The sequence below is a fragment of the Hibiscus syriacus genome, unplaced genomic scaffold, assembly GCF_006381635.1.
Source record: "Hibiscus syriacus cultivar Baekdansim isolate YM2019G1 unplaced genomic scaffold, ASM638163v2 tig00003715_pilon, whole genome shotgun sequence".
Lineage (NCBI taxonomy): Eukaryota > Viridiplantae > Streptophyta > Magnoliopsida > Malvales > Malvaceae > Hibiscus > Hibiscus syriacus.
In genome coordinates, this window is record NW_024061980.1 from 917,870 (window position 1) to 989,958 (window position 72,089).

The 72,089-nt window shown below is 34.8% G+C and overlaps 4 protein-coding genes, 1 long non-coding RNA gene, 2 other non-coding genes and 4 pseudogenes across 9 annotated transcripts in view; 5 read left to right on the top strand and 6 right to left on the bottom strand.

Moving 5' to 3' along the window:
• Positions 1-7,311: 7,311 nt before the first annotated feature.
• Positions 7,312-8,307, top strand: LOC120180168 (annotated as a pseudogene).
• A 733-nt stretch (positions 8,308-9,040) lies between these two features.
• LOC120180178 lies at positions 9,041-10,882 on the bottom strand (annotated as a pseudogene).
• A 1,345-nt stretch (positions 10,883-12,227) lies between these two features.
• On the bottom strand, positions 12,228-12,329 carry LOC120181307. The gene has a single exon (XR_005521745.1). It is a non-coding gene; the product is annotated as a small nucleolar RNA R71 (small nucleolar RNA).
• A 4,400-nt stretch (positions 12,330-16,729) lies between these two features.
• On the top strand, positions 16,730-32,962 carry LOC120180152 (E3 ubiquitin-protein ligase AIRP2-like). 2 transcript variants are annotated; one of them, XM_039185540.1, is made up of 7 exons: positions 16,730-16,927; positions 17,716-17,866; positions 18,049-18,115; positions 18,258-18,492; positions 18,725-18,951; positions 30,326-30,330; positions 32,951-32,962. In XM_039185540.1, exons 1-5 carry the CDS (start codon positions 16,860-16,862, stop codon positions 18,933-18,935), a joined length of 732 nt encoding a protein of 243 aa, XP_039041471.1. In that variant the 5' UTR covers positions 16,730-16,859; the 3' UTR covers positions 18,936-18,951; positions 30,326-30,330; positions 32,951-32,962. The 2 variants fall into 2 exon arrangements, with proteins under 2 accessions (XP_039041471.1, XP_039041476.1); XM_039185545.1 differs by lacking the exon at positions 16,730-16,927 and adding an exon at positions 17,618-17,635.
• Positions 20,177-20,250, bottom strand: TRNAN-GUU. Its single transcript has one exon. It is a non-coding gene; the product is annotated as a tRNA-Asn (tRNA).
• On the top strand, positions 25,376-27,828 carry LOC120180135 (zinc finger CCCH domain-containing protein 25-like). 2 transcript variants are annotated; one of them, XM_039185531.1, is made up of 5 exons: positions 25,376-25,643; positions 25,733-25,842; positions 25,936-26,123; positions 26,933-27,318; positions 27,388-27,828. In XM_039185531.1, exons 1-5 carry the CDS (start codon positions 25,471-25,473, stop codon positions 27,686-27,688), a joined length of 1,158 nt encoding a protein of 385 aa, XP_039041462.1. In that variant the 5' UTR covers positions 25,376-25,470; the 3' UTR covers positions 27,689-27,828. The 2 variants fall into 2 exon arrangements, with proteins under 2 accessions (XP_039041462.1, XP_039041456.1); XM_039185525.1 differs by having other exon boundaries at positions 26,933-27,828.
• LOC120181048 (pentatricopeptide repeat-containing protein At2g29760, chloroplastic-like) lies at positions 28,886-32,882 on the bottom strand. The gene is given in 5 exon segments (XM_039186283.1): positions 28,886-29,837; positions 29,839-30,089; positions 30,092-30,665; positions 30,668-31,261; positions 32,871-32,882. Coding segments are annotated over 5 exon segments (2,184 nt in total). The 3' UTR covers positions 28,886-29,084.
• Positions 32,890-34,698, top strand: LOC120181059 (annotated as a pseudogene).
• Positions 34,699-37,031: 2,333 nt separating this feature from the next.
• LOC120180187 lies at positions 37,032-37,901 on the bottom strand. The gene has a single exon (XM_039185567.1). It carries the CDS (start codon positions 37,854-37,856, stop codon positions 37,284-37,286), a length of 573 nt encoding a protein of 190 aa, XP_039041498.1. The 5' UTR covers positions 37,857-37,901; the 3' UTR covers positions 37,032-37,283.
• A 28,201-nt stretch (positions 37,902-66,102) lies between these two features.
• LOC120181070 lies at positions 66,103-68,980 on the top strand (annotated as a pseudogene).
• Positions 68,981-70,036: 1,056 nt separating this feature from the next.
• LOC120180204 overlaps positions 70,037-72,089 on the bottom strand; it is a 16,119-nt gene continuing 14,066 nt past the window's right edge. The window contains exons 2-3 of the long non-coding RNA XR_005521671.1: positions 70,228-70,319; positions 70,037-70,100 (exon numbers count right to left, since the gene is read on the bottom strand). This is a non-coding gene — a long non-coding RNA (uncharacterized LOC120180204). The remainder of the gene's footprint in view (positions 70,101-70,227; positions 70,320-72,089) is intronic.

The window sequence follows — 72,089 nt, forward strand, 5'->3', positions numbered from 1 at the left end:
GATGATCTTGGTTGACACCTCCAGCACAACATGTGTGAGGACCGTTGTATACTGTTAGTTCACATATGTTGTTTTTCCTCTTCATTTTCGATATGCGAACCATCCAATTGCATCCGCTTTCACGTCGGGCACAGTAGCATACATATTTTTCGGTCGTCGATCGGCTGACTCTGGACTGAACAAAATTACGGATATTGTAATTTTTGATAGCCATCATCGCTTTTCTTTGCTTGAAAACTCCATGCCTAAAGATAACTCACCATTATTTATTGATGAGTAATATCTATAGTCACCGAGATGAGGCATATCCGCAAATTCTGGCCCGTACATTGCACCATAATCAGCTTCATACATATGTGCAGGAGGGTCAGTTTGTGCCACATTTCTTGGAACTTCATCATCATCGGAGTTGAATTACGGTGATTCTGGGTGAATGAATAGTCCAGTCTCAGCACCATCCGCACCAGGCTCACGAAGCGGTTCTTCTGGTGGAGATGATGGTTCCTCCATGCTCTCCACATTTAGGTCGAAGAACCTACTACTTGCACGCCTTCCCCTTGAACTGGAAGACATATCGACATTGAGATCGAAAAAGCTCGCAGTCGAATGCCTTCCCCTGGAGCTTGAAGCCATCGTTTCAAATGGAAACTGTACAGATGGTTGCGTCGATGGCATCTCCATATGGTCAAAGAAATTTGCAGATGAATGGCTTCCCCTTGAACTGGACGCGGTGTTGCCATACAGATTGTTCGTGGACCCACCTCGGTACATATCGTAAGGAGTTACGGATGAATGTCTCTCCATTATGGCATTAAAATTATTACACATTACTGTAGTTAGGGATGGCAACTCAACCCGAATCCGACGGATTCCGACCCGACCCGACCCGATCGGGTCGAATTTTTTTAAAAAAATTTAGGGTTCGGGTCGGGTCGGGTTTAGGGTAAAAAAAATCCGACCCGACCCGACCCGAAAAATATATATAATTTTATCTTATATATTTAGGGATAATTACAATAATATCCCTCCATATATAATTTTTTTCAATTAAGTCACTGTTTTCATTGAATTAAATTTTTTTTTATTATTTCGGGTCGAGTGAAACATTAATTTTGTCGGGTCGGGTCACGGGTGGAGAACCCTTTCTTCTCGGGTCGGGTCGGGTGGCCCAAAAACCCGACCCGACCCGACTCATTGCCATCCCTAACTGTAGTCGGGCTGTCAACTTGATCAACTTGTTCAGCCAACCCATAGTGTGAGCTTAAAGATTGACCCAAAACAGCACGCACTTGAACAAAATATGCATACATCTCAATAGCGGCGTCTGAATAATTACTTTGAGCTTCAACCATCATTTGAACATCATCATTGTTCGAAAGTTCGAACGTTGTATAAGTTAATGACAACAATGATGTTGGAAATCTGTACTGCAACGACGATATTCTTCTGTTACTTCCAACATGAATCTTCCTCGAAATCTTCGTTATCAGCTCCTCAAGAGTTATGTTTCTCTTGAAAGATATTTTAACACGCTCATTTGATACGAAAACAACGCCGGTTTCATCTTCTCGAATTTCACCATCATAATAAACAATAGATGAAAGTCGCGCCATTCTTTGAGTTTAAAAGTGCGGCAATATTATATCTGCAAAAAAAAAAACTTAAACAAACCTGATTAAATAAATTATATATGAACGAAAATATAACACAAAATTTTTTTTACACATCAACGTAAATAATTTAAATAATATTATTTTATATTCTTACATGCACCGTAAAACTATTTCGATGTATGCTCTCACTTTTCAATTTTACAAACATAAAAATTAATTAAAAATAATTAGTATAATATTTTTTCAAATAATGATAATAAACAATAAGTATAATTAAAAAATTATTTTAAAATTACCTTATAACGAAAAATCGCACGAACTTCTAAATCAAATATAAGAAGATTGTCAGAATTATTACTCGTTGACGGAATTGTTGTATTAATTTATAAGAGAGGAGAGATGCGAGGAGATGTGAGGAGAGATGCGAGAACCGGAGGTATTTATAAACATATAAGGCGCGGTACCTGCACCGCGTTATATGTAATTATTATATAGCGCGGATCAGGGACCGCGTTAAATATAATTTTGGTACGGCGTATAGCACGACCCCTGATCTGCGCTATACCCCTACGTGGCGTATAGCACGGAGCAGAGGGCGCGCTATACCCCACGTGTAACCCAGTCAGCGTATAGCGCAGTATAGGGGGCGCGCTATACTCCATGTGGCCCCAAATAAGCATATAGCGCTGTTCAGGGGCACTTTACTGTTACGGGTGTTAGATCAGAAAATATAATATGACCGGTGTTAGATCGGTATATATACCGATCACCAGTGATTTTTTAGGAAAATCGCCGCAAACATGACCATTTAAGGCGTTTTTAAATGCTTAAAAAAGGTCAAACAAACGTCGATAAGTGGTTCAAGCGTTAATTACACAATTTATTTAAAATATATATAAAATTCATTGAAAAACTTTAATAATAAAAAATATTATTTTCTCTAAATATTTTTTTATTAAATTAAAGTGATTATAAAGTAGTATTTATCTTAAATACTTTCAACCATTTGACAATAAACACAAATCACCCTACTACAACTACTGATGCTCGAACACACGATCTCTAAAAACAAAAATGATTCCTTTAATAACTAGTGTAAGTGGTTCGTGCATTTTCTCTAAATATCTAAATTCAAACAGTTGTACTAATAAAACACCACTAAATATAAGGGAATTTAGCGACATGTTTATTAATAAAAACATTGTCGTATTAGGCGTCAATTACGAATGTTTCTCCAAAAACGTTGGTCAACCGAGATGATTAAAAATTATTTCATTTATCTTTGTTCTTTCTTACTTATTTAAGTTATATTTTTAAGCTGATTAGGAATACTTTTTCTTTTTCTTCTAAAAATTATTTCCTTTATCATATTCAATTTGATCTTTGGAAAAGAAAATACATTTAATCGGTAATGAAATTGTTTATCTTTATTTTTTCGTATTTATTTAAATTATATTTTTAAGCTAATTAGGAATATTTTTTCTGTTTATCCTAAAATCTTCATTCTCCTTACATATTAAAATTAAATTTAAAATTTATAAAAAAATAGTTCTTATAGATTTTTTTTCAAAACATTTTAGTTTTAATTTTTTATTATTTAAAATTTATTATAAATTTATTGACTTACTTTAGTGATAAGTGAGACCGTTGTTTTGTTTTGAAGTCGTGAGTTTGAATAATTGTATTTTTAGTGCTTATGTAATGTTTATAATTTTATTAATCAATTGACAATGTATAAATATGCTTTAAAGACAACGACTCAAATCCAATTTATAGAGAATACAATAATCTTTTTATTACTAGGTTACTTAATGAGTTTTATATATTTTTTAAAATTAATTGTTTAATTAACGTGCAATAATTTTTTTAAACAAATTATGTTAAATAGAAATATAAAAAAGGTAAACTACATGAATGGTTACTAAAACTTGAGTAAGTTTTTTTTCCACTAAACTTTCAAAAGTTATAAATTAATCACTAACATTTCTGATTTATAATAAAATAATCCCTCGACATTAACATTGGTTAACTTCAATGATGAAAAGCTGAGTTAGACAGTTAAACGCTTATCTAGACTTTCGAGCGCCACACTGGAAAACCCGTTTGACTCATGTTGACCACGCTTCAACTGTCGTTGCAACCGCATCAAAGCTCCATCCATCTTTTTTCCTAGCTTCCAATGATTCCTCACATATCTCCATCAATGAATTAATCGCGCTTTCACTCTTTCTGATCCGACATCATGAACACCATCTTCATCACTTTTTTCACTTTGTTTAGTTTCTTTATCAACGCCTGCCTCGCTCTCTCGTTTCACACCATCTTCACTTTTTGCTTTCACACCATCTTCATGTTTTGCTCCTTCCAATTTTTTTTCACTTTACCTATAACAAAAACTAGTTTTTTAGGTATATCAATATCTAAAGTACAAGGACATGGCTTTAACCAAATTAATGCAAATTATAAAATGGAACCTTTCTATTACGTATGAGCGTTTTTAAGTAACGATTCCACTGCAAATGAGATTGTAACACACCGAAAAATCCCCAATTCAAAAACCCTAGAATTTCAGAAATTTTGACATAAATTTCTAAATTAAGATTAGTGATCAAAATTTAGGTTTATAAAGTTTAGATCCATTTTCGTAAACCCTAGAAAGTCTAATGGCCAATACTGAAGTTAAACAATTTTTGTTTAAATCAAACTCCTTTCCCCCCTGATATATTTGTGCGGCGTCCTTTTTCTTTACTCTTACAGAACCCTAGCAGCAGAAGCGTCGCTCCTCGCTTCAGCCGTTGTAGCACTGTCCGGTCACGCAGGTAAGGTCACCGGTCACCGTTCAAGTGCTCTACGATCACCCCATCGTTCTTCGTTGCTGTTAAACGACTCTGGTTAGACTCGACAGCGGCCTTAGCTTCGTAAGATCACCACCGTGCCACATTCAAACGGCCATATACGACTGCTTTGAGATCGGCGTTCACCGTGGGCGAGTCTAATCTACCGATGATGCTCACCATTGACCTTCGCCGGTCGTGGGGAGGCTTTTAATGCCACTGTCGCATTCCGTTTTGGGTTTTGCCGTCGCTGCAGCGTGCGGTCGATCTTTTAAAGTCACAGCAAGGGCTGTCGTGGTGGTTTCCGATCAATGGGACTACTGCCGGTGAAGTTCCGACAGAGCCCTTTTTTCATATTGGCAGATTATTATATTCGAACCAAATACCCGCTGTTGGTTCCCTTTTCGAATTGGAAAAATCATTATTGTCGTCAATAAATTTAATCTGAAATATTTGAGTAATTTGGATATTGATTCGAGCGATAAAATTTTGCAGGACATTCTGAACCGGAAACCGAGTTATTGCTTCCCGTCGTTACCCACGAACAACCGTATAGCTTGTGTCGACTGTGAGTGTTAACTGACAAATTTTATTACATTAAATTCGTGGTTAATTTTAGAATAATTTATTTAATTAATCTTAACATTGAGATCGTGGGATCGAGTCCCACGGAAGACATTTCATAATTCGAAGGTCTCTTATTGCTCTCAACTTGGTGTTTAGGTAGCTTACTATCTTACCTCCTTTTACCCCATACATATGGGTAAAAGGTATAGCCATTCTGAACCGGAAACCGAGTTATTGCTTCCCGTCGTTACCCACGAACAACCGTATAGTTTGTGTCGACTGTGAGTGTTAACTGACAAATTTTATTACATTAAATTCGTGGTTAATTTTAGAATAATTTATTTAATTAAATTACTTGTAGTAGGCATTCAGATCGATCTACTACTCGAACTGATCATGATACAGATTATTAGGGTCGCTAGTTATTTTTCCGAAGTGTGTCTTTATCGGTGCTACGAATGTTTGATTTATGTACCTTTTACTTGATTGCTTGGTATATGACATGAAAACATGCTTGAGTGTGAAATTGGTTGTATTTATTAATTATTATGATTCGGAAATATTATGTGATGCATGATGAATTGTCGGAATTGGAATTATGTCATGTTTGTACAAAATATTTGATTGCATGAAAATATTGTGAATCGGATTATATACTTCGAAATTAATATATGCCTCGGAAATATTGTTACTCAGATCAGACAACAATTATTACGTCATTTTGCATATGATGTTGGGACGAATCTGATAGGGGAACCAACTCTTTTGGGTGTGATAGGAGTACTGGTGGGTGCACGAGCATTTGCATATCATTTGAATTATGATTACCGTTAATGTTTTGACATATGAATATTATTTCTTACTTCGGACTATACTATTACTTGTGTTTGAATGTACTTTAGAGACACACTAATCCTTGTAGCTTACTCCCCCTTAGTTTTTTTCTTTCATATTCTCGAGCTAGTCGAATCGATACTTGAAGTTGTATCTTTATTCAGATTTTATTATTTTCACAGTATGGCATTTACTCTGATTTTCTTTTTCTTATTTTCTTATTATTTTATTTGGATATTATTTAATATGCTTAAATACTTGGGACTTTGGACATAAATTTTGTTTTGTACTGTGGACTTAAACTTTGGATTCGATATATGTTTTATTTACATTATATTTATAATTTGATTTATTTTGGTTATTTTAAATTATTTGAAATAAAAAAAATGTGAGGGTTAATTCTTAAGTATTTTTAATATAACGTTTGGGTTAGTTTGAAAATTTTAGTTAATGGACCTTTTGGATTCGACTTGTTTCGTCGGTCGGGTAAAGGGGTTACAGAGACCTCACCACTACACCATCTAATGCTGTATTGCTACATAACGCTGACCCACTTTTGCAGACAAGGAGAGGTACGAGGTCCTGGAATCCAACTACTCAAATTATCTTGTGTAAATAATTCCTTGAACTTAATCAGGATGTCTGCATCAGATTAAGAAGAACAAAGGGTGGGAAAATAAAGGGTGATAATTAGAAAGGAAACCAAGGAAGGGAAGGAGGCGAACAATGACCATTACTAATCGAAAATAATAAAGATCCGAATAGAAACGAGCTGTCGCTCGGAGAAGACATGTAGTTTTGAGTCTTTGTTTGGGGAGTTTTGTTTTCTGTTAACAAAATGCAGTATATGTGGCTTTGAGAGGAAGGGGTAGCAAGCAAGTTATATTCAGGTCTACTAATAGAATGGACAATTGAGATTTGAGATGGAGAGTGTTTATGGGATTGAAAGGGAGAAGAGTTAGGCCTGCAACTTGGTTTTGACTTTGTCATTGCATGCCTTTGCCTTCTCCATTGATATTTTGGGATTAAAGATAAACTTCGCTTCTCCTTGACGTGAAAGAGACCTCAGATTTTATATAAAATAATTCACCATTTTTCATTTTGACAGGGGAGTTGAAAGAAGTTGTGAAGAAGACGATATTAATGGGGTTTGACCAATTATTTGGACCTTGGATCGACAAATTAGCCGACTGAACTCTCTACGTCAGCATTTCGTTATATTAGTAATGGTTGTTAACGTTAAGTAACTATTTTGTTACAAATCGATAATGTTAGTAATCAATTTGTAACTTTTAAAAGTTCATGGGGAAAACAAAAAATTATTCAAACTTTAGTGACCATTGATGTAGTTTACCCATATAAAAAATGTGTTAGCCCAAGTACCCAATGGTTCAACAGAAATGGATACCACATTTCATCAATAAAAATTCAAAACCAGTTGTAAAAAGGCTTAGGCTTATGGGAGGAATGGACGACGTCGTTCGGTGCAGCAAAGATAAATAACAATAAGTGCCAACTTTAGGGTTCTCTCTATCAGATGGCTAAGAGATTGGGGACTCAGCCCTTTGTTAGCAGTTACTCACCATATCCCTGTGCCTTCCTCACTTACTCTCTGTAGATTTATATGGCTTTTTTATATTGTTTTGTTTTTCTTAATTAATTAATTTATAAACTTGGTCGCAGAATTGTCATTTTTCACAAACCAGTGAGCGCTGGAGACTTTGTTTTCACCGTTTGGTGTTGTTAAAGAAGGTATTGAATCTTCTTCACCCAATTTTACAATTATTATCACCGAATATCAGTGTTTGATAAATTCCTGCATTGGGTCTTCTTGTGGGAGTGTAGCTATACTCATCAGGGACCCCAAAAGTCAAAGGCCTAAAGGGTTTGGTTTTGTTACATTTGAAGCCGAGACAGAAGCTCACAAGGCATTGAAAGCCATGAATGGCAGGGTAATCCTCTGGTTTTCACCCTATTTCTTTATCTTTTTTCATCCATTACTATCTGGGAATTCTTCATTTTGGAGTTTGAACTGATTGTGAGTGCTTTTTTTTTCTAATGCCAATTCTGATTTGCCATCTGATTCATAGGTAAATTTGTGGCATTGTAAAACTGAATCAATCTGATCAATGCTTTGCTCTCTATGTTAGTGCCCTTTAAATTGAGAGCATTTTTCTTGTCATAGAAACATTTTGCGGGAATGCACGCGCCTTTTCTTACGGGTTTGTGTTCTTTTGCACAAGATTGTCCGTGGAAGGCTGATTTTTGTTGAATTCGCACATGATAAGGAATCCAAGACTGATACAAACAGCTGAAAATTTGGCACAAAAATGCTTGTCTCGAAATCTTTTCATTTCACCAACAGTTTGTAAGATGGTTTCCATCAGTTTTATGTGCTTACAGAACTCCAAAATTCAAAAAAAAAAAATTGTAGAATGCAACTCCATTGATGGCCGTATGTATCATCATTCTATGAAAACATTGTGATTATTATTATCACTCGAGGAAAATGAAACATACTGTCTACTTTGCTGACAAAATTACATCCTTCAAGAGCTATCGACTTGAGTTCCATTTTGAAAAGAAAGTATTTCTTATAACATTAGAGGCGATTGTTGCCTAGATTAGGGTGTGCCTTGCATTGTCAATTTTTTTTTCTGCAGCAACACAGTTTGGGTTTGGATAAACAACACCTTTTAGTTGAGAATGAGGAGATGAGTATTGTTGTTATGGATCATAACAATAAGATTAAAAGCAAAATTTGGTGGAATTATAGCATATAGATAATCATGGTGAAGACACAATAGGTGAAGTACTTAATTCAATGAGACTTTGCACTGCACCTGAGAAAGCACAGAAGAATAATTAACTTAGGCTGTAAGTTTCTATAATAGCAGCAGTGTTCTGAATCCCTGGAGCAAAATTGAGATGATGCATGGCAGAACTAATTGGTGCAGAAATTTATGTTACCGGAACTTGAATAAGAGATCCGGATGGGGTTATTTTTGCTCAAGATTAATATGTTTATTTGAAGAATCCTTGGAGGTTCGTATGAAAATGTGTCATATGTCAACTACAGGTGAAATGAAACAAAATAGCTTAACATAGCTGGAGTTTTATTTTATTATTATTTTTATTTGACAGACAGGAGTACATGGAGCGTAAAATAGCTTCAAACCTTTGGAGTAAAACGGGTAGTCCGTCAACCAAACTAAATAAATAATAAATTAACTTGTGTTCATCATCTCAGATAAAATCAAATCGCATTAGAAGTCTTGTAACGGTTTAATTTCTCTCCTTTGCGATCAAAGAGGGGAACTGTTCGAATCCCCTGCTTCAATTCAGGGACTGGCAAACAAGTTTGACAGGCGAAATCATCCTTCTCGGACCTGTCATATTCATGGACCTCAACTCGGAGCAAAGCCAGTTCGGGAACTGTCAATGGGAATATAAATTCTTCATCCCGAACGGGTTTCCAGTTGTCTTCTTTTGCCTTTGTTTTCTTAGTTCTCTCATCAGCTGGCATTCCTGCTATGCCAACCTGCATTACAAAATCATCTTTAATTTCATGGAACAGGGTACTGGTGCAAATGTATAAACCATTAGCATCTCCGGCTACTGGTGCAAATCGCCTTACCCTTGTATAAAAATTCAGGTGGCGAATAGGTGGCGAAGTGTGTTTTCTTAAAATCCAAGTTCCATCCATCTCCCATGTAGACTCTCACCTGTCATGTAGACGATAGAGGATTCGATAGGGGGGTGATGAGAAGGATGTGAATCTGTTAATATTGAAGAATGTTTTCCCTAAATCTTTTCTTGACAGGTAACTTAGCTCGTGGATCAAAAACCCGGCCGTCTTCATCAACATTCATAAAAAAATCCGGTTTTTTCACATAAACACAGCCTCCATTTGCTCTAAACATCCCATGCATCTGCCAAAGGGACCTACCATATCTCTGCAATTAGATCACAACCTCGTTAGTTGGATTTATAAAAAAAATTGGATCATAACAACAAGATTCTATAAATTCTGCTTTGAAGTGTATTAACTAAAACAAAAATCTATGAATTATGTTTTGAAGTTCATCCAGTAACTTGAGGCGAGAGAGCACTGATGTCGGAGTACAGCATTTTAACATACAAAGAACAGGGCAACTGGGATAAGTCGAGAAACAAGACCTGCATGTTAAAGGCAATCATTTGAGCACCATGCGTCCAACCAATCTGTGGCTTATAGTTTAAGGAGTTAAACCGAGTACCCTTGGGATATATTCTCAGGAAATTCCTCTGGGTAAATCTAGATACATTGATATTGATGAATTAACAAAAAAAAGTCAATAATAAAGCAGAAAAATCAATTACATTTTCACCACATCAAAAAAGGGATGTCTCTGGTTTGAAACTAATGCAAATAATTACCTCACAACATCTGTTCCGTAAGACATTGTAGCTTTTTCTAGTCCCTGTTCACTCAGACTAAGGCGCCTAACTTTATCAGGTTCAATTTTTAGTGCCTTTTTCAACCCACCCTTGGCTTTCCCAGCATGAATGACAATAAGACTCCTGTAACCAGGGACTCTTGAAGAGTTCATGTTGGGTTCAGATGCATCTGTATCTTCATCCTCCTGATTGCTCTCACTCGCATCACTATCAGTTTGCAACCATACAGGAAACTACGGTGTGAGAACAAAAAAAAGCTGCATAAGTATTCAAAGATGATGGAGCTATCAAGGTGCACCTGTAGAATATTCCTCGTAACAAAATAGAAGATAATTACTGGTTTTAAATGAAACCAATGTATAATTCAATTCATTTCAGAACATACCTTGTCATCCTCTTGGTCGGCAGTAAGCTCTGATGGTTCTTTTTCCCGAACATCATCATCTGAATCCTTTTCCTTCTCCTTTTGTTTGTCCTTGTTAGTCTGAGCTTCAAGGTACTCTTTGGGAGGTTTGGTTGAAATAATGATCTTATACTTCAGATCCTCTGGTGAAGGGAATTCTTTTAAACATTCAGATTCAGGCAAAACAGCATTTTTCCAAATGTTTAACCATCTACAATGAAATTAATTTTTCCCATCAACCAAAGGTGATTCTATTTCCAAACATAACTGGAAGGTGAAAGATTAAGAATTTTATTAGCTATTAAGTACCTGAGCAACTTTAGCCTGAAGCTTTGGAGTCAGGTGGTCTTCAAGAGTAATTATGACAGGATATTCGGATGCACTAAAAGCATGATCTTTAATGGATTGTAAGCATTTAATGAGTTCCACCGGTGCTGTCAAAGTCCTATAATCATAATCATAAACATACAATTCAATGACTTTTCAATAAGTAAAGCAAAACAAACCGAACTGAAAAATGAACATACTCCTGATGGAAGTGTAAAATTAAATGTGAAGAGTTGCAGATAAAGAAGGATTACATATTTAATCCTGGGTCATTGTTTCCAAAGAGACATTGATTCTCTTTTGCTCTCTATTCAATATTTCAGTTTTATTTTAGTCTGGTATAAGGCTCGGGAGCAAGTATCTAAACATAGTTTCAGCTAACTTACTTCCATAAATTTCTTTATAACATCCAAAATCTCCAAATAACACTCAAAACTAAGAATCACACTCAAATTTCCAACATGTTTTCAAACACTTTTGAGGCTCCAAATCTTTTATTTATCTATTTGTCAAGTCAAATATGCCTTTAAACTCCAATAACTGACTCTATTCCATCAAATCACTTAGAAACTCATTTTATTAAATCTCTAATAAATCACTAATCTCTTAGTTTTATTCACTCTTAAGCTTTACTTAAGCTTCTATATCACTTAAGGTTTCAAAACCATTCCATAACCGAAAGGAAAAATCAACTTGAAGGAAATCTTACCTTTGTTACGGAGGGCACGGAGACGACGAGAAGAAGAAGAGAACAAAGTTTCAGCTTTTACCATTTTCCCCTTATCCCCTTAATAAATATCCCAAATAAAAATGAATATTAAATTTATTTACTTCTAAAAGACCATAATACCGCTCCATTTCTTTCATTCTTATTAATAGGTCTTAAACACAAATTTCTTAAATAAGTCATTGTACTTTTCAATTTATTTAAATTAGCCCACTAAATTTTAAATCCTTTCACTATAGTCATTGACCATATGTTTGGGGTATTACAATACTCGTGCACACCTTGGAACATTTATGAAAGTGTGTGATTCATTTATTCAGCAAGGAGTTACTAAAGAAGCACTTAAGCTAAAGTTATTCCCTTATTCACTATGAGATAAAGCTAGAGCATGGTTGAATTCGTTGTCACCTGGTGCTATAGCATCCTGAAACGAGCTAGCACAAATTTTTTTGATGCGATTCAATCCGTTGAATATGAATGTAAAGCTACGAAATGACTTGACATCTTTAAAGCAATTAGAAGATGAGAACTTCTATGAGGCATGAGAGAGATTCAAAGACTTGTTGCGTAAATGTCCAATGCATGGATTCCCACATTGGACACAAATGGAAATATTCTATAATGGGTTGAATATGCAAACTTGTATAATGGTGGATGCTTATACCAATGAAGTATTATTGGATAAGACGTACAATAAAGCATATGATATTCTAGAGAGAATATCGAACAATGATTACCAATACCCCAATACGAGGAATATGTTTAGTAGACGTAATGTTGCAGCAATGGATACATATGCGTTTAATTTTATGGCTTCTCAAATCACCGCATTGATGGATATGGTAAAAAACTAAAAAAACAGGGGGTATTTATAAGGTAAAAAAAATATCTATTCTTTCTTGTGTTTATTGTGGTGATAATAACAACTATGAAGAATGCCCTTAAAACCCCAAATCTGTCTACTATGTGAGGAACTATAATAGGAATGACAATTCCTATTGCAACACTTATAATGCCAATTACAACAACCATCCCAACTTATCTTAGAAAAGTCAAAATGTTGTCAATCCTCAACAACAACATTACAATCAGTAGTAGTTGATGCCACATCCTCAATTACATCAACAGGCTACACAGCCACAACAATGTCAGAATTATCAAAGACAATCTTCAACTCAAACCACCAATCTCACATCTCTTGAAGCCTTAATGAAGGAATACATGTCAGAATCAAGTTGGACAATTGGCAAATGTTTTTAACAGTAAACCACGACGAACTCTGCCCAACGATACTGAGAATTCAAAGCAACAAGTGAAAGCCCAATGCTATGGACATTGCAATGTCGTTGCAACTCAAAGTGATCTAAATAATTTATTTTCTCGTTTTCTAAAACAATTAAAGACAATATTATTTTGTGTCGTAAGTTAATGCAATTACGTTCAACATGACTATATTTTAATTTCTATTAATTTACATAGTAAATTAGACATTCTTTTTTAAATAAAATCGGGTGAATTAAATACTTTTTATTGAGTTGACTATTTAAAAAAAAAAGAAATTCACTCATTTTTAAAATTACATGAAATAAAAAGATCGTAATTTGAATTATGAATTTGTATATATAAAGTTCCACTACTTAGACAACGTATAAACGAAAGATATCAATTTTGGGAGTTGTGAGGGTGCATACCCTTCCTCGCGTAATTGACTTTCGAATCCTTAAAAACAAATTTATGGTAATACGCAGATCAATTTTCATCTTTTAAATGATTTTTTCTAAAATTCGTTAAAAATATATTTTTTTAAATATTCGATATACCTAACCCAAATATCGATGTCGAATATCAAATTAAAAAAAAAACTAAAATTTTCTAAAATAAATTCATAATTATTTTTCAAATATAATTTTTCAATAAAAAATAGTTACAACTGCACACATACATATAAATTGTTTAATATAATATGATTTCCATCAATAAATTATACACATCACTACATCAAATAATAACTTATAAATAAATTTTGATTATGTTTGGTTAAGCAAACCTTTTGCTGAAATTAAGGATGGGTATCTACGTTGGGTTAAGTTTTTATCTTTTTTTTTCTGAACTTGACTCAAATTTTGTACATTTAAATTGTTATTTAAAAGAATTTCATCCATCACAAACACACACACATATTATTTTTATTTAATAAATTAGAGACCTAATTTAAAAAATAAAAAAATAAATATTATTAGAATTATTTCTAAATATATAAGAGATGATTATATTATTATCTTTGATCAAATCAAATTTGTTCACTTTAAATTCAAATTTAATCGACTCAATCATTTCTTTCAAAATACATAATCTACCTAAACTCAAATTTATAAAATAAAAACCCAACAACATAAAATTAAGTTGATTCAAATTAAAATCTATGGTATTCATACAGTGGCAGATTCAGAAATTTAAAAATTGGGTCCAAAAATTTTAATAGTCTTATTTTCAATATAATGGTTATTTATTTTTTCTTCTTCTTCTTTTAATATATTGAATTATATTAAATATATAATCTAAAATAATGGGTGTTCATTTGGCGGGGCTATATGCGTACACCCCTGTATCCATACCCATACCCATACCCATACCCATACTCATACCCCATACCCATACCCATACCCATACCCATACCCATACCCATCTATTTGAAATCCTAAGTTGTAGTTGAAAGAGATGAGCTTTGACTTTTCTCAATCTCTCATCTTAAATGGTTGAGGCCCTGTAGACCAAAATAGACTCCAAATATCATAGGACGTTTAATTATTATTTTATGAAGCGTCGTTCTCTTCAAATTACCACCGACTATCAAAATGCACAGTTAATTAAAGTTTCTTATCACAATGACATCACTATCATCACCGGCGTCATCTCCCGACTACACCTTGACCCTCGATTCATACTCACTGTCCATCATTTGTCTCAAATTGTGTCTTTTACAATTTTAACCAACGATGAACGGATGAGTGATGGTAGTGAGGAAGCACAATTGATTGAGTTTTGGTTGAAACGGTGTGAGGACTCCAATGGTGGTGGTAATGTGGCAAACGAAAGGTCCAATCGGGCATAAATCGATGAAAATAGAAGGAGGTGTTGGGGTTTTTCGACGAGATTCGAGGTGGCACTCCTATTGGTATCGGTAGTGACGGTCACCGGTGACTGAGGATAAAGATCGAGGATGGGTGTTCGAATGGTCTTCTCGTGATTTGAGATGAGCGGTGGATGATTAGTAAGAATTAAGGGTCGGGATGTGGTCAGGAGGCGATATCAGTGACGATGGTGATGGCGGTGTGAGCCATTGCTGACCGGAGGTGGGGTGAACGAGAACGAGAAGAAGAAGATGAAGAAGAAGAAGATGGGGAGGGTTAACAACAGTTAAGTGTCACGTCAGCAAAAACTAACGAAAAGTAACAGCGGAAATCTTAATGAAATCGAACTAAAATTTTGATGATTGCATTACAAATTTTAAAAGTTGAGTGACCAAAATATAAACGCCCTGAAAATTCGGAGAATATTTATATACTTTACCCATATCTTTTAAAATAAAAAGAAACATTAAACTGAAATACTAACTCAAGTGATTCGAATGTATATTTTTATTTAACTCGCAAATATTATGGTTTTATTTTTTTTTATTTTAGTAGAATTAATTGAACAAATCAAATTAATTATATTAAAACGATCCATTACTGAATTAATTTGGTTTAGAGAGTATTTAATTTTCTAATATTAGATTAATGGTTAATTCAATTCAAATTTTTTAGTTAATTGAATTAACAAAAAATATTATATATTATACATTTTTTTTGTTGTCCTCTCGATTTTAAGGCTTCGTTTTGACTAATCTGAATCGACCCGTATCGCACACTTGACTTTGATGGATGAGTATCCCAGTAGAGATTTTCTGCATACACAATGACTCAAACTTAAGAATTTGCTTAAGCGATATTAAGTTGTTTACCACTTGAACCAACCCATGTCGGTATATTATACATTAAATATATATTTTAAGTCAAAATCCATTCCGAAACAAATACATAATTTTTTTAATCCCACCAAACCTATTAAATTATCACGACCTAATTAAATTCGATTACTGATGAAAGTAATCAAACAAAATTTGATTCAATTACTTTTTTAAAAAAAAAAGTTAGTTCAATAAATAATTAAAAGAATTCAATTAATGATAGTGAATGTAATTAATCATGTAACGCCCCTGTGCTTAGGGATGTCGTTTTCAGGTGAATTAATCGAAGCAGCATTTTCATTGGGTAAATCACGTGTAAATATCCAAGTGCTCTAATAGATATTTTGGATATTAAAAACTAGGGTGACATTTTTTATTTATTTTTGTCGGGATATTGGAAAATAGTTTTTAAATAAAAACAATAATTAAAAGATACAAGACATATCAATCATGCCAGGTTGCAAAATTTGAGGATTTTAGCTTAAGAAGGTGACTCATTGACCTTATCCTTATGGGGCCTGGGTATTTATGGTAAGCGATTATTTTAATATTCATATTCAAACTTAATATAGGCGCTTCCACCAGCTTTTATAGATTACCAAACACCACATTATTAAATACGACCTTGGTTTTATAAAACCTTAGGCGCTCCTACCAGGTTTTATAGATTACCTACTGACAATTACACTATATTCAGTAGATGTAGCCAATAACATTTCCCCACGTCTCCCACCACGTGTCGTAGAACCATTCCATCTTGTTTCATTCTTCCACGACATTGGCCTTTACAATCTGTTAGAGGATCACGAAAAGCCTGATAATATATATATATATATATATATATATATAATCCAGTACCGGATTATGCTACAACTATGGACAATATCGTAATTTCGTAACCCTCCTCTATGTTCTCGATTTGCTTAAAGTCGTAACTGACAGTGTTTCGCTAGTTAGGAGGCTCATTCGGAAATTACAATTATACCATCTCTTTTGGGAGTTTGAAGATTTTTCTCTTTTGGGGAGGCTTTCACTTTAGCTGCCTGATTTATGTGCGCGCGCTTGTTTGTTTGATGGGAATAATTTTCCGGGAAAACACCCGTTCATGGCAAAGTCATCTTTTAAGGATTCACTGAAAGCGCTCGAAGCTGATATTCAACACGCCAATACTCTGTATCTCTCTCTCTCTCTCTCTCTCTCTCTCTCTCTCTCTCTCGCTTTGATATTTCTTTCCTTTTCTTGTTTATATATATATAATTTTCTGGATCTTTTTTCTGTTTTTTTTTTTCGTGTGAATTCTGATAACTGGCAGTTTGACTTTCAACAATTTTTTCCCTTTTTCCCCTTCTAAAATGAAACAGAGCAATATCTACTAAAACAAAGGCCAAACTTTGAATAAAAACTTATGGGTTATGTATTTTTCATATGATTGTTTCTTATGCTTACAAGTGTTTGACAATAAAAAGTTTCACAGCCGAATGATTGAAGTTCTGAACATCATATTCCTGTATAGGTTATCAAAGTTCTTAAACATCTTTTAATCAGTTGTAATCTGGAGTGTCCATCAACAATGGGTTTAAAATGTTTAGTCAATACTTTGTACGGGATTTTGAATTATAGGGAAGGAAGCGTTTTCTCAATTGTGGTTTCCGAAGGCATAAACACAAACAAATGAAACTTTCCAAACCAAAAATGAGGTCTGAATGAAGGGTATCCCTTGATTGTAAATGATCTAAGCTTACATTTTTAAAAAAAAGTTGGTTTCTGGACGATCGATGGAGTTAATGAATATTGTTCTTTAGTTGTACGTGTAGCTACTGGGGAACCAACTCAACGAGTACAAATCTCAGCAGTTAATTGTAATTTATGAGTGCACAATAGGAGTAAAGACCTTTTTTCTTTTCATTTTTTTTGCTTTATTATTGGCACTGCTTGATCGTTAACCACGTATCGGATTTCAGGGCATTAGATTATCCAAGGGAGAAAGATGGAGCATGTCTTCAAATGAGACTCTCCTACAGTCCTGCGGCTCAGTTTTTCCTTTTTCTTGTTCAGTGGACTGATTGTCAACTAGCTGGTGCTCTTGGTTTGCTCCGAATACTTATTTATATGGTATGGTTCCTTTAACCGTACAAATTTTGGAGATATTGTCTTTTGCTCTTCCAGTTGCTCGATTTTGTTTCGCATACACCTCCAACTCTCCTTTCCCAATTATTTCGCCTTTCTTTGCTTCATGGTATCGAAATTTTAATGTTACCTTGTACAGACTTATCATTGCGAGTGAATTGGTGCAGACTTACGCAGATGGCAAGACCACCATGTCAGTTTATGAGAGGAAAGCAAGCATTAGAGAATTTTATGGTCAGTGATTTTCTGAGAAATCAAATTTTTTACTGGATATGCTTATTATTAGTCTTGGTCTCGCTTTCTAATTGTTTGTGCTGACAATGTACAAAGTTCATTAAAGTGAAATCAGTCTCATTAGTTTGGTTTTCTTAAACAGCGGTTATATTTCCTTCTTTGTTGCAACTTCAACAAGGCATTACCAGTTTGGAAGATAGGAAACAGAAAGAAGTGTGTACCATGAGGTACCGAAAGAAGGAGGAATCTGAAAGGGGGAAACTCTCCGAAATCGACTTGGAAAGGGAAGAAGAGTGTGGAATTTGCATGGAGATGAACAGCATGGTTGTTTTGCCTACTTGTAGCCACTCTCTGTGTCTGAAGTGTTATCGGGATTGGTAAGTTATTCGGTTCTCTGGGTACTATTTCATTGAACTGTTTTGTGAATCGATGATCATGTGTATTCTATCCTTTACTAGTATTACCATAATGGCAGTTGTCATTGCTGGTTTTATTGCATATTATAAGTTAAATGTCTTCAATCTCTTATAGGTTCATGATTCGTGTAATCGTGTTCCACTCTTCCTTTGTAAGTGATCTGGTGCTGTTTTATTTTCCCGTTAATTTCAGGCACGGCCGGTCTCAGTCATGTCCGTTTTGTCGTGACAGTCTCAAAAGGGTCAACTCGGGTGACCTTTGGATTTACACGGAGAAGAGTGAGGTAGTTGATTTATCATCTATATTGAGGGACAATTGTAAGAGGCTGTTCATGTACATTGATAAATTGCCTCTTATTGTCCCAGATCCTGTATTTGTTCCTTATGATGTTCATGTTCGATGATTGCTTTAATATTGGGGTATCCATGATAATTGTCTGTATATACATGCATACATATATATATAACTAGCATGACTGTAGAACAATCTACTTGCTTTCAGAGTATAATAGCTTTAATATAATTATCATTAAATGCTTCCGGAGTCGTAGGCTTGGATCGCTAACTCTTCTGCAAACACTCCGGTGAAGATCAGATCCCAAGAACCACATCCCACATTCAATTGGGTAGCTTCCAAACTGGATTTCATTGCTTTGATAATGTTGCTAAATGAAGACCCAGAGTAGCACTCTCTCAGCAATGGAACCACTGGAGTATTAATAATTAAGGTAATTGGTCGCATCAAATAAATCATACCTGAATAGGTTAAAAAACTATTCTGATGAATCCTTTTTCGTATGATTAAAGTAATGCTTAAATCAAATCTGCGTTAAAGATAAGATAAAGGTAACTCAGAGTGCATGTATACCTATTGTTTACTCTTTGTCTAATCCTTTTCATATGATCAGTACTATGCAATACAGAGTAATAGATCTAAAATCCTCTGGTATGTGTCAAATATTATAATTAAAGAGTACATAAACATAAAATCTTATATATCTGACATGCACTGCTTGAATGAGATCTTAAGAGATAATAACAAATTTTTTAACTATTGAGATTGTTTGAACCCGAAATTTTAAAAGATAATAAATTTTTTAACTATTGAGATCTTAAGACAGAATAATAAATTTTGTAACTACTTAGATTGTTTGGTTCATGCAAGTTTTCTTCTATTAAGAAATAATAAAAGCGGTTATTATGATTTTAATGCCTCCACAGCAATCAGTAAATATCAGATAATGACTTTTATGCAATTATCACTCGTAGTTCTAAATTATAAAAAATCGATTAAAAATAAAATAGGATGGTCCTGGGGACTCATAATTCCACAAAACTAATATATACTTCTTTTTTTTAAAGTTGAATTACGGTTTGTTTGGTGAGTAAAAGGATTAGCAAAGTGGGGGAAAACGAAACCGAAGAAAAGGGTGGGATTTGAAGGAAACGACGGTGGTTTGAAAAAATGAGTTGGAAAAAAAACAAAACGGCCGATGCTGGTCCAAACCGGCGACCTTCGAATTTACCAAATTAGCTAGAGGTGTCGGTCAAAAGTGGACTGGTCAGTCTTGTATCAGGTTATTGGTCAGGAAATGTAAGATCTGATATTGGGTTATAGGTCGGGTATAATGGAAAAAGAACAGTTCGCTAGAAGGAGGGCTTAAACCTCCGACCTTGTTGTTAACAGCCACACGCTCTAACCAACTGAGCTATTCCAGCAGCTTTAAGCTTGATGAATATTGTTTTATTTCCGTATAGGTAGCTTGTAGAAGGCTCCCTTAGGCATGCCAAATTTTTCTGCAAACTCTTCCTCAGACAAGTATGCCTACAGGAAAATGCAACCACGAGTTTCATATGCATTGCAGAGGATAGGCAGATGAAATCGATGGGAGTGAGCTAGTGATAAATAGATTATCATGGTATGGGAAACGGATTTAAATCAATAATTTTGGTTCTTAGCATCACCAATTGTGAGGCAAAAACTTTTGATTCCCCCATAAAATTTAAAGCATTGCATATTGAGTTTCAAAACTAGCAGCATCAAAGCAAAATACCAAGTTTTGTTTATTTGAAAGTGAAGGACTGTTAAAAGGGTCATTTTGAACACTAGATGGAGCAAGACTATGAAGCTCTAAACTTTAGCTCGTACCTCTCTTTTGGTCACATCTATGCCTGAAACTGGTTCAGTTGACGGCACTGTCAATCTTCGATAAGGATTATTAATGAATTTTCATCAATCTGGTTTGAGTTTTCATTCGTTGAAGGGGAGCTTGAATCTACTGCTGGAGAATCTGCAGAAGGGTGATTTAATTTTCTTTTTCTTTTTTAAATTAAACGATAGCACATGTAGTTTACCAGAAGTAAAATGTATTTAGATAAAAAAAGATAGATAAAACTAGGCATCCTGATATAATTTTCATTGTTTATTAGTTTGCAAATTAAGTCATCAGATTCAAATCTAACCGTCCAAGTGTGTCTCGTAATCACCTCGACTAGTGTGGGTACCTAATGATTCAAACTAATTTTCTCTGAATTAACTTTCCAAGTTGTTGATTCAAGAGGGTGGAGGTCATAATCAAGCTTTGATTGGTAATTTCAGTAAGAATGCAACTGATTGAGTGCTTAAAAATAGGAAAACAGACGATGACTTCAACGTATATGTCGGATGCATTAATCACTCCTGTACTAAAATAATTGAATTTGCTGGATCCTGTAGAGATTTGGAAATCATGTAATAGCATTATCAAATATAGGCACATCCTTAAAGAAACAGTAATCTTCTGATCACCTTGATAAGGAGAGGATTCAGTAAAGAGCTTTCTGGAAACTGGGGTTGGACTGGAAACATTGTGATTATCAGAAAACTTCAAATGTGAAACTGATATTGTTGATGCTGGGGAAAAACTTATTTCCCATCCATCTGCACTGCTAGATCTGCTTCTTAATCCATCAGGGGTAGCTTCCCTGGAGGGCGGCTTCAGTGTATTTCTTGATGGTGCCTGAATGGAATCGCATGAAGCTTGTATAAGATAAATTTTATCAAAGAGTTGAGTATTGGACCAACTACTAGTTGGAGGCTCTAGATTGGGAGGGTTACACTTATTGAGTGTACCTCAAACAGTATGATATTTGGTTAAACATTTGCATCTATCCCAGAAATCATGAAGTGGTATCTGTTACAACCACATCAGTAAAGAGCTAGTCAATAATGGTCTTAGCCACTGTTGGAAAATCAGGAGACTTTAGTTAATTCCCATGTCCCGCTTTCAACTGTTGTACCCTTTAGTTGAAGGTTATACTTTTTTAGATCTGTTTATGCAGACATGGAGAACATGAGTCCTAGTACTGGCAGATCACTGTTCCACAATCTTTTTATTCTTTCTAATCTAACTAAAACTGGACTGTGTCATCTACTTCATACAACATAAGGAAAAAGACTCAGAAATCTTGATGGGTTATTGGTGTGAGCAAAACCAACAGAAACTCAGAGAAAGACAATTGGGAGAAACTACACTAACTCAAAAAGTACACCAACATAATGAACCTAATACACAAGTCTCATACGATTACATCTAATTAGAGCTTAGTAACAGGCACTTACAGATCCACTTGATGTTCCCCCCTTTAAGGTAGCAAGCTTCCGCTCAAATGAATTGCCAAGCATCTGAAAGGCAGTAAATTGAAACTTCAAGATGAACATGTTCTTGCAGCCAATTTCCATAACTGAATTATGAGGGTTCCAATTGAGCAATAAGTTCCCAGACAGAAAAACTAGGATATGATCTGATAGGAAGAAAAAGAAAAAATAAAAGGAAGTAACTGGGTCGAATAAAAAATTGATTAGAGAACAATCATAAGAAATTAAATAAACGTATAGTTTGGCCATGACAGTGAAAAATCATCAATATCATCTGAAAGGAGTTTATAGTAGATGCTTTTACTATAGCAGACCACCCACTTACATTTACCTTTGAGGGATCCCATTCAAAAAAACAAGTAAAAAATGGTGGTTCATGGCCTTCTGTAATAACATAAATAGGAGTCTCCAAAGAATGTTGTTCTTCCAGAATGTCTGTTTGAAGGAATTTCTGCCAGTCAAGAATACAAATATGAGAGCATAGAAAGAAATGAAGAGTACAAAATATACCCATACTTACAGCATTTCTAAATATTTAACATCATGACATCGGTACTTTATGCTAAAAACAATCCATGACACAAAATTTAAAAAAAAAAACCTTTAAGAAATTAAGGTCCGAGTATAGACTTATAATTTACCAGACCCAAGTTAAGGGCTTCTTGCTTTGATTGAGTTGAATGGCGCCCAATCCAAACATATATTTCTTTATGACAGTCTAGCACTAAAACATTTTCAGTAGTTAAATCATCTTGAGTGAAACTGTATATCTCTCTAACCAGAAACCAGACCAAGGCAAAGTAAATCCTCAAGACAATCAAATATGGCTTAAGAGTTTCTTTCTTTTTTTAAATTTACCTTATGATAAAGAAAAAAATGATTATAATAACAACTTTTTTCCCTTTTGATTTTCAATTTTTAATGGAGAAAACAATGCAATTCCACAAGAAAGTAACACTTAGACTCTGACTAATCAGATAAAAATTGAGATGATACAAAATTAGAAAAATGTCAAGGCAAAATTTTTGCATAGTGAACCCAGCTAAAATAAACTTTCAAACCATTATATGTTCTATTACTAGATTGATGAGTTTAATCCAAGGCAAAACAACCCTTTTATACTTCATTTCCGACAGTCAGTCTACTTGAGCATAGAGATCTTCCTTTTAAAAAAGTCCATGGAACCATATTTCACAGAAATACAATCCTCTAGACATTCTAATGGGTTAAAAATATGCATTTCCTTTTGCTAGCCAAAATATCAACACATCTCTGTTAAAATCTACATTTGCATTGCATCCAAAGGTGCTTAACTATGAAATATATGCAAGTCAATGGATCCAACCAAGATGTACCTTGAAATCACCTGAAAAGGGAAACCAAACCAAGTGGCAAAAAAACCATAATCAACTGTCAGAAATGTTTTGCAGCAATTTACAGCCGGAAAACTTCTGAACCAAGAAAGAAGCAAATTATCCTTCCAGAGAACGACAAAAAGGAGAGGATAATCTGCTTACCTTCGGTAAAGGTAAACTTAAACAAATGTGGATCTTCTACAATTTTTTTCATCTCCTTTTCTCTTCGATACTCTGTCTTTCCACCAAGTGAACTCCAAAAGCTATCTGGTTCGCTTACTTCTCTCACTGATACAGGTTGCCATGCTGGCTGTGAATGGCATCAATGAAATAGAAATCAATCATGATTAAATGAGTTAGGCCCACAAACAAGGAGGAATTCCCAATATAAATCTGTAGCAATGGCTTCATTAACCACCAACAGACGGTTTAGTGCAAAAATAGAAAAATAATTACAATATCTAAATTATATCCATTCTGAATAACAAAACTGCATGCATTAATCAGTTCAATCATTCTATCAAGAAGATCATGGTCTTTGCTCGAGGTGAGATTCCCAATCCAACTGAAGACAGATGTTCCACTTTGCAAGATGTAACAGTAGGATGAATTCAGGGAGCTCGAAACCTGGAAAGATTTTAGTTTAACAAATCATAGTGCAGAGGATAATTTTGATGCTGAAGAAGGCAAAAGAAAAAGCACAGAGAACGGCGACTCCCGATAATGTGGAATCCAACAATTTGCATAATATTTATAATAAATCATAAAATAGCAAATCTATTTCTAACATGCTAAACAAATTAAAAATATCTGAACAAAAACTAATCATTCTGCTTAAAAGTTCAAAGCTTTCTCAACAGGAAAACTAATCAATCTTTTAGCTTGACTTAACCATTGAATAAGAAGTTTTACTCCGATGTAAGCATATAAACTGTTTCAGCAAACAAGGCGAAAGCTAACTGGAAGCAACTAACTCAATGTTAAAAGTGAAGATTTAACATTACCCATATATAAAGAAAGGGGAGGTGGCCGGTTGGAGAAGGCTGAAGTCGTTAGAAGTTTTTTATTATTTATTTATTATCATATAAGTTTTTGAGTTGCAGAAAATAATAACAGATAATGACAAAACTTTCGAGATAATGTTCTGAAAGAAATTAATTCACGAGCTAATGCACTCCCAATATTAATTGCTCAAATAGGGTGAAATTCACAGTGTTGGGCGTAGGTCGCCATGCACTCCGGGCGACCTACCTTGCTCAAACAGAGAGAATGAACGTGTTGCATGGCACATGCACGTCCCAACACATAGGTCGCCATGCCCTCCTGGCGACCTTGTAGGTCGCCATGCACTCTGGGCGACCTACCCTCGCTCGGCTTCCCTCGGATTCCCTCGCATAGCTCGCTCGGTTGTCCTCGGATGCCCTCGCATAGCTAGTTCGGATGGCCTCGGATGCTCTCGGATGGCCTCGGTCGGATGGCCTCGGACTGGGAAGACATGGCGACCTAGTAGGTCGCCCGGAAGGCATGGCGACCTACGGCCACACTGTTGATTTCGCCCTATTTTAACAAATAATATAAGGAGTGCATTAGATCGTGAATTATTTATTTTGAGTGCATTATATCGTGAGTTTAGCCTACAGATAATATTGTTTTATTTTAAAATAAAATGCATTTCAATCTATTAATATGATTTTTTAAATAAAAAGTATTAAATTTTATCATATTCGAATAAAATAAAATAAATTAGTAGTAGTTAATGGGCTAAGATGTTGGACCGCTCCGACTCAAAATGATTTATTAGGCCCAATACTCTTTTTTCCCCTCGTGTCGTCTTTTTCCACTGTCGGAATCAACTCCATTTAGGAAACGAGGTGACAGCCGAAACCCCGAATTTTCCGCTAAAATTTCGGAATCGAGATTAGGGATTTCGGTAGAAAAGGGGATACCATGAACCCGTTAACTTTAGTGAAGCGATTACAGAACATTACGGCAAAGGAAGCAGATTTAGGAATATCGGAGGAAGCATCATGGCACGCCAAGTACAAAGATTCCGCATACATCTTTGTCGGTGGTCTTCCCTATGACCTCACCGAAGGTGATCTCCTCGCTGTTTTTGCCCAGTACGTTTTCTTTCTCATGTTTCCTTTCGTTTTTTCTCACTTTGGAATTCTGCACATCTTTGGCTTGAATATATATTTATTTTTCTCAGATATGGAGAAGTTGTAGACGTCAATCTTGTTAGAGATAAGGGGACTGGGAAATCGAAAGGATTTGCGTTTCTTGCTTATGAAGATCAGAGAAGTACAATTCTTGCTGTAGGTTAGGATTTATCTCTCTTTAACTGTTCGAATCTGATGCATATTATAAATAATGAGGAAATGATGTAATTAAGGGTTTTTTTTGGCATTGAAGATAACCTTAATGGGGCACAGACTTTGGGTCGAATTATAAGGGTTGATCATGCCGAGAAGTATAAGAAGAAAGAAGAAGAAGATGAAGAGGAAGAACAAAAAAAGAGGGAAGCCCGAGGGGTTTGTTATGCATTCCAGAGAGGAGAATGTACGCGCGGTGCAGGATGTAAATTTTCCCATGACGAACAAGTAAGATTCATTTCCACTTAGCATTGCTTTTTGATACATGTAACTAATTTGGATGGCTATATCGCAATAATCATGAACAATCATTTTTAAGTTATTGTTCTAGGCCCAGATGAATTTATAGCACACGTGGCTTATGTTAGATAGTAAATTCCACTTACCTTTTTGCCTTGGTTTGCTTGTTCAATATTTTGTAAATGTTATAATAAACGGATGGACCAAGCTATGCCATAGTTTGAAATGTATGAACTATTTGCTATTTTTATTTTGAGTTGAAGGAAGTATAAGTTTTGTTCTTTTTGTTCTATGGATCTCAGCATATAGATCATAAATCGTAACATTTGCATGATGATATGCTACTAGAATTTGCTACCATATGCCCAAACGCAATAATGCTTTTGTCTAATTAATTGCTATGATACTTGGGGCTCGGGTGTGACTTGTGAGTATATTGTGTTTGTATCTGACATGGGTATGATTTGATTTTTCAAAGTTTCCTCCTGTGTTTGGAGAACCCTTGAAGGTCATATCTCCATATCCATGTGTTGGACAGAGATACTTAAAGAACAATGAAGAGTCCTAGCAACATAAATTCATTGTGCAATGCTCTGTTAATTTTGTAGTTCTATTTTTGAAAAACAGAAAATGTTTTTCCTCTCTTATTTTTCATATTTCACTACCTCTTTCCATCTTGCAAGGGCTGGTATTCAATACATATCATGTATCAAATGTATTGCTATATCATGAGCTTTTTGCTTATGACCATTCTTTTATGTTTCTGCTATTTATATATTTTTCTGTTTTGTGCCTAGAGAGCTGCAAACACTGGTTGGGGTCATCAGGATAAAAGTTCGAGATGGGGAAATGACAAATTTGAGGGTTCAAAAAAGAGTGAAAAAAGTTATGGCGTGCAAGAGCGTGCAATTCAAGAAGGTTTTCGGTCAGCGAGGGGTGATGAGAAGGCCTCAGAGAAAATTGATGGGAGAGAAGGGAAGAGATCTAGAAGGTATGATGGGAAATATGTGGGGCCAACGTCAAGAGAAGATTATAACGGTAGTGAAGATAGGAGATCAAGGCGGCATAATGATGATGATCGGTACAAAAGGGAAGATAAAAGATCTAGAAGGCACAATGATGGCGACCATCAGCCAAGGTCTGTAGAAGACCGTCATAGGAAGGATGAAAAGAGTTCAAGAAGGCATGGAGATGATGGTGAATACGAGGCTGGGGTAAAAGAAGATAGGAGGGATGGAAGTATATCAGAAAGGCATGGTGATGATGGTGAATATGAGGCTAGGATAAAAGAAGATAGGAGGGATGGAAGTAGATCAAAAAGGCATGGTGATGATGAGTTTGAGCCACGACCCAATGGAGATCATGACAAGAGAGGAGAAAAAAGATTCTCGAGGAACGAATCAGAATCTTATCCAAGAGAAGATCATGATAAGAGAGGCGATGAGGAATGGTCAAGCTATAACAGGAATTCATCCTCCCATCGGCAAGGTGAGAGATCTTATCATGAAGATCATGCCAGAGAGAAAAAAAATTATATGCTGAGATGTCTGTAACCTTTTACCTGGCCTATGCATCTCGTTTTAGAGAGTTGTGGTCAATTTTTTGGCCTGGATTTGTCTCTAAGCTTTGGTTCTAATATCTGTTTTCAACATAAATGTTTAAATTGGCTGATACTCAATAGTTATTATTTTGAGATGAGTTCTTGTTTAACTAATGATTCAGTTTGATGATATTCAAGAGCGGTTTTAACTTGTATTCTTTATGGCTGCTTGTTCACGTTTTTACCTTTCATACTTGTGCAACATGGTTTGTGGCTTTGTGGATGCTTGCTGATATACGTCATTGCGCATCAAGAATGAGCATCATTTTGCGACTAAACTATTACATGAGCGGCTTTTGATGGCTTTAAGTTGCAGAGAAATCAAAAATCAATACTAGCTAACCAGTGGGTATAAACATAATTAAAAAGGAAATTTCTTAGTTTTAAATGAGAACTTGCCTAAGCGGAAAACAAGTGATAAACTGAATCAAGCATTGTTTGCTTTCAATTATAAGAAACAAGGAAGCGTGACCTTTAAAGGCAGAAGTAAACGAATTGTGCAATTTATGTACATTCCCTATCGATAGGATGGCAACGGCCCGGGTATTGGTCCTCCGTCCCCGTCCCCGCTAAAAAAACTGCGGGGATTAATGGGGATCTCCATCGGGTAATCGGGGAAAACCGCCGGGAAACGAATATCCCCGTTTAGCATAAACGGTTATTTAAACGGGTATCGGGCCGGATATATATATATTTAAATTAAATATATAAATATTATATATATTTTTTAATTTAATTTAAATTTATTAATATTATATATATATAAAATAATTATTTTTAATATTTATCGGGGCGGGTATCGGAGCGGATAATCGGGGTGGGGATTACCAAACCTGTCCCCGTTTAGCATAAATGGTTTTCCCCCGTCCTCGTTTAATTCGGTTTTCGGTTTTCCCCGTCGGGTTCGGATTTTTTGCCATCCCTAACTATCGATAATTAAACTAAATATTGAAAAGAAAAGCTACTTTGGAAAAAAATGAGATGAAGCAACCAGCCTGACTGATATGTATCTCCAAGACGTCCAAAAGTGGAACGTGAATATCGTTGATACGAAACTGACCCAGAATAGCGGTTATTGAGTATATCAAAGTAGAATCTTCCTCGGAGAGAATAAAGCAAAAGCAAAAGATAAGATGGTTGATACAAAATAGTTACCATTTAAAGATGAACAGAACGGATGGATGATCAAGTCTTAGTACAAAATATGCCCACTTAGCAGTAAGTACATTGCCACCACGTAAATTCTAAGGTTGAAATTCTTGGGGATCTATGGCAGCCATTACTCGGCACTTACAAGAGTTTCATGAGTTATATATTTTGAGTAATCTCTCTTGGATGTTATAAAGCATTCACCAATAATCCTTACAAGAACAATGTCCTTCGCTAAAATGGTGGAATCGATACCGATCTCTCAGTATTATCTCTCTATCATAAAGTCTTGATATAAGCTTAGCAACCGAGTGGCAGTCCCCACAAATACGAAGATTTTTTATAATCCGGATAGGCTGAGATGCTTCCACGTAAAGTAATCCAAAGACAATTGCTAACTTCTCACTGCGAAGAATAAGAGCGCGCTCTTGCATGTCATCCTCTTCTATAAGTTGCAGTTGGTGAGACTTGTTGGGAACATAGCCAGTTGATTTTAATCTCACCACAATCTCATCCAATTTTGAGTATATCTCCTTGGAAAGAGGATGACAGTTATCTCCTGCCAGAAATTCATGACTGACTTTTTTGACCTCAATTCTGCTACAACCTTGTTCTTTCTTTAATCCAGTCACTCTCATGTGCTTCCTTAATCTCGAAACACCATCCCATTCCCCAGTTTTGGCATATACATTAGATAAGAGAACATACGCTCCATTATTTTGAGGATCCAAGTCAAGCAAATGGCTACAAGCCCGTTCAGCAAGCTCAACATTTCCATGAATTTGACAAGCCCCAAGCAGAGCTCCCCATACAGAATCACTAGGAGGTATTGGCATTTTCTCAATGAATTCAACAGCTTCTTCCAAAAGGCCTGCACGACCTAGTATATCAACCATGCAAGAATAGTGCTGGAGCTCAGGTACAATACCATAAACTGGCTCCATCATATCAAAACAGGTTTTTGCCCTCCTTTACCAGCCCTGCATGGCTACAAGCACATAATACGTTAGTAAAGGTCACAGAATTTGGCCTGATCATATTTGCTTGCATCCTAGAGAACAAATCTATCGCAGCTTTCCCTTGTCCATGCATCGCCAAACCTGCAATCATGGCACTCCAAACAAATACATCCGTCTTCTCCACAGAATAAAATATCTCAAGGGCCTTCTTTATATCTCCACATTTGGAATACATATCAATGAGGTTGTAAGATGACAATTTAGCTTAATTCCCAGCTCTTTGATATATGCATAGATACAGTCACCAACTTCCAATGCTCCTAATTGAGCACAAGCTGATAGAGTGCTAACAAGAGTGATCTCATCAGGTTTAGCAATTTTGCTCTGTTGCAATTCATGATATATGGACAAAGCCTCCTTTGACTTTCCATTCTGTTCATAACCAGATATAAGGGCATTCCATGCAGCAATATCTTGCCTAGGCATAGTATCAAGGATCTGTCTTGCTTCCTCATATGCTCCCAATTTAGCATAACCAGCAAGCATAGTAGTCCACGTGACAATATCCTTCTCCACCATCGTATCAAACAACGTTTTTGCATCTTCAAGACTTCCGCATTTAGTATACATATCTAGCATTGCATTATTCAAAGTCAACTTCAAACTTATCCCGTTCCTTTGAATATACGAATGCACCCATCTCCCAAACTCCAAGTCCAGCTTCTTTGTGCAAACTGATAAAACACCCACCATTGTCACATCATTTGGCTTCACATTTTTTTCTTCCATTTCTTGAAACATCTGCAACGCCTTTTCAGCACAACACCCCTTTGTGCCAAACCAGTGATCATCGAATTCCAAGACACAACATCTTTTTCACCAACCATCATGAACACCCTATAAGGTGAATCCAAATCTCCACACGACATATACAAATGTATCAACGAATTGGAAATATAAACATCCGCCCCTAGAGAGGCCTTAATCACCATCCCATGAAGAGCCTGCCCAACACATAAACTAAAAATCTCAGCAGCAGCCTTGATCACAAAGGGAAAAGTGAATTTATTGGGGTAATAAGGACTCTCATGAACCATCCTTAGAAAGATCAAAATTCCTAGTAGAGGTTCAGGGCTTGAAGCATAAATCCGAATGAGGGTATTCCATGTGTAAAGATTCGGTTTGGGAATTTGATCGAACACTTTACGAGCATAATCCAAGCTCGAAGAAGGCGACAAAGCGGAAACTGCAAAGAGGCTGCTAGCGGAGTATGGGTCAAAGAGAAGTCCAGTTCGGAGCATGTGGCCATGGATTTGCTTAAGCTGGCTTGAATTGGTGCATCGCTTGAGATGTAGAAACACAGGGTGGTCGTGGTCGTTATTGACAGTATGGGTCGTTTTGAGCTTGACGTTAACATGCTAACGTCAACATTTTGATCATCATGTTAGCGTCCAGTTCAAATGATCGGCAATCTTTTAATGGAAAATGACGAGTTTGGAACATAATGAATGGTCAAGTGACCATTTTTTAACTTTTAATAGTCGAGGGACTCAACAAAGTAATATTTTATAATCGGGAGATCATTTTGTAATTTCTAATAGTTAAGGGATGTAATAAGATAGTATCATATAATCGAGGGACCATTTGTGTACTTTTAGCCAGAAAAATTAATTCATCAAACGAGTCAAAGACAAGGAGGCAAAAGCTCGCATAACTAGTTCTTGTTTGGGTTGAAAAAAAGAAATAATAAGGGTGAGCAAAATTTGACTCGACTCGAAAAATTGATTATTTTAAATTTTGAATTAATCGAATCAAATCGAATTATAAATTCGAATTTCAAGTTTGAGTCGAGTTGAAATTTGGAAATTTTGAGTTACTTGAAAAACAAAAAATTTGACGATGTATTTTGATAGTTCTACGATTTAGTCCATAGTTTCATTATTCCTTCAATTCCTCCTTCATTTTAAGTCTATTTTTAATCAAAATTGAACCATATGCTCCTAAACCATCTTAGAATACATATGTATTTCCAATTCCTCTTTTAGATAACAAGTTTTCTATTTTTCCATTTAGTCCTTTAATTTTCATAATTTCCTTATTTCTTCAATTCAATATTTATTTTAAGTATGATTTTACCGAATTTGAACCACATGCTCATATACCACTATATAATGTCTATATAACTTTGATTCTTATTTTTTTACTAAAAATATACTCTTTTTATTTAGACCCTTAACAATGCATTTTACTCAATTTAGTCTTTTGACCGTAATTGTTTGCAAATTCTTTCTTTCCTATCAATTTATTGACTCTTTTATACTCTCATTAATATTTTACCCTCAAAATAAAGAAAAATATAATATTGTGAATATATTTTATAATTTTTTATTGTATTTGATATATTAAATAACATTATAATGTGAAAAGAATATGAAATATATATATCTTATATGGTTAGAGAAAGTTGAAAAATTAGAATAAATATAAAATTATAATAAAATTAACATAGAAACTCGAATAATTTAACTACAATTTTTTTAAGTTAAGTTCAAGTGGTAAAATACGACTCGTCAACTCGAATAACTTAATTTTTTTTACTCGATCGAATGCTCACACCTAATAAATAAATGACATTTATAAATAAAAAATAGTCAAAAACATATCAATTCGATATAAATCTGATTCAATATTTGATTCAACTTGACTTACCATATAATTAATAATAATTTAATTCGACGTTTGATTCAACTTGACTTATCATATACTTAAATTAAATCTGAAGTACATCTAATATAATCCATATCGTACCCAAATCAAATACAATTTAAATTTAAATAGACCAAATCTAAGTTAATTCTACTTAAATCTAATTCAAATATCTAAAATATCATCTCTATACATAATTGAACATTCAATTTAATTTTCATTCAAACCTAAAAACACACTAAAATCAGACATACAAATTATATCATCCATTAATCATTATCATTCAAAATTTTAAAATTTCATTAATGAAATTAGCAAAACGAGACCTTCCATTTTTACAATGGCATTGATTGTTAACCCAGAATTACTATTTGTTTGCACGGGTCGCAAAACAACATTAGCATCAGCAAAGGAACACCACTCGGACTCGGTTCTGCTACAGATGGATTGCTTCGTGGTTTATCATTCTCTAATGATGCAATCGGCGGTTATCTTGCTGGGGCTTCATTGGGACGTAACTTGGAAGAACGCTTCATCGATGGGCTTCTTGTTGATGGGAACAGCCATGCTTCGGCAGAAGGTAGAAACCCTAAAATGGAAATGAATGAAGCTGTGAAAGTTTCAACGAAGAGTTTCCCTAAAGGTGTAGGGGGAAAAAACGAGAAAATTGCTTCTCGGCTTTGATTAAGGGTCAGTGGACAGGTGATATATAAAACAGTTTCTTCATTTTTTTCCCTTCTTTTCCTTCACAGATTTGTGTCTTGTTTTGGTTTCTTCTTTATTGTTTTAATTTGTTTTCTTCTTTAGCCGGTACAAATTTATGATGCAAAAATATTCTAGGTTTTTATTTTGGGTTGATATATGAATCATATAGGAAACTGATAAGATTGGTGAAGCAATATGGAATGAGGAAATGGGCACAGATAGCTGAGGGTTTGGTCGGTAGAGCCGGAACACAGTGTCGAGAGAGGTGGCATAATCATTTGCGCCCTGATATCAAGGTTCCTCCTTCATTTTCAATTTGTGCGTGCATATATAAAAAGTACACACACACACACATATATTTATATATATATGCTAAATCGAATGATCAAACTGGTTCCTGATTACTTTACATGTTTTCTGTTTTGATGATTAGTAGTATTTTGGTTGGCTAACAACAAATTTCTAGGACGTTGCCTTAACTGGTTTTGCCTGAAAATATACGCCTACTCAGGACATGGATATCTTCCTTTGTTCATGTTTGGCGTTTCAATTTCTTTGAGAAAACTTTTTCATTACTTATATTGTTTTATATATATAATTCCTTTGGAAATGCAATTTTCTGCATGGTGTCTTGGTTTCAGAAAGATATATGGAGTGAAGAAGAAGAAAGAATATTAGTTGATGCTCATGCAAGATTGGAAACCGGTGGGCGGAGATCGCAAAATACATCCATGGAAGAACTGAGAACGCCATAAAAAATCACTGGAACGCTACAAAAAGAAGGTAAAACTCGAGGAAGAAAATCAAACAAAATAGCAAACCTCAATCATCTATTCTTCAAGACTACATCCGGAGCCAAAATCTCAATACCAACAGCCGCTCCGCCAGCCAAACCAACAGCTGCACCACTCCTTCAACCATCACATTCTCTGAGGACTTGTCCAGCGGGTTCAAATATTTTCTCCCTCAAGTACCAACCGAATCTGATGATTGTCAGCCTTTTGTTGCTCAAACGTACGATGAAGAACTCCAGTTCATGCAAAACTTCTTTTCAACTGATTACAACATAAATATTCAACCATCTGTCGATGATAAACCAATCATTGTTGAGGACCCCAGCAAAGGTTCTTCAACCATTGACTGCCTAACTGGTGGTCATCAGCAGTGGTCTAATCCAGCTGATGATGGTGGCTTCTCATCTTCCATTATGGACCCAAACTTGTTCTCGACTGGCCTTGAAGAAAAAAAGACTCGAACCACCCATCTGTGTTCGGACCTCTATTTGTCTCGCTTGTTGAATGGAGCACCCACTGCGTCATTCTCCGGCGACACCAGCATGATCATGGACCCGTCGGTGTCTGACCAATGTTCTTCGGTCAGAAGGAGAGATATTGACTTGATTGAGATGGTTTCTTTCTCTCAATTCTGGCGGTAACAACATGTTGTGCTGCTTGGTTACTATAACAACTTAGGATTTTTGAAATCCCTTGCCTATGTTAGAAGGACTTGGTTTAGACTATAAATGTCTGCTTGTTCAACCGTTTAATAATTGTTACGTACAAATTTCAAGATCAAAATGTTTGACATCTACTCAATTTCAATGCATGCGATATGAACCTATATAAGTATTAGGTGGGTCGGGTCTCGGATTCTCCAAGCCCAATAATTAGTTAGCTAATTGCCTCAAAGGCCTAAACTTCAGTGTACTTATGGGAGCATTCCAAATTGAAACTTTTGAATTTTCTAATATCCAAGATTTGGATATTAATTAAATCAACCAAAATATATTTTACTTGACAATTGAAAAATAAATAAAAAGTACACGGTTTTAAATAAAAATTACTTTTAAATTATCATCTACATTTTGTTTTGGGTATTAATCCACTATTTTAAATTATATCAATGGAGTAAAGTCTACTAAAAGTTCATGTATTGTATCTAAAGTTTGTTTAATCATTTTATTATAAAAATAAATTTTAGTTCCAGTATTATAAAAATATATTTTTAATTTTTAGTTTTGAAAAGTAAACATTTTAATTAAAACATTAAGTTATATAGTTTGCTTAATATTTTAATTAAATCAACCAAAAGATATTTTACGTGACAATTGAAAAAATAAATAAAAAGTACACGGTTTTAAATAAAAATTACTTTTCAATTATCATCTACATTTTGTTTTGGGTATTAATCCACTATTTTAAATTATATCAATGGAGTAAAGTCTACTAAAAGTTCATGTATTGTATCTAAAAGTTTGTTTTAATCATTTTATTATAAAAATAAAATTTTAGTTCCAGTATTATAAAAAATATATTTTTAAATTTTTTTAGTTTTGAAAAGTAAACATTTTAATTAAAACATTAAAGTTATTATTAGTTTGCTTAAATATTTTTGATTTAAACACTTTTTATGTCCATGTCAAATTTGAACTCTAACAAAATAACCTCTCAAAAGAATTTTGTGAGTTTTTAACATAATTTTTTTAACATCTAAGAAATCTAAATATTAAATCACAAGGAAAAATATACAGCGAGTTTTTAAAGAATTTTTAGATTTGGGTGAGAGTAGATTAATTGAAAAAAATAATATAAAAATCATAAAAAATATTTTTTATTAAGTTCTCTAAAAATAATGAAAAAGATATTATAAAATAGTATAATTGTTTTATTTCCATTTTATCAAAAAAATTATGCAATCGTAGTTAGAAAGGTGCTGACGGAAAAATATCAACATCATAATAGATGATTCTTATTATTCACCTTTAAAATGCTCATTAAATAAATTATTCTTTTTAAAAAAAAAAAAAAAATAATTAACTCAATTTTAAAATTGATGGAGACTTAAATGACGTTTGAACAAAAATATTTAAACCACTAATTAAAACTTCAAAAATTTGGATAAAAAAAATTCACATTTCAAAAGTATTGAGGCTAAAACATCTTTGGATGGTAGAAGAGTTTAAACAAACTTTTTAAGTATAATATAGAGACTAAAGTATTTCTTTTTATGGTAGAGTGGCTAAAATAAACTTTTAGATGAACTTCTAAATATTTAACTCAAAATGTGTTAATTAGGGTCGTAAATGAGACGTGATAGATTGTGAATTATTCGAGGTCGATTCGGTTAAAGCTCGATAAATACTTGACTCTACTCGAACTTGGTTTCGACTCGAGTTTTTAACGAGACCAAACGAGTTACTTGATACTCAACTAGAAAAGCTCGTGAGCAACTCGAAAATATAATATATTAAAATTTTATTTTAAAAAAGTAAATTATTAATAATATTAACATTTGTGTTGATTTTTTTAAATACAATATAAGTTTTTCATGTATTTAAGGTTCATGTTCGAGTTTTAGTTTTAAGCTCCACTCGAGTTAAGTTTAAATTTTTTTTTTTGAACTTTTACGAGCTTCAATTCATAGTTACGAATTCGAGTCGAACTTCGAAATTTTAAGCTCGCAAAATTTCAAATCGAGTCGAATTCCCTTTTAGAGTTTTCAAATCGAGTCAAACTCAGCAATACTTGAACTCGACTCAACTCGTTTACAGCCGTAACGTTAATAATAAAATTTGGATTTAAAATTTTGTCCAAATAGGTGAAATAATAATTGTTTTACTTCATAGATCAAGAATTGGAACATGACAAATTTACTTTATTCTGGGGAATTTCTTAAATCGTAAATAAAAAGGGAAAAAAATACTAATATCTTATTCAAACACAAGATTTACATCACAGTCTAAGATACACGAAGTTAAATCCAGATTTACCACAGCAATCTCCATGATCATATGGTTAATTTTGACTGTAAACCCCTTTTATTTTTGGGTCACAGCCTCACAGACACAAAGGTTAAAAAACCTGTAAAAAACACCATAAATTGACCATCATCATTGCCAACAAACATTACCATATCTCACAAAACTTTCGCTATCCCTGTCCCCGAGTAATTAAATACAATTAAAAACTATATAAAAAATGAAGATAAAAAAAAGTTGCAGAAAGAGGTCACCTACATACGATCTCACACTTAAACGGTGTACACAATGATAAAGCAAGGAAGCACTGCCCTTGGATTGAAGACCAACAGCTCGTCCTCATCCAGCTTGGTATATGCGCCACTCCCCGACCCTCCTCCGCTTCCGATCACCGAATCAAATCCACCATCTTCCTTGTTTATTTCTTTACCTTCTGATCCAACCCGACCCGCCACGACCCGACAGACAAGCATGGATCGTTTCACGTTCATGAACTTGAACTCTTCCTCGACATCCTCGGGGATTGCCATTTGCGCTCTCCAGCTCGTGGATAGCGTGGAGATTCCATCCATTTTGGGCGAAAAACCAGACTTAATTATCCCGCAAACGCTGCAGTATTGTTGATTACAAATGCTTGTGCTCCCGTTAAGTCCCAAATCACACGTGAAGGTCGAGCAGTTAAATCTCAACAGCTCGTTCCCATCAGCTATGCACCTCTCGTCTCTTCTCCCCATCGCACCGTTTCTCGCGGCTTTCGCTTTGACGAGCTCTCTGTATTCTTCGAACCTCGTTAGGATCTTTGGGCTGTTATGGATCTTCAAAATACGGTGGATTTCAGGGTTCATAACTTTGTCGGTCCAACCGGTTTTGATATTTGTTTAAAGAAATATACTTTATATTTTATAAATCTAACAAGATCGATGAATAATGGATATCTCACTTAAGATAAAATTAATAAATTATATAGTGGGCGACTATTAACTAATCGTCGATGTCCAACTACATCTTAAACATAAATTTAAATGAAATATATATTTACTTTGATTTTTTCCAAAACAAAATGATAATATAACATAAATAGTTTAAGCTAAATCGATTTACAGACATTCAACAATGTAAACCGGCAACAAGCCAATTGACTCGGGCACAAATTAATTGGTTTAATTTGTAAACAACTTTAAAGTATATAACTTAGCAACTAATAATCTTAACAAAATTTAAAAAACGAACTAATGATTTATAAAAATGTGAATTTTGTGAAAATCCCAAGTTGTCAGCTGGAAAAAGATGAAAATTTTTGCATGTGTTTGGGCGGCCCCTAATTGTACTCAAGCTGGGCAGTGAAGCTCTTAAAATTCACGATATATATATATATATATATATATATATATATATATACACACCCACCCACACATATAATTAGGGATGGCAACTCAACCCGAATCCGACGGGTTTCGATCCGATCCGATTCGATCGGGTCGGATTTTTTTTAAAAAAATTCGGGTTTGGGTCGGGTTTTTTTAAAATGTACTGTTCGGGTCGGGTCGGGTCGGGTTTAGGGTGAAAAAAATCCGACCCGACCCGACCCGAAAAAATATATAATTTTATCCTATATATTTAGGGATAATTACAATAATGTCCCTCCATATAATTTTTTTCAATTAAGTCACTGTTTTCATTGAATAAAATTTTTTTTATTATTATTTCGGGTCGGGTCGGGTCGGGTCGGGTTTCTAAGTCATATATTCGGGTCGGTCGGTCGGTGAAACTTAATTCATCGGGTCGGGTCGGGTCACGGGTGAAAACCCCTTTCTTCTCGGGGGTCGGGTCGGGTGGCCCAAAAACCGACCCGACCCGACCCATTGCCATCCCTACATATAATCCTGGTAATGAGTAATGACATAGACGTGCTTCATCACGTGCATGCAATATATATATATATATATAATATATATATATATATATATATATATATATATATATATATATATATATGTGTGTGTGTTCTTTAACTTTCGCACACACTTTGTTTCAAAACTTTAGAAGTTAATTGTTCATTTTTCCTAGAAATTAGAAAGAAAAGAAAAGAAAAGGAGTAATGCTAATGTAAACAAATTAATTTTAACTATTTAGTTAAATTTATTTAATAATTATTTTTTATATAAACTTGATAAATTTTACATAATATAATTGTATCCTACTCTTATAATTTTTGTATATGTTCGTATTATTACATGTTTGTGTTTTATTTGTATCTAAATTTTATGTATAGTTATATTTCGTAACAAAGCTTTTAATTTTTAATTGTATTTGTCAAAAAAATTATATTATATTTACATCGTATTTGCAACCACTAATTTTGATATTTTTTTATTTGTAGAGAACAATTATTATTTGATTGGGGGCTTGAGTGGTAAATTTAGACGTTTTTTCCAATAAATCACTGGTGATCGATATATTTACCGATCTAACACCGGTCAGATTATATTTCTCGATCTAACACCCGTAGCAGTAAAGCGCGCCCCTTGAACCGCGCTATACGCTGATTTGGCGTCACGTGAGTATAACGCGCCCCCTGCCCCGCGATATACGGTAATTTGGCGCCACGTAGGTATAGCGCGTCCCCTGATCCACGCTATACCTGGGTATCTGACACGTGGGGTATAGCGCGGTGCAAGGCGCGCGCTATACCCCTAAATACCCACCCCTCCACATCCCAATCCTCCCTATAAATACTCTCATCCTCAATCACTTTTATCATATCAAATTCTCTCAAATTCTCTAAATTTCTCTCAAATACTCTCTCTTTTTAAGGTATATTTTATAATATTTTACTATTATGTATTTAATTTATTTAAGTATTTTACTTTATTTAATATTTTACTAATATAATTCTTTTACAGATATATAATGGAAGGCAGTCTACTTCGCTCAGATGGAAATCATATATCTCTACACTTTGCTGATACGGTAACATTTTAACGTTTTAATTTAATTTAAATTATTAGTAATAATTAGTGATTTATTTAATGCATTATTAGATTAAGAATTAAATATCTCGACACTTTGCTGATACGGTAACATTTTAACGTTTTAATTTAATTAAATTATTAGTAATAATTAGTTGATTTATTTAATGCATGATTATTAGATTAAGAATTAATTTTTGTAATTATTTATTTTTAGGAGAAGGGCCGTGTATTAGATCATTTTATTAAGAATCTTAAGTTAGTGATACCCACCCGTGTCTTGTCGTATTTAGTAGAGGCTGGATTCGGTTACATAGGTAGATATCAGGGTCACTGTAAGATAGAGCCAGACCTGATTTCTGCCTTAGTAGAGCGGTGGAGGCCGGATACCCACACATTCCATCTTCCGTGCGGAGAGTGCACGATCATGCTTGAGGATGTTTCTATGCACTGATATCGGGGATAGCTTCTGGTTCTTGGACTACTTTGTGTCGGGATAGTCTAGGACGTGTCCCAGAAAATTTTATCGGAGGTAGGATACCGTTAAATTGGTTAGATGCCAATTTTCGGGAGTTGAGCGCAGACGCCTCTGAGGATGAGGTTAAGATGTATGCACGGGCATGCATACTGTAGCTGATAGGAGGGTTGCTGATGCCGGACAAATCGCGTAACCTAGTTCACTGCATGTGGTTGCGACATCTTAGCGACTTTCGTCTCGCCAGATCATTCAGTTGGGGCTCGGCAGTTTTGGCTTTGTTGTACATGGAGATGTGTGGAGCCACTGATTACGGCGTAATGCTATCGACGGATGTCTTCTGCTGCTACAGTATTGGGCATGGTATCGATTGCCCTTTTTATGTTCCGTTGTGAAGAACCCATTCGTATTTCCACTACTTCTGAGGTAATTATAAAACTGATTTTGTATATTAATAATTTTATACAACGTATAACAAATTTTTTCCTTGAATAGGTGGTCTATTGATAGGAAAAATCATCAGGAGCTACCTGATGATTTAGAAAAAGTTAGGGTGCTAATCGATCAGAAGGCTGGTACATAGGTATGAATTTTAATGTTTAAAAATCGATTTTAGATTATAGTTATATAATTAGATTATTATTTTGATAAAAATTATATTATTTGTTTTAGTTTGAATGGGTGCCATATTCTACTGATGATGTGAGGGCGGTGATCCCACCTGAGTTGAGGGGTCCATCAGATGTTTGGATGGCGATGGTCCCTCTGATCTGTTATGCGACCGTCAAGTGGCACTCCACTGATCGCGTGCTCTGACAGTTTGGTTATTTTCAACCAATTCTGGAAGCACCTCGCAATATGGACGAGTTGCATAGCTTAGATAGACTCGGCAAGACAGATACAGATTTATTGGTGAGGCATCATTAGTGGGTCGTGTTGTGGGAGGATCGACATCGACGACTTCCACGTAGAGAGCCCATTTTTACTGACTTCTTGATGTATGCTGAGGATTATTATGAGTGGTTTAACAGTAACGGGAAACTGTTTCTACTTCCCGAGGATGCACGAGGGAAGACCTTTCCACGACGTCGACAGAGACGTTCACCGATACAACACCATCATTCCCCGACTCGTGGACGGAGAGCATGTGCTTCCGGTTCATCCTCAGCTGCACCAGCAGCCACCGCAGCCATATATGATGCCACCATCGCCTTTCCAATACCAGATGTCGCCGCCGCCGCCTTCACCTGGTTTTATGACCCCGACCCCCCCGTCACCGCCACCGTCATAAATGACCCCTCCTGGAGACTTTTATAGGTCTATGTTTGTAGATCCGACTTGGGGTTCATATGCTAGATATTTGGCAGGTTCAGCCTCATCACCCATGGTCGTAGCATAGACACCTCCTGTACAGTTTTTACACTCAGCAATGTCTGGGTTTTCCCAGTTTTCGCAGGTCGGTGGGATAGCCAGTCTTACACCTCCAGGGTCCTTATTCTATGGAGGTGCTTCATCGTTATCAGCTCCTCATCAACCTAATGTACCTGCTCAGGACGACGACGACGACGATGACGACGACGACAGCGAGGAGTCAGAACCAGTGATACAAAGAAATCCTCCTCGAGATCGACAGCCACCACCCTGCAGAATACATTCGCGATGCAGTCATCGATAGATTTTTTTTATTATATTTGTATTTACTTTATTTTGTTTAATTGTAATTTTTTATTATTTCTCATTTAATACTTACTTTATTTTGTTAAATTTGTTGGACTTTTTTTTAATATATTTCAGTTAATTTTGTTTATTACTATTTAATATCAGTTATTGTAATTTGGTTATCTTTTACCATTTAATTCTTATTGTAAGTTTGTTGTATTTAGATACCAAATTGTTATTAGTTTGATAAAATTTAATGATTGTGTTCGTTTTTTAATCTTCATCAGCGATTATCGAATGGCATTAACTTGAAGTAAATGCAAATTAAAATACAAAAATTATTATTTGATAAACAAATACATCATTTCCTCATCAATTGTTACTTGATGACAACAGAAGTTGGACATGTTTTTCTAGTGTGTCCTGGGTTTCTACAATGGCCACATCTTCTGTCTTGTCTAGATCTTTCTCGAATACCCATATCGCAATGAATTCGATTGGATTTTGGATGACCACGCTCCCTCAATAAACTCAGATTTGGTACAATCGGAAGCCAATCTTGAACCTCATCAGGGTCTTTGTCATTACCTATTGGGGGAAACTCAAATTCGTATACCTTAAAAACTTCATATAGTAGGTATACGGGATCCACAAAATGGTTATAGTCTTGACGTGTATGCGAGTAAGCTGCTGTCACATGAGAGCATGGATACTTCAGAGCTTGAAAAAACCCACAGTCGCACGTTTTGTCCCTTAGATTTACTCTTAACGACACAGCTTCAATCCCTTGAAGAGGTTGCAGCAACTCTGTGACACGAAACATTTCATGCCTTCTAGAGAAGCTTGTTACAGACATTCCATTTGATGCAGCAATTTTTTTTTCTGTAGATCTGCACTAATCTAGGGTGATAGACATGACCGCCTTGCATCCATGTTTGAGCTTGTCCCCCGAGCTTCGCAAAAAGTGCCCCCAAACGAAAATTTATAGTTTTTACCAAAGCCACTACAAGTAAGTGATGTGCACCCTTTAAGGTTGAATTGATTGCCTCATCCAAGTTGGTCGTCATGTGTCCATATCGATATCCACCATCATATGCGTTCGTCCATATTTCTTTATCGATGAGGCTGATGTAATCGTATCCTTCCTCGTTCTTTGCCCGTAAATCTTGAAGCATTGATTCAAACGTTCGAGGAAGTAGTTCGTAACCTGATCAAAAATGTATAACTTACTAACTTGCTTTCTTTGCAAAATTAAAATGATCAAAAAATGTATAACTTACTAACTTGCTTTCACTTACTCATGCGCACAGTTAATTGACGCTTATCATTCTTTTTGTACCTTTCATGATAGTTCGCAGCAATGTGTCGGAGACAATACCTATGTTGGAAAACAGGTGGTTGCCACATTGGACCCAAAGACTCCATTGCTCTTTGATCCCAGCTCCGCGATTTGAAATTACACAAATTTTTTCCCTCGTGATAACATGTGCACGTAAATTTCGGAGGAAAAAAGCCCAAGAATCTGTATCTTCTCCTTCGACAAGAGCAAAAGCAACTGGAAGAATGTTGCGATTGCCATCTTGGACAACTGCCAATAATAAAACTTGCTTGTATTTTCCATACAAGAAAGTCTCATCGATCTGGACGACAGGCTTGCAGTATTTGGCAACATTAACGCACTATGGGTAACTCCAAAAAACCCGGTAGAATTGGCTTCGATCGTGAAGAATTCGATCATTATGGTATGCATAGGAGGTTTCGAAGTCCACAATTATCCCAGGGTTCAACGTTCGCACCGGCCCTAAACAAACCTGGAAGTTCGTTGTAAGATGCATCCCATTCGCCATAAAGTTTGACAATGGCATTTTGTTTTGCCAACCAAGCTTTTTTATAGGAGACAGTGTACCCATACTGCAATTTTATAGCTGAAATCAACACTGCAACAACTATATGAGAGTTTTCTTTTACCATGGGCATGATGGCTTGGCATATCACTTCAGAGTCCAAGTTGGGATGATCTTGGTTGACCTCTCCAGCACAACATGTGTGAGGACCGTTGTATACTGTTAGTTCCCATATACTGTTTTCCTCTTCCTTTTCGATACGCGAACCATCCAATTACATCCATTTTCGCGTCGGGCACAGTAGCATACATATTTTTCGGTCGTGGATCAGTTGAATCTGGACTGAACAGAATTACGGATATTGTAATTTTTTATAGCCATCACCGCCTCTTCTTTGCTTGAGAACTCCATGCCTAAAGATAACTCACCATTATTTATTGATGAGTAATATCCATAGTCACCAAGATGAGGCATATCCGCAAATTCTGGCCCGTACATTGCACCATAATCAACTTCATACATGTGTACAGGAGGGTCAGTTTGTGCCACATTTCCTGAAACTTCATCATCATTGGAGTTGAATTGCGGTGATTCTGGGTGAATGAATAGTCCAGTCTCAGCACCATCCGCACCATGCTCTCTACATTTAGGTCGAAGAACCTACTACTTGCATGCCTTCCCCTTGAACTGGAAAGCATATCGACATTGAGATCGAAAAAGCTCGCAGTCGAATGCCTCTCCCTGGAGCTTGAAGCCATCGTGTCAAATGAAAACTGCACAGATGGTTGCGTCGATGACATCTCCATATAGTCAAAGAAATTTGCAGATAAATGTCTTCCCCTTGAACTGGACGCGGTGTTGCTATACGGATTGTTCGTGGACCCACCTCGGTACATATCGTAAGGAGTTACGGATGAATGTCTCCCCATTATGGCATTAAAATCATTACACATTACTGTAGTCGAGCTGTCAACTTGTTCAGCCAACCCATAGTGTGAGCTTAAAGATTGACCCCGAACAGCACGCACTTGAACAAAATGTGCATACATCTCAAGAGTTATGTTTCTCTTGAATGATATTTTAACACGCTCATTTGATACGAAAACAATGTCAGTTTCATCTTCTCGAATTTCACCATCATAATAAACAATAGCTTAAAGTCGCGCCTTCTTGAGTTAAAAGTACGCAATATTCTGCAAAAAAATAACTGAAACAAACCTGATTAAATAAATTATATATGAACGAAATATAACACAATAAATTTTTTACACATCAACGTAAAAATTTAAATATAATTTATATTATACATGCACCGCAAACTATTTCGACGTATGCTCCCGCTTTTCAACTTTACAAACATAAAAATTAATTGAAAATAATTATATAAATTTTTTCAAATAATGATAATAACAATAAATATAATTAAAAAATTATAACAAAATTACCTTATAACGAAAAATCGCACGAACTTCTAAATCAAATAGAGAAGATTGCCAGAATTATACTCGTTGACGGAATTGTTGTATTAATTTATAAGTGAGAGGAGAGATGCGAGGAGATGTGAGAACCGGAGGAGTGTATTTATAAACATATAAGGCGCGGTTCCTGCACCGCAATATATGTAATTATTATATAGCGCGGACTAGAGATCGCGTTAAATATAATTTTGGTACGACGTATAGCGCGGCCTCTTATCCGCGCTATACCCCTACGTGACGTATAGCGCTGAGCAAGGGGCGCGCTATATCCCATGTGTAACCCAGTCAGCGTATAGCGCGGTACAAGGAATGCACTATACTCCACGTGACGCCAAATCTTTTCGACACCGTAAATTTATGATGTGTAGTTTCTTTCATAAATTATTGAACATGCATTGTATTGTAGGCAGAAGACACCGTCACTTAGTCTACCTCTTTATCATAAGAGAGAATCCAAAGCATTTTTCACTATAACATTACTGCCATAAAGCTTAAACGTTAGATCTTTTGATGTTTTGCTTTGGACCTATTATCTGACCAACTTAAACACGTGATTTTGTCTAATTCTTCCTCTTCATCCTTCATGTCTTTTCGACATTAACCTGAAATCTGGCAGTTGTATTTTATACATTTCAGCGATAAAATCTCTGGCCTTTTTACCAAAAAAATCACCCTATAAATAAAATATTACCTATCAATCATTATTTTTCAAATATTATTGATCTAACACCACAGTGAAACGTGCTTTAAGAGGATTGAAGGATAAGACGCGGTTGGTAGAAAACGCCTTAACTGAAAACCGTCTTACACCGATGATACTCTTGGAAGGCGCATTCTCAGGGACGCACCTTCCCCTCCCCGCCCTAAACTCCTACCAAATTCTCTCGCCTATTTCCCTCAATCGACCGCCTATATAAACCCCATTTCCCAACTCAAATAAATCGCACCTAAATATCTCTCATTCATATTTATTTTCAATCTAGTAAGGTATAATTGTTTTTATAATTTATTTTTTAATCATTAATTTTTTTATTTAAGTAATTAAATAATTTATTATTATTTTATTTTAGTATTTGATTATTTAATTGTAAACTTATTTAGTTAGTTAATATTTATTAATTGCAATTAAAAAATGGGAGGCGCGTTGTTGCGATTGGATGATGATCATATTTCGAATCATTTTACCGATACGTTAATAATACAAAACTATATTCTTTTTAAATTTATGAATATTATGAAATCAATTATATATTATTTAAATTATTAGAATTTATTTATTTAAATTTATTTAAATAATTTTGAAACAATTGTTCAAATTTTAATGGTTAGAATTAATTTGGTAGGAAAATGATTGTATATTAGAAGTTTTTATTCGCAACAAGAAGATGGAAACACCGATGAGTATCTAGTCATATTTGTCTATGGCTGGATTCAGTTACTTAGCAAAAATTGAAGGAGGTTATAAACTTGAACTCAACCTGATTTCTGCACTAATTGAGAGATGGAGGCCAGAGACACACACGTTCCATCTACCATGTAGGGAGTGTATCATTACGATAGAGGATGTTTAAATGCAACTGGGGTTCCCGTTGATAGAACTGCCATTTGTGGTGTGTCAGATGATGATATGGGGGTTTATGTGTTGAAAACATTTTTATGTTTCGATATAACAAATTAGTTTAAATGAATTTTAAGATTTTACAAATGATTTTCTAAGTATATTCGATTCAATTAATCGAATATCAAATTATTACTCCAAGTCTTTAAGATCAATTTCAAACCTTACTAAATGTGTAAAATTGTTTTATACTTAATATATTTTGAAACAATTTTCACAAAGTATTTTGAACCAAATCAAGCCTAAAATCAATTTTTCAGAATGATGCACCGATGCATCAATCCATGCATCGATGCACCATGAATTAAATTGAACATCGAATGCATTTCATGCATCGATGCACATACCATGCACCGATGCACTGAGGATTTTATGAAAACATCGAATGCATTTGATGCATCGATGCACCAGCCATGCATCGATGCACTCTGGCTATTTTGAAACATCGAATGCACTTGATGCATCGATGCACTCTTAGTGCACCGATGCACTAAGAGTCCAACGGTCAAAATATTTGAATTTTACACTGATGCACCTAGGGTATGCATCGATGCACTAACGCTCCCAACTGCTTTAATTAATTGTTTTCACACTTAAACGGCTCTATTGACTCCACTAATCATCCCTAACGTTCAGAATCATTTGAAAGTGTATTTAAACAAACTTAGAAGCTATTGATTAATAAAGAGAAACAACAAGCAACTAGAATCAAGAGAGAATCAAAGAGAAAACATCAAACCTCAAGTTTGAGCATTTTCAAGCCTATTTCATTCAATATTCATTTTTGCTTTCAAGAACACTTATTGTGCTCAATTGTATTATTCTTGAGTGTTCTTTCTTTGTTCTAGAATTGTACAAACATCTTGCCTTGTGAGGATTTTCTTGTAAGTTTGCAAAATTTGTATTGTTCTCTTTGGAGAGAGTGTTCTCAAGAATTTGGGGTATAATTCTTGAGAAATTTGTAAGGTTACTCTTTGTCCTCAAAAGAAAGACAAATTAGTGAATTTGTGGAAAATCCTTAGTGTGGATAGCTAAGGTAGTGGACGTAGACTTTGGTTGAGAAAGTCGAACCACTCTAAATCGTTGTGCAAATCTTTTCAATTTTCTGCAAAAGCTTCCACCGAAATTTTTAATTGCCAATTCACCCCCCTCTTGGCCGATTCCATCGATCGATTAACTCAACACCTTCAATCTTGCTTTGCTTGACTTGGATATGCTTTGTTACTAGTCTTTCATCATTTCTTTTTCTGGATCCCTCTAGACTGCCAATTTTTGGGTTCATTTCCAATTTCTTGTATCTCTAACATTTCTTGTGCTTCTTTTTTAATATGAATCTTTGAACTAATTGCACTTGATCGACCCTATAACTTGAGGCTCAATGAATCACCTATCTTGATTCAAAAAAATTCTCTCTTTTTCTTTTTCCTTTAATCTTTTTTTTATTTTTTTTCTTTTTTTTCTGATGGATGAGTATAAGACTTCAATTGTTTTTGATTACCTCATTTTTCTCTTGCATTTTTTATTCTTGGCTAGATTGATCTTCAAGCACTTTGTATTTGACCTACCTTGTGGTTCAAAATTTTCTTTACTTCATGGAGATTTATCTTTATAATAAAACTGGATTGATGATCTTTATTCCTGTGAGCAGATATCATTCACCTTGCCCCCCATTGTGGAGGGTGATCATTGGTTAGGGTTGAATCATAAGAAAAATCATTCAGGCTCAAATGGGAACAACAAATGATATATTTTTCTTCTTTTGCGAAAGGATAAATGAAAGAATGCCATTCATCATTTCATACACAAAAACCTTTGTAAAAAGAGGTATCCACAGGGGGATGAATATTCAGGATTAACTTCTATGTACATGAAAACAATGTAATTAATGCATGATATATTTATCTAAATCATTTCTTTTTTTCTTTTTTCTTTTTCTTGCTTTGAGTATGCCCCAATCACTCACAATTATTTTCGATAAGTTGGTCCATGATGCCTCATCTCGTCTCTTCTTGCAGGAATATTCACGAATAATTTTGGAAATTTTGGTACTTTTGAGGTCTTTTGGTTTCACCAGTATGATAATTTTGTATTTGGAAGGACAAAGGTTTACTTTTGAAGCCATATATGGTGGAAGGTAATATCATAAACCAATCAACTTTACCCGAGAAGGTAAACATATGGATTTGGTGTCTCAAAAATAGGTGGAGACATTACTTCAGGCTCTCAGATAAATGTAATGTCAAGATTTGGTTTTGATAAGGACCAAGAATAGATCAGGTAATTGTATGGAATATGAGAAGTCTAATTTTACCACATGCCAAAGATTATAATTCTTGAAAAAATAAAAGAATATTTAATTTACTTGATACTCAAAACTTTAATATTAAAATTTGATTCATTGCTCATAACCATAAAAGCAACACAAATTTATTTATCACAAAAAGGCGGAGAAAGGAATAAAAAATATGTTCAAACAAGATACTAAAAGTAAATAGTACTACAGTGGTAGATAACAACTTCCACTTGTTTATTTATAATGCGCCCCATTACTCCTAGAATGTTGGGCTTATAATTGGACCAAAGTCTTTGTCCTCACCCCATCTTTTCATCATTTCTCTTATCTGAGCTCGTTTGGATGATTCCTCAGACGCACCAGTTTCTGTTTTCTCCTGAGCAGCTTCTTCGTAAAATCCCAATTTCTTGTTATTCATCAGTTTTTCCTTCCCTGATTGGAAATTAGGCCCAAATTTAGATCTGAAACGATTTTCCTTAGTGATGATATTTTTGGCTGGATTCTGAACACATATTGCAGTTGTGATTGGCGTAAAATTCGTCAAATATCCTAAACTGCCCAAAACCCCACTTGCCTTCACGAAATCTGATATAGGTGTTTGAGATCTCTTCAAGGTTGAATCTGCCTCATTCATTCTTAAACCTACGAGCCAGTCTCGTATTACATCCATGGAAGCCCTTTTGCTTTGATTTCCTTTATCATCCTCTTGTGCCATGTGTTCTTCATAGGAATTGATTGTATTAATCTCCGTTAAAGTAATAACCCCTTTCTCTTTTACTTTACACCTTTGAATTACTTGCTCTAAAGGATCCTCAAAGTTGTTAGGAACCTTAAATGAATAATCTAGGGTTCCGTTTTGGTTTATCCAAGGAATAACCTTATAGGTTCACTTCTCATTTGGGGGTCACTGTGGCTGGACACATCGTGGAGTAATTAATTATGCCGAGAGCATTTTTGAATGCAAATTTCACTCGAAAAGTAGAATGGAGGGAATTGAAAACCCTGCATATTCTTTTTCTTCTTGATCATCCTTTGACCCTTTTCTGTACCCCTCTTCTTTGGGTAAAGTTTATCTCTCACAAGGGAACTTTTTTCTTTCATTGATTCTTCATTCACCATTAATTCACTAATGCCCCCTGGGACCAAATCTTGAAGCTGAGTTGGATTTTTAAGTTCCCTAATAGGTTCTTGGTCATTTATCATTATAGCAGTAACTGTATAATTAAGATCCAGACTTTTTCCCAAGGATTTCATCTTTTCATGCTCAATAGGGTCTTATAACATCTTATCCCCATACAGTAGAGTAACCATCATACTCATTATCTTAGACATATGTTCCCTAGACTCAACTTGGAACATTCTTGTTTCCTTAAACATTTCTCGTTGAATCTCTACAAGTTGCTCTTGGATTCTCTCAATCTTTCCAACTCGTGCTAATATTTCATTCATTGCTTTTAATCTTTTAGAGATCTGCCCCAATTCTTGAATACACTTTCAGAACTCCTGATTTCAGAATCCTTCACTGATTACTCCCATGTTTTCATGATTTAATGCATGTAAAGTAGTTTAAAAAAAAATGCAAATGCATGATGTAAGATTAAAACTATAAATATAACTATGCAAAGATGCAAATACAAAAAATGAAAATATAAATACAAATGTAAAGATGCGAATGCAAATGCAAATATGTGAATGTAAAATGAAAATGTAAAAAATGCAAAAATAAGAATGCAAATTGTGCAATGCAAATGCATGTATGCAAAAATGTGTTGATACTGAACTGAATCCTTAGAACAACTTTTATACTAAAACGAAGTTTTAAACATATTACAGATACATCTGCATTATTTTCTACTTCATGTAGGACTCTTCGTTTTATATTTCTAGCCTTCTATATGAACATCAATCATGAATCAACACCGTTGAATATGTCATGATTATGCAAATGCAAACAAAACAATTAATATATGCATTTTTAGAATATATACAAAAACTAGTTAGTAAGAAAAATCACATCCTATCCTCATGCTTTCTAGTTACATGCTTTGTCTGGAAAAATAACCTAAACCACATGATTTCTAGTTCACATGCATTTATTCAGAAAATAAAGTAATAATGCGTAAATTAAAAGACACAACATGCTTTTTCTTTGTGTACTTAATCTTACAAAACTCAATCAGGTTAGGCTCCACCTAGACTCCAGTTCTAGGCTTTATTATATGTTGGGTTTTGGCTCTAGGGTAAAAGAGGTCAACGAATTGTCCTTTGTTGGTGTCCTCTTGGACTGTCAAACCCTTAATCCTGGTCCATTGTTGGTGTCCTCTTGGACTGTCAAACCCTCAATCCTGGTCCATTACAGACTTTCGGACTGAGTTCAATTCGAAGGAACACACTTCCTTATGTCCATACGGAGGTGAAAACCACACGAGGAAAATAAGGTGTGGGCTCAAAGAATGGTCCCCTATCCCATAAGGAGGTAAAAACCACACGAGGGAGTAGTTTCTCATTCAAGCTAAATAGGATAAGAGCGGGGTTTTAGCTCATGTCATGAATGCAGTGCTCAGTATGTGAGGAAAAATATAAAAGAAATAAATAATGTACAACACACAAATATAATCTTTAAATCTAAAGAAACAAATAATGTACAACAAAAAAATTTATTCTTTCAATATAAAGACATATAATTAAACCTGAAAAGAATAGCAAACTAGTTAGTACAACTATTTATACAGAAAATGGTTATTAAAATAATCAAGGAATTAAAACAAATTTATAATTTTTATTGCAAAGAAAATTAATTAATAAATTGATGGCTTGACTCTCTTTAAAAAAATGTCTCCAGCGGAGTCGCCAAGCTGTCGAGACGGTATTTCGCCCGACGAAAACAAGTGTCGTTGCTTTCTAAATCTCGTCTCGAAAAAGTAAGTGTTTTTCTTCTGGTATAAGATAAAACACAATTTGTGGAGTCGCCACCAATCATTTATCGAGGTGTGTTTGGTCATAAAAAATGCTATGTTATTTTAATAAAAATTATAAAAATAATATTAAAATAAAAAAAAGGGTCTGCTTAACAGGAAATGAGTTCGGGAGTCGATTACGCGTGGAGAAGGATTAGCACCCCCACAATGCCAAAAATTGGTACATTGTTTATTAATTAATGTTTTTACAATAAATTAACAAATTTATATTTAATTTCAATTTATAATCTCATTATTCCATATTTAATCGCATAATTTATTTAAAGAAAATTCTAAAATAGAAAATATTCCAATATTTCCAATTGAAGAAAAACTATTCCCTAAAATGTTTTAGGACGAATATTTCTCTTTCCGACCGAAATAATAAAAATGTGATATTTCTTCCCAAGAAATAATATTAAAATTTGATATAACCAGAAATAAAATAAATATTTTTAGGTTTTTATAAACAAAACATTTATTCATTTTTAAATATTAATATGACATCTTTAGTTAAAACAATCCTTTCTTAATATTTAAAAATAAATTTATCATTTAATCAAATTATGAAATTGATCAGCTTATAAATTTTCATATATATTCACAGGACTAAAATAAAATGAATAGAAAATAAAGTGAATAAAAGTATTGCGATATATTTGTCACAATAAAAGACTAGAATAAAAAATATAGAAATTTAAATGTTATAATATAAATAATAAAGAATAAAAATATAAAAATTAAATGAATTCTTAAATTAAAATTGCATAAAATAAAAGTATTATTATTAAAAAAACAAAAAACAAAAAGGGCACAAAATATTACTATAAATAGGGACGAAGATAAATAGAAATAAAGTTAATAGGTCATATTAAAAGTTTAGAAATAAAAGGGATAGAAACAAAGACCAACGAATTTTGAAAACCACTCTCATGATTATCCCCTAAATTAATGAGTAAAATGATAATAAAATAAAGGAAAGAGATCAAAAAAAAATATAGTAGCTAATTTCAGAATAATTAGAAAACATAGAAATCAATGACTAAATTGTAAATAAGCTCCTAAATTAGAGAGATTATTTCGTGATTTTTCCTATTTTAAGTGAATAAAATAATGAACTCCCAAAGTATAAAGACCTGACGCATGGTTTACCCAAAAGTTTTATAAACTTAAAATTCATATTCTTTCCCATTATTTCACATGCAGAACACCCTAAAGCTTTCAACTTTTCTCTTTTCTGTTTTTTTTTATTTATTTAACTTATTTTTTCTGAAAATAAATAAAAATAAAATATAAAGCTAAAAAAATAAAACCAAATGTAAAAATAACATTTGTAGTACTTTTTTCTTTTAAAGTTGCTGTGTATTTCTCTTGATTTTTCTGTCAATTTTACATATTGTTCTGGGGTTTTTATAGCCTCATCTTACAAAAGAAGAATCAAATATGATTTTTTCTTTCCATTTGTATGTGTGGCTGTTGTAGAGGACCAGCTATTGTTGGTAGAAGCTGCTGGAATTTGTTGTGGTGGAGGGGGTTGCTGGGTTACTTGAAACATTGAGCGGCTGTTGGTAGGGGTGTGCAAAATTACCCGACCCGGTTGACCCGACCCGCCGACCCGGATCTAAAAAAATCGGGTAATTCGCTAAAAAAAATTACTCGGCCCGACATTTCCCGGGTCGGGCCTGGGTCACAAAATTTAGTTTTTCCGGGTACCCGGTTACCCGAGTACCCGGTTAGTTTTTATTTTTTATATATAATTAATAAAATATAATGAATTATTTATATTATGGATTATTATATTTTGTATTTTGAACTTTTAAATTTTATGTTCGGATATTAGAGTATGTAATTCGAAGTTTCGAACATTTAAATTTGTATATATATTTTTTTAAATTAATAATTAAAACTGGGTATCGGGTACCCGCAAAATCCAGGTACCCGATTACCGGGTACCCATAACATCCGGGTCGGGACACGAGCCGAGAAATCGTCGACTCGGGTACCCGGATTTGCACACCCCTAGCTGCTGGGTTGTTTGAAACGTAGAGAGGCTGCTGGGTATGAAAGGTAAAAAATGGTGATTACAATAACTATCACTCTATCAGGGAGGAGCTCAAGACAAGAAGCCATTTTTCAGTTTGGCCCCTTTCAAGGATGGGATCTATTCAGTTGAGTTCAATTCTTCGCTCTCACTTATGCAAGCATTTTCCATTTGTATAGCAGTTGATAGTAGGAAATACTCTGAGCTTTCAGGCCCAGAACCAGTTACCACCTCTGAAGAAAGAACTTTGGGGAAAACCATACTAAATGAAAGATTAAATTCTTCTAATCCTATACAAGGCGATACTGCTGCAAGATATGTCCGATATCCACCTGTTTCCCCAGCCGGAAGGGTCTAGTTTGACACTACGAATGATAGAATATATTTTCTAGTTTTTGGTTGGGCAATGCTCAGTGAAATATGTCACCGGTAAGGTAAGGGTCGCCAATGGAGAATAGAAGTGATGAACAAGGCTTGTTTATAGTAGTCAGGACCACTTCCCTGCGAGCTTTGGAGATTGTAGTTTGATCAACTTATGACAATAGATTCAATATCAGCTGTAGTACTAAGCAAAATATTTTGATCAGTGTTAGTGTGCATATCAAGCGATTATGGGATACTTAAGATGACCAATTTTGAATTATGCTTTCGGTATACGATCCAACTGATTCAACTTTAAGATGGTAGTTTGATTGCTGAAAATGTCAAAGGAATGACAGGTCTTCTAGTTCAAATGCTCGTCAAATTAAACCTTGTTCATCCTAAATTTTGGATTAAATTTCTTAGGTCCCTATTAATTTTGAAATTAGATAACTTAATCCATCCCCTTATCTAATACTCGCTCCATCCCCACTTATACTATCCGGTTATCTGTCACATTCATAGATAAATCCAGAGAATATGCAAACTGATTTAATTATGCACAGATTCAAAGCTGGAAAGGTTTACTGAGGGCTGTGGTACTGTGAGGGCCAAATTTCAGGGCCTTCAACTTTTTGATCACAGTGACAATTAGAGTGCATGTGAGATGGCTTTCTCTTTTGGCAAATATGAAGCTGGCATGATCCAATGATTCAATCGAATTATGCTTCTGTCTGATGTCCCACCATTGCCATTGCCATTGCCACCACCACCACCATCCTATCTACTATTTTACAATTACATTTTTATAATAGGATGTGAAATTGGAGACAGCACTTTTTATGTCACATGCTTTTCATAGTCCATTTCACCATCAAAGCCTACTGTTTCCCCTTTCCTTTTTTGATCCAATCTCTGGTGCTGCTGCCTTATCTGATTTGCTTGCCCTCTCATCGTCAAAAGATCTATTATTTGATTTCCCCCTCCAGATTATTGCAGTTTGGATGCACTTTTTCTTTCTGTATCTGTGTCTTAGTTCAACTGCAGCCTAAAAAGCCTGTTGCTAAAGCTGTTTGCCGCAACGTCACTACATTTTACACTGTTGCTTTAGCTCATAGCCATCGGGCAACAGGGAGAGAGAGAGAGATCACGTATCATAAAATATTTCAGTTCCATGTTTGCTTCTTTTGATGACTGACGTTTTGAAGCTGCCATGCCAACCTCATAATAAATCATGAATGCAAAAAGATCTTTGCATAATAAATCACATAAATGGCTAAGAGATGCAGACATGTTTCCCTTGTTGAACATGTTTATATCCATTATTTCAAGTGGTCCTATGAAATAAAACATGGGTTCTCTCTGTTCCTTTTTTTTAATTAAGGGGGTTAAAATGATACCATCAGTGTCATGCTTCCCAACTCCAAGAAAAACCACCCTGTTTAACACTGTTGAAAAGTTGCCCAACAGATCCTGAGATGGGGATCTTTTGTGTCTGTGATGAAATGTTAGCAGAAAAATGAAGTTTTGGGGTTTGCCATTGCCAGTGCTAAGCTTCCCCCATGGGGTTTTCACTTCTTATAAATTGTACCTACTTTATTTCTTCTTCGGAATTGGGAGACCACAGTGTTTTTGTTTGGGTTTTCTCTGTCAAATTTGACTGGAAAAAGTTGGCCAAGATCCAAGAAAAAAACACCATACCGACCAGGTTTCACCCTCAATATACATGAAATTATTTCAAGTCGAATGTGACTTAAAACATTATAAACTGACATAAAAAGGTTCTTGAACTTCTAAAAGAAGTAAATGACTTAACTTGAAGCTTTAATGTACATTTGTTATGAAAAAAGTTGCAGTGTATGCTTATTAAAATAGACATTTGGAGGTTCCTTTTAAAGGGTTCCTTTTTCCCCTTGAAAGGAGCTTTTGATATTTAAACATAATTTGCAAAAGGGAACCTGAAATCCTTGAGCTCAGTTGATGTTATTATCCAATCTCATAATTAACAATGAAAGCACCCACAAACGTTTTAGACTATTCTTTTAGAGGGCAAGGAGTCACACTTCTAGATAATGTAATTGCCCCAAAATTCAATTCATTTTTGCTTGAAATTCAAGGCCAGGAGTCATCATTTCAACTTTATATTCATCACTTTATAATGTCCACAAGATATTTTACTAATTGGAAAAAGTAGAAAATGTTTGAATTTTTTTATTAATTGTGATAAGTACAAGACAATATATGTTTAAAGATAATTCTCAACTATTCGACAGTGAATGTTCAAACCTTGGCATTCCTTGTGCTCTAAATCGAGACCTCAAAGAATAATATCAATTCATTTACCATTAAAGTCGTTTGATTCATGCAATGTATGAAAATTATAGTGAGAGTACTAGGGTTTATTCTTATTTTTGTAAAAGTATTTCCATTATATATGTTTTATGGGATTATTTTCTAATATCTATTTATTTCTTAATGTATACGAGTGTTTATATTAGTGTAATTTAAATTTAAATAATGACTTTTAAGATTAGGTTAAAGTTGGTTTTCATAGATGACAAAATTAATGGAATAATCTTAAGAAAATAAATTATCGCACTAATCACGTTTTTTTTTATGAATGTTAAGGTCAAACTCAAAAGTAAAATGCATATTCTGAAAATAATATAAATTTACGTGGAGAAATAAATTTGCTTTACGATAGTGAGCAAACAAATTCAATTTTTCAAAAGAACAACTTATTGTGAAATAAATAAAATAATATACGCTAATTACATTTTATCGAACCAAATTTAATTAATTAAAAAGTGTCAATTAAATAATTATTAAGAAAGGTCGAGCTAAACAATACAAGGAGGCAAAGCGGGAAGCCAAGAAATCGGTGGCTAAAGCAAAGGATAAGGCATACGAGGAAATGTACAAGAGATTAGACACCAAGGAAGGACAAAACGACATCTTCAGGCTTGCAAAATCTAGGGAGAATAGGAAAGGATCTAGGTAGCATTAGGTTTATTAAGGACAACAATGGTGTTCTGCTAGCGAAAGATCATGATATTAAGAGGGTTTGGGGTAGTTACTTCTTTGGCTTATTTAATGAGGGTGCCTCTCCCTGTAGAGATAGTACCGTTGATGGGTCAGCCGACCATCATACTACGGCCAATGACTGCTCTACAAGTAAGATTGGGTTTGAGGAAGTCAAAATGGCTCTTAGAAAGATGGGAAGGGACAAAGCTGTCGGTCCTGATCAAATTCCTATCACTGTGTGGTTGGCCCTAGGAAAGAGGGAGTTAAGTGGTTGACCAACATCTTTAATATTATTTTAGAGACTGCCAAGATGACAGAGGAGTGGAGAGAGTCCACGGTGATACCAATCTATAAGAATAAAGGAGATCCCCAACGTTGTGGTAACTACAGAGGTATTAAACTACTCAGTCATACCATAAAGCTATGGGAAAGGGTGATAGAGGCTAGGTTGAGACAAGTTACTAGGGTTTCGAAAAACCAATTTGGATTTATGCTAGGCAGGTCTACCATGGAGGCGATTCATCTACTTCGACGACTCATGGAGAAATATAGGGAAAAGTCTAGAGATCTTCACATGGCGTTCATTGACCTTGAGAAGGCTTATGATAGCGTTCCCCGAGATACAATTTGGAAGACTTTGGAAACGAGACGGATCCCAACTGCTTATATCCGGGCGATTTGTGATATGTATTGTAGATCTACTGCACACGTCAGGACTACAGTTGGCGACACCGAGGCATTCCCGGTGGAAATCGGACTACACCAGGGGTCGGCTCTTAGTCCTTACATCTTCGCCTTGATTATGGACGACATCTATTGTGCGACACCAGACGGTGTACCATGGTGTATGCTTTTCGCTGACGACATTGTCCTAGTTGCTGAAACAAAATTTGAGTTGAATAATAGACTTACTACCTGGAAGACTGCTTTGGAATAAAAAGGTCTAAGGATCAATATTGAAAAGACAGAGTATTTATGTTCAAACTTCAGTGGGGACCAAAATGATGAAGATGTAGATATGCATAGAAGGACACGTTCTCCCCTCAAAGGATGTTTCAAGTACCTAGGGTCTATGATACATAAAGATGGGGGTGTAGATGATGATGTAACACACCGTATAAAGGCGGGATGGCTAAAGTGGAGGGCTGCTACTGGAGTTTTGTGTGACAAGAAGGTGCCTCTAAAACTTAAGGGAAAATTTTATAGAATGGCAATAAGACCATCGTTGTTGTATGGATCAGAATGTTGGGCAACCAAGAAGGATCATGTAAGGAGGATAGAGGCTGCAGAAATGAGAATGCTTCGATGGACATGCGGTAGGACTCTGTGGGATATGACAACAAACTCTACTATTAGGATGTCCTTGGGGGTGCCTGTTTCTGAAAAATTGAGGGAGGGAAGACTACGGTGGTTTGGGCATGTCCTTAGGCACTACCGTCGGATGCGGTCAGGAGGGTAGAGTCGATTACAGTCGACGGTGCCAGAAGGAGAGGACGACCAAGGCGGAAGTGGGAAGACTGCTTGAGATCTGATTTGATGGATTTAGCCCTTACCGAGGACATGACCTCTGATAGGAAAGTATGGAGACTAAAGACTAGGGTAGTCGAGTAGTGTGGGTCACATCTCTAGGGTGTATCACTTTTCTTCTTTAATGCCTTTGTAGTAATTTCATGAATTCTACTTTTTATACGTTTCTGTTATGGTATTTATGTAGGCTTAGAACTGGGCTTGCTATCGTGGACTTCTGTGTAATATTTTCTTCACTTTTAATTTAGTCGGGTCTTACGTTTCTGTCTAATGCAGAGATTTTTTCGCAGGGATTTATTTGCAGGGATTACTTCCCATTTCAAACGCGCATATAATATTAATGATATTTATGACTGCATATGAATATTGTTCAACTATGTATTTATGTATTTATTTATACATGCTTTGCATTTTATCTATATTTTTAATTTTCTGAATGCCGGAGGTCTTCCACGGAAGTTACTCTCAACCTGGCGTTGGGGGCAGCCTACTACCCTACCTCCCCCTTACCCCATTGCATATGGGAATTGAGTTTTGTTGTTGTTGTTGTTGTAACTAAAAAATAAAATTTAAATTCAAAATTTTAAATTTTAAATTGTTATTCTCAAATATAACACGAAGATTTTGTGAACTAAGAAATTCACTTCCCCTGGCTCTTGGATCTTACAAAGGAAAATTCTATAACGCTCGATGAGCACAACGAGCATCATTAAATTAATTTATAAAACGTTAAAATTATAAAGTACTTAATGTATAATTATAAATTAGTTAAAAATCTAAATGTAGTTTAATTGAAAATACAATATTATTTATATTAATTTTATAATTTTTTTTAATTATAATTAGATCAAATACTAACTCCGAAATTTAAAAACCCTAATTTTTTCATAACTTTAAACCTCCCACCGTCGTCTTCGGTATCATTTTTTATCGGCGATTGAGTCTTTGTCGTTCAACCCTCTCGATGTGGACGTCGTTCACTGCCGTTCGCGCAATCAAGCTGTTAAAGTAACCTTTAATAATTTGATTTTGTGTTAGACTTAAGCGTCCGTCCAAGTCGTCACCGATGGGTGGGGCCTCACCAGTTGTCGATGCCTTCACCGGCAGTGGTCGTGGATGCCTTTGTGGGGCTATCGCCAATACATCATCTTTTCCTAATCCCCTAATTCCTAAACCATAACCCTAACCCTAATTTTCTAATAAGTTCAATTGTAAAACCATAATTCCCAAATGGATACATAATTCCCAAATTATAAACCCAATTAGAAAAATTATTTCTACATTAGAACCATTTTTTGAAATCCAAATCCGAATTCTCAATTTGAATCTCGTCGGTTGTACCAGTACTTTGGCTCATGTGTACCAATACGCAAGCATCAGAGTATCGGTACTAGTTGTGTATCGATACCATTATTGTACACGGTTATTAATCAAATAAGTACCAGTACTCTAGTAGAGTGTATCGGCACGATACTTTATTTGTTCATTTTAACGCAATTATAATGTCATTCACCATTTTAATAATATGCTTTTGTTTATGTTTGTGACAATACATATTTTTTCGAGATGGTTAATAATGAAGATACCAAAATTCAAATTATAGAGTTGGACGGTATAATAAGGATAAAGATGACCATACTCGGGATAAAGATGGATACACCAATGAACCAGATTGTGAAACTTATATTGAAGAAGACAAAACAGATTATCCTATTGATGATGACAAAAATATAGATTATGAGAAGACAATTGACAACTTCATTGACGAAAGCATATGAGATAAGATTAGGAATGAATTAAAAGATTACGATGAGAATGATATATGCTCAAGTGGTAGACTTTAGATGATTGTGTTGAATTTTATTATACAGTTTTGAAGTTCGAGTCAATCATACAGTGAAAAATTGAAATGGCAATCACATATTGCAGAGAAAATTGTATGCCTTAAGGAGGGATATAAAGAGGAAAGGTGGACTAACATTCGAAATAGAAAACGTGAACAAATATCAGCCATACGAGTTGGATGTTGAGCATTATTAGATTCAATTGGACGAACCATATCAATGAAAAGTTGCTAAATTCCACGTAAATATAACCATGAAATGGTTCAGCCAACACAAGTTGCTTATCAAGTATGTAATTCATCTAAAAGTTAATCGTTACATACTAACTTTTATCGTATATATAATTAATGTTCTTTAACAAGTTATTTTGTAGGTTATCGATACACTTACATATTACGGAATTTCAGTGTACTTCAAGGGTACCGATACGAGTTATGTAACGATACAGTCATATCAAGCATACGATATATTCATATTGAGAGTATCGATACAATATCTTCGTGTATTGGAACCGACATAATGGGACAAATCAAGCTAGTTTGGGAACAAGTAGTTGTATTTCATATGTTCGATTAACTTCAATTTGATTATTCAATCAACTCAACAAATACTTTAAAATAATATATATGGAAAGCAACATTGTAATGTTTGAGTATTTTGTTTTTGTTCTTAATCAATTTTTTGAAATCAACACACATTATGCAACAATTTTCAGATGCAACACACAAAAAATATAACAACACGTATAATATACTCAAATGTATGTCATGCCTTAAAAATTTTAATGCACCCCCATTATTCACCATTGAAGAACTACATTCAATATCCTCAACTTCTTAATAATGTAGATAGTTTATAATAATTGAAAATCAATTTCATTATGATGCTTGTGACAAGTTTTGCTAAAATTTTAAGTCGTTCAACTCTCATTTGTTGCGTCTACACAATAAATATAGATGTTATTATATCACACAATAGTTAAATGAAACTTCTGAATCCAATATCAAATAAAGTGAATTATTAAAAATAAATTCACAAACAAATAAATAGTAAATTTTGTAATCTACCCAAATGAGCATGATCCATGTACATAAGAGGAGCTTTACTCAACTGTTATAACAAGTGAAAACAAATTAAGAAATTTTAGTTGAAAATTACACGAATTCTATTAGTTTTCATAAATGAATAAAGAACTTAATATTTTCTATAATTTTTACACACTTCATTGACGCTAACAGATCCAAAACATAAATATGTCCCTCCATAACATCAACAACTAATAAAAACCAATGATGACCTTCATCATCATAAAGACAAATATACTTGCAAATCATGTGAGTTAAAAATCACTGTCAACTACATACAAGCAAAGAACAAATTATAAATATGCATGTTTCAACATTACTATTATCAATAGGCATAAAGTTTCTATCTATTGGGTATGAAATTTAAAAATGTTAGTATTTTTCCCGCCTTATGCATGTGTGTAGTATTTTGGTAAGGATACTCTGAGACAAACATTAAATTTGAAAAGTTCATGAAATCATAAACTAAAAATAATGTGAAACGTAACCCATAAATTAATTTTTACTCGAAAGGACAAAGACAAATATAACTTCTTTCGCATAGGCTCTCTCTCAAGTACAAATCATACATATAGAGATCGATAAACTATTAAATATTAAAAAAATACAAACACTTATATAATAACAGACAAAATAATAAACTATTAAATATTTGAAAATGTCATGAAATCATAGACTAAAAATAATGTGAAACGTAACCCATAAATTAATTTTTACTTGAAAGGACATATGCAATATAAATTTCTTTCGCATAGGCTCTCTCTCAAGTACAAATCATACACATAGATATCGATAAACTATTAAATATTCAAAAAAAATATAAACACTTGTATTAATAACAGAGAAGATAATAAATATTGATCATTTAAAATATTTAATAATTTAATCTATAATACCTAATCAGATAATCATTTTTCTAAAAAAAAAAGTACGAGCATTGGCAACGTCCAAATTATTCTTGGCCATATAAAGAGGTTGTATGTATAATTCCAAGTAGCAATATTCGACAAATTTTGCATTCTTCAGGTGCTAAGAACTCCAATATTTCTTGTATGCCATTATCATACCAGTTTCTTTGGAATTTTCTCATAACAAATCACACACCTCATATTTATTCTGCATGAAAAACTTTTATACTACATTAAATAATATCAAACTTTAACATGAATATAACCAATAAAAAGAGTATACATACCTTGATATTCTTTTTAGATATTCTAGCTCTTTTTTTATGTCATATCTTTCAACTTCAGTATAAAATCAAAACATGCGGTCGAACATCTAACACTTTTTTTCTATTGAAAGCCTTAATCTTTGACAAATCTTAGGACCATTAGACATTTTAGGCCCAATTTTTTCATCATTGGAGTTTACTTCACGTAACTAATTGACTAAGAAATCGATGAGGGCTAAATTGAAAGTTAAAAACCTCAATCGAAATTTTGAGAAACCATCTGTTGGTCTTGATGTTGTCTTTAGAATAACTTTATGATTTATTTTTCCAATAGGTTCTAATGAGAGAAGAATAATCACAGTCACAATTAATAAATGGACAAACCGATTTTTTAATACCACACTCAGTTTCTTCCTTCAATGAAGTGAAACTTAATCTTTCTTCCATGTGTGATTTATTTTTAAACTCTCATCATTTAATGGAACGCTGTGTAAATTAGTCTTTTCTGATCTATTATTTAAAGCATCCTCCTTTAATTGTCGACTATATACTTTCTCCTTTCACTGATTCACCATCTTATGAATATTACTCTGTGTTAATAGCTTACTAGTTTTTCAAATTGACATTTAATATTTCAAACTGACCTCTTAATTTTTCAAATTGACCATTCATTATAGCAAATTCCTTTTAAATTTTGCACCGAATGAATAAGTGTCTTGAACTTCTGATCATTCTGATAAGGAGTTCTTATCTTTTCCTCATATACAACTTCACATTTTTCCTATATGTATATAAAATAAATAAAAAAGAAACAATAATATCGAATAATATATCAAAAAGAAATTCATCACTATTACTAAAATTTCAAATTATATAATAAATTTACCTCGATGTTTGCCTTCTCATAATCATGTCGATATGGCGCTTACACTCCATCATCTTAACTTGTTTGAAGGCGTTAAGTTTAAATTCATCATCTATGTTAAAATGATAAATCTAAGCCTGCATACTTAACAAAAATGAATAATCAAGCATATCATACCGATACACTCTACTAGAGTACCAGAACACCTATCTGAAATGAATAACAATGTACATAATGGGTATCGTACACAACCATACATACCAGTACCGTTCGGATGCCCGCTCTCGGTACATGAGCCTATTGGTACGATCGCCGGAATTCAAATTGTGAATTCAGATTTGAATTTCAAAAATACGACTCTAACGTACAAATTAGGGTTCATTGTTCTAATAGGGTTATAATTTGGAATTATATATATTTTGGGGATTATAGTTCTATAATTGGACTAATTAGAAAATGAGGATTATGATTATGGTTAAGGTTTAGGAATTAGGGGATTAGGGAAAGATAATGAGATGATGGAAGCCCCACAAAGGCATCCACTGTCACTACTACTGAAAGCGTCGACAGACGGTGAGGCCTCACCTGCCAATGACGGCTTGGACGAACGCCTAAATCCGAAACAAAATCAAATTATTAAAGGTTACCTTAACGGTTTGGTTGCGCGAATGATGGTGAACGACGCACACGCCGAGAGGGATGAACGACAAAGACTCAATTGTCGGCGAAAGATGATACCGACGACGGCGACAGGAGGCTCAAAGTATTTGATCTAATCATAATTAAAAAAAATATAAAAATAATGTAATTAATATTGTATTTTAACTAAATTACATTTAGATTTTTAACTAATTTTAATTATACGTTGAGTACTTAATAATTTTAACGTTTTATATATTAATTTAATAGTAATCATCTTTAGTAATTTTCATCAGTGCTCGTTGAGCGTGACAGACTACTCCTCTTACAAATTAAAGAAAAAAATAAAACTAAAATATCAAGATGAAACACTATATTAAGATTTATGATTTGAATCTTAATATTAAAAATAAAATAAATTCAGTTAAAAATATCATTATCATATTTGATCTCTAAAATTCTTAATTAAAATTATTCAATTAGTTTATTACATATAAATAATTATAAAAAATGAATTATACATGCTAATAAATATATTTTACAACAAAATATCATTATATTACAGAATAGAAAGGATAAGTCGAACAAACCATTTCAACATCATAAAAAGCAAAGGAATTTCCAGTTTTTAATCCCAACACCAAATATTGTGACCTAAAGTCCAACACCTTTCCTCTTTTATTTCCATTCCCAACCCCTAATTATCATACCCACAAGCTAATTAATTTAAAGAAAATATTTGTTGGATTTTCTGAGAGGCTTAAATACAATTATTACTACTTTTACAACACCATCTTATCTTATTTTCTGAAAACTCTTACATGGTTTATTTATTTAGTATTACAAAGATTTATCTAAAACACAATTAAATGTTAGCTTTGTTTGTTTAATTCTCATCTTTGACTTTGACTCCCCTTATTACTCCCATTCTCTCACTCTCCAGTTCGCTTCGTCTATGTACACAGCATTGCAGTGTTATCAATTTCATTCGATGATGGAATCCACGCGGTAAGAAAAGACTGGGTTTATGATCAAGAGATAAAAAAAGGGGGGAAATCTTTTACATGAAAATGAAAATGAAAATGAAAATGAAAATGAAAATGAAATGTAAAAGGTAAGGAAACGAAAGAATGATGAGGTGGTGAAAAGGGGGAAATGCTTAAGGGAACAAGAAGAAACCTTGGATCCAAAAAGTTAAAAGCTTTTTTATTTATTTTCTCTTACTTTCTCGCTTCCCAAACACAACTTTTCCTCTCCCCTGCTTAGTACTAGACTAGTAGCGTTCTTCTACCTGTCCTTCACACGAATTCCATCACGCTCAAAGCAAAGAAAGGCGAAAAGAACCAACTTTTCTTGGGGAGTTTGGTTGAAAATTTGAGGTTTAGGCCAATGGGAGCTCGTTGCTCCAAACTATCACTTTGCTGGTGGCCGTCAAATCTCAAGTCAAAACTCAACGACTCTTCCGATCTCGGTTAGTTGGTTGACTTATTTCCATCACTTTCTCGAGAAAATAGTCTTCAAATTTGTTTCCTTTTTTGTTTCATAAATTTTAAATTTTATTTGGTTCTGTTCACATCAGAGAATGGAGAGGAAGCTTTACCTGGATTCAGCGAGTACAGCTTGGACCAATTAAGAGCTGCCACTTCAGGTTTCTCGACGGACAACATTGTATCGGAGCATGGAGAAAGCTCCCAATGTAGTGTACCGAGGAAGCTCGACGAGGATCGTTTGTTCGCCGTTAAACGTTTCAATAGATCGGCTTGGCCTGACCCTCGACAGCTCCTCGTATATATAAATATATTACTTTCCATTTTTTACTGCAATTTATTTTGATATTTCTTTTTTGATTGATTTGTAACTATCGTTTTCTCTTCATTTTGGCGTCATTCCAGGAGGAAGCGAGAGCAGTTGGACAGTTAAGAAGCGATCGGTTAGCAAATTTGATTGGTTGTTGCTGTGACGGAGATGAGAGATTGTTAGTAGCTGAGTTTATGCCTAATGAGACTCTCTCTAATCTTTTCACTGTAATTTTCACTATTTTCATCTAGTTTATACTTGGATTTGATTATAGTCTAGCAAATAAGTATCAGTCTCATAGAGTCTTCATTTCCTTCAATATACTGCTAATGGAAATCTTTTGTATCTTACTAATTATGCTATTGTTTTGTACTCTGTTGAAATGGTGTAGGGGAGTATCAGCATATGAAATGGCCGATGAGGCTGAGGGTGGCACTATATCTAGCGCAGGCACTTGAATATTGCAGCAGTAAAGGGAGGGCTTTGTATCACGATCTTAATGCTTATAGAATCCTGTTTGATCAGGTAATTTTATTCTTTATACCATCCGTATTCGAACCTTACATCATATGTTCGCATTTAGATTCGTATTTAATTGCTTACAGCAATGGGTTACTTCTTGACAGGATGGTAATCCCAGACTCTCTAGCCAGAGTATCTAAGGACAGGTAAAATACTGTGCAAAGTTTATGGGAACTCTTGTAATTGCAACTGTCAGTATATTATAAGATATGCGTACTTATTTGTGCAAAGTATGTGCATTTAACTTTGGGTACGTTTTTCCTCGTGAAACATGTATTGTTCATTGGCTGAGCTAATTTATACGCATTAACATGGCAGGAAGGGTTTCCCGGAGAGTGTGGTTACAGTTTTGGAACTCTTTGCTTGATCTTCTCAGTGGCAAGCATATACCACCAAGCCATGTGAGTTCTCGTGTCTCTCCGATTAAGGCGAAAGTTTGCTTGAAATCTTCCTTCATAAGAATTTAATAAACTATTAAAATTGTAGATATCTGCAGTGCATCATAGTATATATCCACAGGAGATAATTAAATGCTTAAATGTGGACTATCATCGTTGCAGGCATTGGACCTAATACAGGGTAAAAACTTTCTGATGCTAATGGACTCAAACCTGGTGGGTCAGTTTTCAAATGATGATGGACTGAACTAGTGCGGTTAGCCTCACGCTGTTTGCAGTATGAAGCTGAGAGGCCAAATGTGAAGTCTCTTGTAACTGCTCTTACCCCTCTTCAGAAGGAAACCGAGGTATACTCGCATATTCTCCGCTTTCTTCTCTAATTCTTTTCTTCAACCTTTATTCTAGAAAGTCCACACCAAAATACTAGTGCCTTCACGTGAAACCAAACTAGACCCTGTTAGTCCAAGTGTTCTCTTTTAGCTTGGTGAACAATGGATTTGCTGTGACTGATAAGACCATCTTTGTAATTTTGTATGGAAATTAGGAATAGCTTGAAGCCTTTTATGACAGTGATAAAAAAATATGAACTTTTCTTTAAGGCTTTGAAACATTGAGTGCAGTACTGATATATTTTTCTGTGAACAGTTTGCTACCTTTTAACTTGTATTATTTTAACAGGTACCATCACATGTTTTGATGGGCATTCCCCTCGGAATAGCCGTCAAAGCAAACAATGTTACTAACACCTCTAGGTGAAGCATGCTCAAGAATGGATCTTACTGCAATACATGAAATATTAGAAATATTGGATACAAAGATGATGAGGGATTGCAAATGAGGTCAGCAATCTATACAGTTTATGTTACATATAATATAAAATCAAAAGAAAGCCTTAACCTTGCTTTGGGGTTGAACAAAGCTAGCTGATAGGATCGTTGGTTGCATTTCGAAAAGTTAATGAGTCTGTAAAACATGTACTACTGAATGCTGCTTCATCGTTCAAACCCTGATATAAGCACAGAAATGCTTAGCATTATCAAATTGTTTAAGCGAATTGTCACATGGATCCTCTTTTGAAATTCCTTATGCTAACGGGTATTGAATTTTGCTGTTTCTAGCTTTCTTTCCAAATGTGGACAGATCAAAATACAGGAGACTCTGAATTCCAAAAACGTGGAGATACTGCTTTCCGGGCAAAAGACTTTGGAACAGCCATTGAATGCTACACGGACGTAAGCCTTCTATTTACAATTTGGCAACCTGCAACAAAATTCCACAGTACCTCGAGATTAAATTTCAACCCATGATGCTTATAAGTTTAATGATGTGCCTTGCTATAGTTCATGAGGGGGGACAATGATATCTCCAACTGTTTGCTAGACGCTGCTTGTGCTACTTGATGAATGATGGCACAAGAAGCACTCGGAGATGCTATGCAAGCACAGGTATATCTCCGGAGTGGCCGACGGCATTCTATCTCCAAGCTGCCGCCCTGTTTAGCCTTGGGATGGACACGATGCACAGGAAATCCTGAAAGACGGTACAAACTTGGAATCCAAAAAACATAGAAACTGAAATTCTATAGCCTTTTTATTGGGTCCTTTGAGTTCATCTTGTATCTTCCCGTCATATTTCCACCTTCCCATGTTATCTCAGCACCACCGTAATTGTAACGCCCCAAGTGTGCTTACGGTGTTGTCGTCTTTTATTCACTCATTTCTGAACACTATTTTAATGATAACAACAATGAATGTTTCATTTTTTTTCTTCTGCCTCGTATAATTCTACTGTTTAACTGAACATTAATTGTATTTTTTACAGGGAATGTCGATTCTTTTTTTTTTTTAAAAACCCATAATTTAAAATTTAGTACATTGTTGATGAAATCAATTAACCAAGAATATCCCCAGCACCAAAACCTTTATGTTCGGTAAGAAATACAGAACTGCGACAAACACTGTATCAGAACAAAATGTAAAACAAAAAAACATCAAAAACATCTACAGTCCACCTTCAGCAACCGGCACCAGCCATGCTTTTACATGTAAAAATAATATAGAATGGTGAATGGCAGTATATTACATCGGAGGCTGACCGGCAGCACTAAGCATCTGGCCAATCATACTATTCACCTACAGAAGTAAGAAAGGTTGTATGCATAACAATCAAGTTTCAGCCAACTAATAAAATAAAATCAAAGAAACTCATAATCCCAAATCAAGACGCGGGTAGTAGTTTGACTCAAATTGAAGAGATGATTTACAAGAACTTTTAGCAAAGTATGTAGGACTAGGACCAGAAAAACACCATGTGTTGTATACAGCTTGTAAATAATAACTCTGGTCAATTAAGATAGAACGAGGATGCATTATATATAGTTAGTACAAAGACAAGCTTACTTCGATAATACACACACATGTATATATGTACATGAATACTTTGAAACCTTACCTGCCATATTTTGAAACACAGCGGTCAATGCAACTATTTTCACCCATGTTTAGCTCAGCTTCCTTGTACCTAAAGCAGAAAGATATTATCATTGGCACCATTTCCATGGGGAAAAAGCATTGTATAGTGTATATAATGTATATCACTTAAGTAGATTGACAGACATACAAGAAGGTGGGATAGAGGCAGTTCATACCTTTTGTCAACGCAATTGTTGAAACATGTTTGTGCAAGCCTGAATGAAAATCATAAAACAAAATGAACTCGAGAGCTTGAGTAATGGATTTACTCTGTGATTAAAATTGAATAAAACATGCCAGTCCTGCTTAAATGAAGTCTGGGGCTAAATTTGTAAATTGGATTTACTCTATGCTAAAACTGAAATTGTTTTAGAGAGCTTTAGAAAATTGTCACCTTTTCTGCTAGGGTAAACGATTCTCTCACAAATGAATTTGTTTCTCCCGAAGATTGAGACACGATCCATTATCTCTCTTTTATTCATGGGATTATCGACATTATTTCGCAAGGCTCAACAAAATAGTGTATTAAAGGTATGTGTGCTTGTCAGGTGAGTCTTCGTGTCTCACACTTACTATTTACCGATGATAATTTGGTTTCTTAAAAATTTGTCTAAAGCCAACATATAAAAGAGATCTTGAATATCTCTGTCTCTGCTTCTGGGCAGGGCCGGCCCTAGGCATAGGCCAGGGGCGACTGCCTAGGGCCCAAATTTAGAGGACTCATTTTAAATTATTTTAAGTTTAATAATTAAAAATATTTTTAAACATATTTTTTTTTTTTTAAATACTTGAAAATATGGTAATTTAATGGGCTCCAATAATTAAAAAATATTTTTAAACATCATTTTTTATTTTAAAAAACTCAAAAATATAATAATTAGTGGGGCCCCATTTTAATGATGGAAAAATCTAGGTATGAGCTCTCACTTGTCTTCTTGTCATCACCTTCTGACCTAGTGTCCTTAAAATATCAGGACCGGGCCTGCTTCTGGGCAGAGAGTTAGATAAATTTATCATATATTTCAATCCAACATGATAAGGTCATTATCATGGGATTCCGTTGCATATTGGAAAGAATAAAACACCTTTGGTTATATACGTGATAAGGTTACGGCTCGAGTTACATGTTGGACCAAGTCTTTACTATCCTATGGGGTAGACAGGTCGTCCTTAAATTTGTGGCACAAGTTTTACTTCAGTATGAGATGGCATGCTATCTATTCCCTAAACATCTGTTTGATGAAATGACTGCTATCATGTGTCGATATTGGTGGACAGGAAAAATGTCTGCATGGGTTGGCCTATGAAAACTTGGTCAACTTTTTGTAAGCCTAAGTGTCGAGGAGGCTTTGGTTACGTGATTTTCGATCCTTAAGTATGACCCTACTTGGGAAGCAGGTTTGGCGCATAGCAAAACGCCTTGCTAGTTTGCTCTCTAGTGTTCTTCGGACGAAATATCCAGATTGGAATTTACCGAATGCTCGTATTGGTAATAATAGTTCATATAGCTGGAAAGGAATTTATGAGGCGATACAAGCCTTTTCAGGTGCGTTTTACCGGATGATACGTACGGAGAGTAGGATAAATCTGGTTTCTAATAAGTGTGGTGACTCAAATATGGTTAATTTATCTAGAGACTACTCGCACATGTCCATACAAAGCTTCTGTGGTTCGAGCTTTATGATTGCAGATCAGCCATTGTGGGATGAGGAGAAGGTCCGTACGACATTTACAATATTCAATATAGAACAAATTCTTGATACGTTTATCGCTCCAAGTGCTATGGAGCCCATTATTTGGAGTAACCACGATTCCCGTCAATTCAGTTCGTTCTGGTATTGGTGGTTGCAATGACTTATTTACACTATAAAGGCTGCCTCAAAGGTCTGGAAAGCCATGTCGAGCTTCAAACGCTCCCTAAGTTCAGGTTATTTGCATAGAGGAATGGCACACGGTGGATTGCCAGTTGGCTATTGGCTTCGAGCAGCAGGTTTAGGGAATGGAATTTACCCGATGTGTCAAAGAGAAGAGGAGATTG

Coding starts and splice junctions, on each gene's coding strand:
- LOC120180135 (XM_039185525.1), top strand. CDS start 25,471: ATGAACCCGTTAACTTTAGTGAAGCGATTACAGAACATTACGGCAAAG. Junction 25,843..25,935: donor AAGTACAATTCTTGCTGTAG/GTTAGGATTTAT, acceptor TTGGCATTGAAG/ATAACCTTAATGGGGCACAG. Junction 26,124..26,932: donor AATTTTCCCATGACGAACAA/GTAAGATTCATT, acceptor TTTTGTGCCTAG/AGAGCTGCAAACACTGGTTG.
- LOC120180152 (XM_039185540.1), top strand. CDS start 16,860: ATGGCAAAGTCATCTTTTAAGGATTCACTGAAAGCGCTCGAAGCTGAT. Junction 16,928..17,715: donor ATTCAACACGCCAATACTCT/GTATCTCTCTCT, acceptor ATCGGATTTCAG/GGCATTAGATTATCCAAGGG. Junction 17,867..18,048: donor TCCGAATACTTATTTATATG/GTATGGTTCCTT, acceptor GAATTGGTGCAG/ACTTACGCAGATGGCAAGAC.
- LOC120180187 (XM_039185567.1), bottom strand. CDS start 37,856: ATGAACCCTGAAATCCACCGTATTTTGAAGATCCATAACAGCCCAAAG.